The sequence below is a fragment of the Ipomoea triloba genome, chromosome 7, assembly GCF_003576645.1.
Source record: "Ipomoea triloba cultivar NCNSP0323 chromosome 7, ASM357664v1".
NCBI lineage: Eukaryota > Viridiplantae > Streptophyta > Magnoliopsida > Solanales > Convolvulaceae > Ipomoea > Ipomoea triloba.
In genome coordinates this window covers 8,716,652-8,775,531 of record NC_044922.1, presented here as the reverse complement: position 1 = coordinate 8,775,531, position 58,880 = coordinate 8,716,652, and the positions used below count along the sequence as shown (strand labels likewise).

At 35.1% G+C, this 58,880-nt stretch overlaps 2 protein-coding genes across 4 annotated transcripts; one reads left to right on the top strand and one right to left on the bottom strand.

Moving 5' to 3' along the window:
• Positions 1-14,300: 14,300 nt before the first annotated feature.
• On the bottom strand, positions 14,301-19,017 carry LOC116026271 (26S proteasome regulatory subunit 6B homolog). The gene is made up of 6 exons (XM_031267752.1): positions 18,434-19,017; positions 16,012-16,242; positions 15,331-15,489; positions 15,042-15,194; positions 14,796-14,879; positions 14,301-14,671 (listed from the first exon to the last, which is right to left on the bottom strand). The coding sequence occupies exons 1-6, from the start codon at positions 18,923-18,925 to the stop codon at positions 14,537-14,539; spliced, it is 1,254 nt and encodes a 417-aa protein (XP_031123612.1). The 5' UTR covers positions 18,926-19,017; the 3' UTR covers positions 14,301-14,536.
• Positions 19,018-29,546: 10,529 nt separating this feature from the next.
• On the top strand, positions 29,547-38,520 carry LOC116025291 (probable LRR receptor-like serine/threonine-protein kinase At1g06840). Of its 3 annotated transcripts, none has more exons than XM_031266478.1 (21): positions 29,547-29,767; positions 30,343-30,484; positions 30,626-30,776; positions 31,133-31,204; positions 31,320-31,391; positions 31,636-31,779; positions 31,878-31,949; positions 32,096-32,167; positions 32,703-32,774; positions 33,467-33,535; positions 33,767-33,835; positions 33,936-34,007; positions 34,177-34,263; positions 34,494-34,565; positions 34,709-35,217; positions 35,390-35,548; positions 35,852-36,132; positions 36,393-36,444; positions 37,021-37,271; positions 37,611-37,745; positions 37,982-38,520. In XM_031266478.1, the coding sequence occupies exons 2-21, from the start codon at positions 30,388-30,390 to the stop codon at positions 38,330-38,332; spliced, it is 2,859 nt and encodes a 952-aa protein (XP_031122338.1). In that variant the 5' UTR covers positions 29,547-29,767; positions 30,343-30,387; the 3' UTR covers positions 38,333-38,520. The 3 variants fall into 3 exon arrangements, with proteins under 3 accessions (XP_031122338.1, XP_031122337.1, XP_031122339.1); XM_031266477.1 differs by lacking the exon at positions 29,547-29,767 and adding an exon at positions 29,798-29,869; XM_031266479.1 differs by lacking the exon at positions 29,547-29,767 and having other exon boundaries at positions 30,344-30,484; positions 30,616-30,776.
• Positions 38,521-58,880: the final 20,360 nt, after the last annotated feature.

Below are 58,880 nucleotides of genomic sequence, written 5' to 3'. Positions count from 1 at the left end.
CCCCCCCCCCCCCCACCTGCTTAAGGACAACATATGTGTTATAGCCCAATAGGTGATCATAGATTTGTATCCACATATCAATCGAGTTTAGCCCCTCATGCGACGATTGCTCACTTTCCTTGATATGTTTGCACACCAATGTTGAATTCTTAAAAAACCAAGGGTTCTCATCCAACACCCTACGCATATCAGATTCGTGTAAGAAGGAAAGCAAGAATAGATTAGGCTGGATTTCCACAATCTGAACCCCCATCAACGATTTTCATACTGCCGCTATGACGTGCTTCATTACCTCCACCTTGATCGCCTTGTTTGTAAAATATCAAGCTACTAATGACGCAGTCATAGACGACCCTAGGTCCAATTGAATGCTTGTCTCCTCATCATCCAGACGAATGCCTGCATAACCCTCAACAACATCACGAGTGTCCATGGTAACGACCGTGGGTGCACGACCAAAGAGAAGAGCAGCATCGAGCGTACGAACCTGTCGACCACAACTTTACATGCAAAAGACCAAAACCATAGATCCCATGGGGAAAAATAGAGAAACCCTAGATTCCAATGAGAGAAAGAGAGAAACAAAGACCGTAGCGCCCTCTACCGTTAGATGATTGACGACCTCCAGTGTGATACGGATTGCCGCCATGTCTGCTGCGTCCAACAAAGAAAGCCACCGGCGATGCACCAGGAACACCAAGATCTGTCGGCACGTGGTCATCGGAGTGAATAAACTCCTGAGCCTGAAGCATGTCCTCCAACTGCAACAGGGAGACCTCCGTTCCCGTGACTGCAAGGGAGCTCGTCATCGCTCGGAGTTCAAGACGCAACCCCCGGAGAACATACAAGATTTGCTCATCTTTCGATAGGGAACGGCCGGCGAGATAGAGTGCCTCAACCAGCATTTGAGCTTTGTCAAGATATTCGGTCGGCGTCGTGTTACCCTGCCGGAGCGTTTGAAATTGCCCAAGCAAGCTCAGGCAATGGGCTCGCGTTGTAGAGGCCAGCGTCGATGTGATAGAGTCCCAGACCTCCTTGGCGGTGTTCCGGCCAACGGCGAGGTGTATCACTTCGTTAGAAAGCGAAGAAATGAGAAGGGAGAGGATCGATTGATCCTGTTGAACCCACACGGAGTAGGTAGGGTTCGGCGCGGCCAGGGTTGCTGCAGTAGCGGTTGCCGCCGGGGTTGCTACAGTAGCGGTTGCCGCCAACGGAGAAGCGATAATGGTGGATGGAGGACAGGGTGTTCCGCTATCAATGAATCCGAGCAGACCTTGGCCACAGAGAAACGGGATTAACTGGGTTCGCTAAAAGAGATAATTATGGGTGGTGAGTTTAATTGAAACAAAGTGATGGGCAAACGTGAGGGTGGTAGGGGTGATCGGAGAAGGAGTGGCGACAGCTGTGATTGTTTGATCGGAAGGGGAAGCTGTCATCGTAACAATAGTTTAGGAAAAAAATTAAACAAGACCCAATCTTATCGCTATCTGATACCAGATTAGAGATGGAATATCACAAAAACTATTCAGAGACTACAGAGAGAGAGTCCTTTAAGAGTAGTTCACTGGACTCTCCTATTCTAAAGGATACAAGACACAGACTAATTCATAACCACAGAGTACAAACTATATACTAAAGAATAATAATAATAATAATAATAATAATAATAATAACAAACTCAATCAACTATCAACTATCAACTAACAAATAATTGTCAAACATCCTCTTATCATTTGTTTTATCACCCTTAAATATATAAATATGAGGAGGCGATTATGCTATTTAATTTTTATATTCCTATTCTTAAATTTAATACCTATTAAACAACTATTTAACTAGATAACCAAACTTGGAACAAAAATCAAGGAATCAACTATGATCAGATTGAAATTAATAAAATTAGTTGAAGTTAAGCATTATTGGAATTAACTTATTTTATTTTATAACTGACAATAGGGCAGACCGGCGGCAGAGCAGGTATAAAAGAAAAGAAGGGAAGGAGGGGAAAGAGAGAGGCCATGAGCAGAAGAATGATGAATATGATGTAAGAGCATGTCCACAAATGTGGTATATGTATATGTCAAATATGCTTTAGTTGATTCCATCTTCAACTCCCCACGGTATTATGACCTTTTCCATGTGCACCTGTCACCCTGTCAACACTGACCTCCACATTTGTCTAAAGTACTAAACCATCATTAATTTTTAAGAATTTTGTTTTTCATAGTCCTTTATGAATTGTTTAGTAGACATGAATTACATTGTAAGTTGACTAAGTTCACTCTAATTATAATGTTTAGGCGGAGGAGATTGTAATTTTCTCCTTTTATTTACAATATTAAGAAATTTTCTGTTCGTCCGTTAAGAACTATTTTCACCATCTACTATTAAATCTTTCTAAATTCTTAGCTAACTCATATTACTCTAATTCCTAAAGTTTATAGAGTTAATTACTGAAATAGTCCTTTAATTATACTGAAATTACCAATTTGATCATTAATTATATTTTTTGCCTATTAAGTCCTTGAACTTTAAAAATCTTAATCAATTTGGAAATCCGTTTGTTTAGCCGTTAGTCGTCCGCTTACTAGGGTCGAAATTAGTAATTTCACAATAGTAAAGAGACAATTTCGATAATTAACTATTCGGTTTAATAAGAGAGGAAATGGTGCATGTGATGATCAAAATGGTCACTTGATTATAGCAAAATTATCAATTTGGTCCCGAGTAAACGGATGTTTGACGGTAACAAACGGATGACCAAATTGGTTAAGATTTTTAAAGTTCAAGGACTTAATTAGGCAAAAAAAATGGTCAATGACCAAATTGATAATTTCGCTATAGTTAAGGGATCATTTTAGTAATTAATCCAAGTTTATATTTACTCGATGTAGTTATAATTCTATGAAGGAAAAAGATTAAATAGGATCTTAAACTATTATGTCAAAAAGTAGATATTCCTTTGAACTAAAATAATTTTTAGTTAGATCCCTTAACTACTCAATTTTATTCAATTTAGTTGATAACTTATTAAATTGATGCAATTAGGTCAATTGACCAATAACTCAAGATGATAACTAGTAAAATGCTCTAATTTATTTTTTTTAAAGGTAAATTAAAAAACAATTTTTTTTAAAAAAAAAATTACTAATCTCGACTCCTCCGTCAACAGAGAAGCCATGTTCGGCTTCTTCTTTAAAAAACTAATTTATTTGTATTTAAAAATATTTTAGCATGTTTTTTTATTTGTTTCATTTTTATATTAATTTTTAAATAAAATATATATATTTTTACTGGTTACCTAATGGTAACAGATTAATCAACTTAATTACATCAAAATGAAAAATTGAGGTGTGTAATTGATTTTTTTTAATAGTTTAGAGGCTTAATTTCTTTTTGACATATAGTTTGAGAGTTTATTTAACACTTTTTCTTTATATGAATGATGATTATACATTATAAAATTTACTTTGTAATATTTATCTCATAGTCAGATACTGTTGGTTTGGTTATTTTCTCTCTATTTATTATTGATTACATGGATGAAAAATAACATTTTTATTTAGAAAATGCTACATGTACTCATAAACTCTACTCTCAACTTTTATTCCACACACTCATACTTTTAATGTAAACACTTTTGGTAAGAATGTAAGATCCACATGATAAGAATATCTTATCATTAACTTACATGTAAGGGAGTAAAAGTTATGGAGGGGCAAACTAAGTAATTGAGAGTATATATGTAGTAATAATAATTTTTTATTCTATTTACAGTAAGTTTTTATTAAATTGACATTTATCTAGGTGAAGCATAAGTTGGCGTCCTATAACATTGATGAATACTTTGAATTTAATGCGTATTATATGATATACATTTAACTGAACATTAATTATTATCGTTCAATTCAAATAGACATTTAACTTAATTGCAAATTAAACTAAATAATAGGCATTTAAATTATCTTCTTTCAAATAGAATCTGATAATAACTTGCCAAGCACCTTGTGCTCTGATGGCATGTAGTGATTCTCCCATATGGGAGGTTATGAGATCAAACCCCAGTATTGCAATTTAATAGAGTTAGTTGTATTAAAAAAAAAAAAAATATATATGATGATAACTTAGGGTGTGTTTGGAAGCACGGAAAATGATTTCCAGAAATCATTTTCCGGGCTTTGGGTGTTTGGCAAGCATTGGAAAACCCAGTCAACGGAAATCATTTTCTGTTGACTGGGGAAAATAACCCTCATTTGGCGAAAAATGACTTCCGCCCAATTTGGAGGAAGTCATTTTCCGCCCACAACAACACACACACACACACATCACCGTTTCCGGCGGAAACCACATGGTTTCCGCCGGAAACCAAGTGCTTTGGTTTCCGGCGAGAAACCAGAGCACTGTGCTCTGGTTCCCGGCGGAAACCAGAGTGGTTTCCGGCAGAAACAAGATCTGGTTTCCGCCGGAAACGGGGGGGCTGGTGGGGTTTTAATTTTGATTATTATTATAAATTATAAATATTATTATAAATATTTTAATATTTTAAATAAAATAATAAAAATATATAATTATATATTTCTATCCATTTTCCGGAAAATGAACCAAACACACAAATACAGTTTTTCAGAATGTATCTAAACACTGAAAATTAAACCATTTTCCGAAAAATGACTCATTTTCCAGAAAACATTTTCCAGAAGTCATTTTCCTGCTTTCCCCACACACCCTTTGTATAAAATTCATCTAAACTGAGTTAATTCGTAGAGGGGCATAAATGGGTTTGGAAAATAATACAAAATTACAAACACACCCTTCTTTTAAACCAATGTAGACCCACTTCATGAGTGAATGCTGTTGAAATTTATTGCTTACACTCAAAAGAACCGTTGACATATAGTATAGGATTCCTCTTTAGTCCTTTTCTATTGTATATTCTTGTTAATTATTGCTTACCTAATTCATTAACAAATTTCAACTTTGGTTGAACTAATTAACGAGAAAAACACCAATATACTTATAAACTAACATAGTTTGATGGAGATATTGGAACCGGCCCAAGAAGGATCCAAGCCCAATAGAAGAAGTCTGAGGGTTCAAGGTGCAATCATTATTGCATGGACCATGGTCCACACAGCTGTGTGGACCATAAATAAAAAGTACATTTTTAATATACTAAAAGTACATTATTTTTGTACATAAAATATTATTTTAGAGTACATTATTTAAGTACAAAAATAATGTACTTTTAATATAATAAAAATGTACATTATATTCATGGTCCACACAGCTATGTGGACCATGATCCACACAATAATTTTCCTTCAAGGTGAGCAAGGAACCCAGGTGACATTACCTCAGTTGTTATACGGTGGACCATGCATGGTCCACAATGCATTGTGGACTATGGCCACAAAACGACGCTGTTTCAATAAATAGGTGAAACGGCTGCCGACCTGCCGTAAGTCGTAACGGAGCTCAGCAACTGATACTACAGTTCATCTCAAAAGATACTGCCTCACATTTATTTTTATAATATCGAATGAAACTTCAGTTATATCGAAAAGGAACTGCAGTTGTGTTGAAAGGAAATTGCAGTGTATATAAACTGATACTGAATAACAGTTTCACATTTTGGGTGTATATTGTCCAATAAAACTGTAGTTATATCGAAATGATATTATAGTTGTGTTGAAAAGAAATTGTAGTGTATTATAAAAGAAACTATAGTTGTGTTGAAAAGAAACTGAATAGCATGTTCACATATTTGAGTGTATAATAGCGAATGAAACTGCAGTTATATCGAAAAGGAACTACAGTTGTGCTGAAAGGAAACTACAGTGTATATAAACTGATACTGAATAATAGTTTCACATTTTTGGGTGTATATTGTCCAATAAAACTGTAGTTATATCGAAATGATACTGTAGTTGTGTTGAAAGAAAACTGCAGTGTACTATAAAAGAAACTGTAGTTGTGTTGAAAGGAAACTGAATAACATACAGGTTCACATATTTGAGTGTATAATATCGAATGAAACTGCAGTTATATCGAAAAGGAACTGTAGTTGTGTTGAAAGGAAATTGCACTTGCGCGGGACAGAGCCGTTTCAACCGTTTGTTTTCATTAATCAAAACGATGTCGTTTTGATGCATGGATTGTGGACCGCGTAAAATTTGCAGACATTACCTGGGCGTTTGTGTCTTATGTACCATATTTCAATATCGTCCACACCGAAATTCAAACATATGACGATATGACCTCCCATATGAGAGAGCCACTTCGTGGCACTAGACCACAAGTTTATTCACACAAACAATTTGTGGAACATCACCATATAAATAAACTTAAGTTGAGGGAATTTAGGTAGAACCGACATAATAATTTGCAGTTATTTGTTATTAGCTTATTGGAAAAGAAAATCACTGAGTTTTGCAGATTTTTTTTAATTATGATAATTACATTCAATTTTTGTTTCAATATTTTGTAATATTATATTTAATAATTATCCAACTTTAGAAAAATTCTCCGGACTCAATCTAACTAAGTTGGTTATTGATAAATTATACCATAAATTAGTAAGTTCGTTATTGACAAATTATACCATAAATTACTGATACATGTTCATTTTAGACAATACTCTAAATTAGTACACTAAAAATAACATGTATCAATATAATGAACTTACTAAAATTGAATTTGTAGTATAATAAAAATGAATTTATAGTATACTAAAAAAAATGAATTTATATCTCAGTGATTCACCTTACAATGTGGCCCATGCATAGTCCACAATATAACAATTGGTTGGTTATTAGTTTGCAACTATAATTTTTAAACTCAAGTTATAACGAATATTTTTGGAGCTTAATTTAAAATTTTAATTATATAAAACAAGCATTTTGAAAGGTAAAAAATAATTGATATTCATAAAATAATTTGGATATAATTATTTACAATTTTAGATTTTTTTTCTTCCTTTTTTGACCTTTAACTTAATTGATGTAACTTATTTAGTAATTTGCATGTTAATTAATATCAAACTCAATAAGCTCAAAATGGTAACCAAGTGGGTGAAACATGATTTATGTATCAAAAGGTCACGTATTTTATTCTTGTTAACACCTTCTTAGTTGAATCTATCACATAGGTTAATGAAATATAAGTGTATGAAAAGCCAGCCAAAATGAGAGCACTTGTGTGTCCATTAAGGATCCCACACAGTTCAAGCGAACACAACACTATATGGACTATGATCCAATATTGTGTCTTTTTTTTTTTTTTGTTGGGTTACTGTGAATCAATGACGTATCACATTATAGATATGCATATTGTCAAGTGAAATTATACGTAGTACAATTAAAATGATACTTTAGTATTGCTTTAATGAAATTAGTGTGTAGAAAATGAAACTAAAAAGAGAGCTCATGCAATAACATTTATTGTCAAATGAACAAGTGTAATTAAAATGGTACTTCAACGTTAGTATAATGAAACTAGTGTGTGTGAAAATGAAACTAAAAAACGAAACCTATATAATAACATATATTGTCAAATGAACCTGAAGTGTAATTAAAATGATACCTCGGTGTTACTATATATAATGAAACTACTGTGTTTAAAAAATAAAACTAAAAAACAAAACTCATGCAATAACATATATTGTCAAATAAACCAAAATATAATTAAAATGATAATGCAACGTTTACTATAATGAAATTAGCATGTACTGAAAATTAAACTAAAAAATAGAGTCCATACAATAACATATATTATCAAATGAAACTAAAATGTAATTAAAATGATACAATGTCATTTTACTTCATGGTCCACGCGGCTACATGGATCATGGTCCATAGTAAAATTTGCCCGCAAAGTCACCCTTTTCTTTCATAACCTCTGTGCTCCCAAAAGTCCCATCTTATTCTCCTCCATAATACCATAGACAAACATGATTCCTTATTATTCTACATTATTGTTTGACATTCGATAAAGCCAAAGATCAATGCTGTGATTGACCCAATAATTGATGCTCCAAAGGGGAACAGAACTTCAATTAGTCTTATCGTTGTAAGAAGAAAACCACATATTCCAATATTCAATTGACTGAACTATATATATATATATATATATATATAAAATTCAGTTCCCGTGCGGTTGTTCAGTGACTTTAAGTGCATAATTTTCTTCTTAAGGTTCGTAATTTTCTTCTTAAGGTGCGTGATTTTCCTTCTTTGTCTATTTTTTTTCAATTTTATTATATATTTATGTTTTGTATTATTATTATTATTGTTGTTGTTGTTGTTGTAATTGTTATTATAAATTTATGTTTTGTATTATTATTATTGTTGTAATTGTTATTATAAATTTTATTTTATTATTACATAATAATAATAATAATAATATTATTATTATTATTATTATTATTATTATTATTATTATTAATATGAATACCTTTTTGGTCATTTTACATGTTAACTGCTAATCTAAACAGCTAATTTAACCAAACATCTTTTTACAAACCGCTAATACAGTCTGTTGGTCAAACCCGCTAATACAATCCGCTATTTGATAACCGCTAACACAATCCGCTACCGCTAAACGCTAACCGTTGATAACCAAACAAGCCCAAAATCAAATAAAAATAAAATAAAGTTCAAGTAAATGCAATTATAACCTAATGACACAATTTAATTAAACCTAATTATTAAAACACTTGCCTAAAATTGAACATATAAAACTACCAAATAAATGTAATCATATAGTTAAAATAAAATTCCTATTCATATTAATGAAAATGCAACATTAGCATAACATTTATTCAAACCAATATAAACTAGTAACTTATAAATAAATATAATATTTATAATAAAATCAGAACTAAAACTTAATTTATTTATGTAAATCACTTACTAAAATTGCTCTAAAAATGCCTAAAAATTAAGCTTATCAATGCGCCGTCTTAATGCTTAAGGTGAGTACCGCAAAATCGTACGGGAAGATATACCCGCACTTAAACCCTAATTATTAAAACACTTCTCTATATAACTCAGTTCCGGTGCGGTGGAGTGTCTCTCGTGCGATTGTGCAGTGGCTTTAGGTGCGTAATTTCCTTCTTAAGGTGCATGATTTCCCTTCTTAAAGTGCATGATTTGTATGCTTAAGGTGCATGAGTATTGAAACTTAAGGTTTGTGAACCTAAAGCTTATGGTGCATGATTTTTCATCTTAAGGTGCGTTGTTTTTCTTCTTAAGGTGCGTGATATGTATGCTTAAGGTGTGTGAGTTGTTGAAATATAATGTGTGCCATTTTAAAACCTTAGGTGCGTGGCTTGTGTACTTAAGGTGCGCAGTGTTTGTTCTCAACTAAAGGTGCACCATTTAAAAACTTTAGGTGCGTGGTTTGTGTTTTTAGCTTAAGGTGCGTGGTTTGTGTACCTAAGGTGCGTCGTTTTAATGCTTAAGGTGAGTACCGCACAACCGCACCATGCATGAGTATTGAAACTTAAGGTTAGTGAACCTAAAGCTTATGGTGCGTGGTTTTCCAGCTTAAGGTGCGTTGTTTTCCTTCCTATGATGCGTTTATAGGAATAAAACTCAAATTGGCCACTGAACGTAACCTGAAAGTGCAATTAGGCCACTGAACAAAAAAAAAAAGTGCAATTAGGCCACTGAACACTTCAAATGCATGCAATTTCACCTGATAGCAGGTTACCTTCTATTTCATCAGGTTGCCTGCTTACATGGATGGTTAGTTGACATTTTAAAATATTTTTTTAATAATAAACTTTATAATTAAAAATTAAAAATTAATTAAAGTATTAAAAAATAATATTAAACAATTTTTAATATTAAAAAAATTAAAAAGTTAATATTTTTTAATTTTTAATTTTTTTATATTTATTATTAAAAATTTATTTTAAAATGCCACATCATCATCCATGTAAGCAGGCAACCTGATAAAATAGAAGGTAACCTGCTATCAGGTGAAATTGCATTCATTTGAAGTGTTCAGTGGCCTAATTGCCATTTTTTCCGTTCAGTGGCCTAATTGCACTTTCAGGTTACGTTCAGTGGCCAATTTGAACCTTATTCCTTTTTTTTTAGTTCCAAAACACAGCCAATATTCTTTATAAGATTTTCTCTACAAAAGTCATATTTATGTTAATCCAACTTAAGGTGCGCAGATTAGAAGTTTAAAGTGCATCAATTTAGAATTTTTTTAAAGAGCATTGATCACCGCACAAGAAGCTTTAACCGCACCTGAACCGTTCGATATATATATATATAGGGTCATAATCATGTGCGGCCGCACCACTATGTATACAAATATACACCACTCAATGTTAGAAAATGCACCTCACAAATATGCATCATTAGGTACGCATCACAAAAAAAAACACCACACAGTGTTAGCAAATGCACCATTATGGGTAGGGGAGTTATGGTGCATTATTTTGGGTGTGTGGTGCGTTTTTGGTGTTTTTGTGTATTTTAATTGTGGTGCGTTTTCTAACATTAAGTGGTACATTTTCTAACATTGAGTGGTGTGAACCGCACTGACCGCACTGGAAGGCACGACCACATTTGAAGTTTTGAACAGATTTCTATATATATATATATATAGCAAAAACTTTTGTTGGACCGTCTCACAATCCTTGTTCGTGAGACGGTCTGGTCAAAATAAAATGTTATACTTATACTAGCAACTGTAATACTAAATCAAAAATAAAATGTTTATTACTTATATGAAAAAATATAATACTTTTACATCTTGATGTAAAAGTATTACATTTTCTTTTATAAGTAAGAAACACTTGGCAAATTACTTATATGATTCAAATGAGAACATTATCCTCTTAATTCAAATGAGAACATTATCCTCCTATAAAAAGTGAGGAATGATCATCTTCATCAATGATTGAGGGATGTTTAGTAAAAAAAAATGAGATTAATTTTATAAGGCTAAAGTGTCATCTAGCACCATGAACTATATCCCATTATTCATGCCGCACTCTGAATTTTATATATCGAGCCACAAACTAAAAAAAAAAAAAAAAAAATCGTATAGAACTTTTAGCAGGTTTCCCTATCTTCCTGCTGACATGGCGTCTGATGTGGCATTTCTCTTAACCTTATGTTGTCCATGTAAGCGTTTACATATTTAAAATTTTAAAAAAAAAAACAAAATTATTATATTAAAATAACCAGAATTTTCTTCTCTTTATTTTCATAATGTATACTTTTCAATTTTGCAATTCCAATGTTTCAATTTTTTTTTCAGAATTTATATTTTTTGGCTAATTTATTGTTTAGTATTTTTTCAATTTTCCAAATTTATAGAAATGCTAATTTTTTTTTGTACATTTTTTTTAAAAAAAATGTTTTTAATATGTAAATGCTTACATGGACAACATAAGGTTAAAAAATATGTCACATCACTTGGAAACCTGTGCCATATCAGTAGGAAGACCGTGAAACCTGCTAAAAGTTCTAGGTGAATTTTTTATTTTGGCTTGCGGCTTGATATATACAATATGAAAGTTCAGGGTGCGGCATGAATAATTGGATATAGTTCATGGTACTAGATGACACTTAAGTCATTTTATAATTATTACAAACTTTTAAATTTGCAATGTTTATAAAACTAACATCACTTATTTTTCTTTATTTTTCAGTAACATTCAACTATTTATTTTTCAGTAACATTCAACTATTAATTAGAGGAATTAAATTAATCATCACTTTTTACCAAAACCCTCCACCAAATTCACTCGAAATTATTATTCAACGAGAGGGTGAATATATGATAATGTTTAAAATGTTGTGCAAAAGGTTAATGACGAGAGACGATGAGAGAAAGAATCAATGAGTACGCTAATGCTATATGGTGGATATAGGCCGGATAGGAGGGAGAAGGGCCAAGCAGACGTCAACATTAAGCTACTTTTGTGGCCACCACAATCTTCTTCTACACCAATTTCCTTTATCCTTAAGGATTGGACTACTTATCCATTTCACTTTTTGGTTCAACACGTTTGTCTTTTACTCATGTTTCAAAAAGTTACTAAATTTCTAACTCATATACGCATCAATGCCAGAAGCATGAACCTTTTGTGTAAGACAAATTGGAGAAAATTATAATTTCTACTTCAATTATACTTTAAGCTATCATATTTGAACCTGTAGTAGGACATAACCATATTTTTAACATATTTATGTTTAAAGTCCCCTAAAAATTCGAGATCATCAAATTATCATGTAAGACTAATCTCATCTATATATTAAAAAAAAAAAACTTTTAATCTGACATAAAACTGCAAAATTAGTCTCATATTAACTTTAAATACTACAACTTGTAAGTGTGACCATGGAACCGTCTATTAACATTTTTAGTTGCGAAAATTACACTTTTCATTCTTAAATTATAAGACAATTATAAAATTCGTAAGTGCTGATCATGCTCAACTTTCGCCCCTAAGCTATCATTAGCATTGAACTTTTTATTCTTATATTAACTTTTCATGTTCACTTTAAGTCTCTAAGCCATACTTAAATTGCAAATTTCATCACTAATATTTCTACACTTATAATAAGAGCCAATAATGTTAGACCCCTAACTGGAACTAAAAAAATGTTTGTGTAATAGCCTGCTATAACATATTGTACTTTGTGTTCTTCTTATTGTGCCACCTCCAATTAAATTCCTAGTATATCCTAATCATTTATAATTTTACCAAATTCTTTCCGTTAAATATAACGGGAGTTTAACGTTAAATTCTTTAGGCAATTTGTTTCTTTATTGCATTTTTCAAACAAATTGGCAATATTCTATAATACAATTCTGTATAAATTCCTAACTTAAAATTAGAATATTGAAGTCTTGGATTCTATAATATAATTTTGTATAGATTCCTAGCTAAACCGTTATTCTATCCAAAACAACAGTATATAAACACCTCCCCTTCTGGTATTCACCCAAAACTAAACCTAACATATTTTGTAACACACCATCTACTTCACATTCTATAGGTATTATTGTCAAAATATATTATCATGCTAATTCTATTGTTTGTATAATTGTATTTGTACTCATAATTATTACAACTTTTTTTTAATCAATTATGGTATACTCATTAATTTGTATAACTTCAATATCGTTATGTAAATATATCTATTGTATAATTTGCTCATATATACTGGTATCCTTGTATGTAATGTTGTGGTTCTCATTATATTCCTCTATACACATTTTAGTTACTCCTAACTCTCTAATCTATGGTTTTTGAATTTGTGTTGTGGTTCCCATTATATTATTTCATAACATCCTTTATGAACATATTTCCCATGGCACAAGGATATTAGTCATGACAAATGTAGTAAAGTTAATTGATATTAACACACAAACTGTGGGTTGGAGTTGTACAGTTCATGTCATTAAGAAAAACGAACCAAAAAACGCTATTGAAACGCATGAGAAAAAGTATATGCTCATCGTCCTTGAGGATGAAACTGTAAGTAATAGTAAAAAAATTATCCCTTTATTATTATTATTATTATTATTATTATTATTATTATTATTATTATGAAGATGCTCTCATTCATCACCAACATCATTGTAAATGTTATATCTAAATGTAAGGAACTCGAGTTCAACCAATAGTGTTTGATAATGACATTGAAATGTATGATATCATTTTTACAAACCAACAAATGGTACATAATCTCAAACGTCATTATCCGCATTGTCAAACCTGTCCGAACGAACTATAAAGTACTTGATCACAAATACAATTGCACATGAATTTTAAATGGCCGGACCGGTGTCCAAACAAGTGACAATGATAACACACCATTTGCTCTAAGTGGTTTATTTGTTTCTACTTTAGTTGTAATTGAGCTATTTATAATTTCGTTATGTTTTATTAAAATATATAAGCATTGAGACTATTTCTTTGATTTTTATTAATTTAACATTTTTTTCTCTCTCATTATTATATGACTATTTTAACCCATAACACTAATTTAAAAATACGCATTGGGCATTTGTTTAATCGCACGTGTAATAACTAGTTGTTAGTAAAGAACAAAAAGTGCAATGCCAACGATAAGTGACAAAAAGTGAACATAATCAACAATTAAAAAAAAATTCTACAATTATAATATAACTTAAGAACAAAAAATATAATTTTCCCCTCTTAACTTAAACCGATCAATTATGAACAACATAATTTATTTTATTTCCTTATGGTCATTTACCGACTAAAAGGTGAAATTACCCAATACACATCTTCAAATAGTGAGTTTCTCTCGTCCAATTTTTTATTTTTTATTTTTTAGAAAAAGAGTACACAAGGTCCTCAAATCGGCCTTGACGAAGCATAAACTCTAAACCAAATAACAGTGCCAGTTAAAATTTAAAACCATCTGCATATGAACACACTGTAAAAGTTAAGAGGTTGTTATACTACATTGAAAACAAGTACGTTTACGTGACTAACAAGTTAATTTTCTTCATACTTCCCAGCTATTTCTGCATTTTACTTGTAGAACTCAAACTCAGTATCAGGCTTCTTAACATTTGTCCTATACCCCTTCTCGAAGTCCTTGGGGAGAATCACATAACGGTTCTTTCGCACTGCATGCATTCCTGCTTCTTGACAAATCGCAGCAATCTGCCAAACCACCAATGTTGTTTAAAACCAAACCATTAAATTTTCACATTATTTATCCCCGGCATAAAACACAAATAGCAGTTGTGCATGTATCTAAAACTAAATAAATGTATCGTAAACAAACCTCAGCAGCGCTAATCTTATCTGGCCGAGAAACATAGTCCTCCAAGTCTACCTCGTCACCTAAATTCATTTTTGCAGTACACACCTGCCAAATTCAGCCATTATTAGTTGTTTTTAGCTAATTTTAGATCTACAGTTTATATTCTTCTTTCATTCTTTTGGGGGGTGGGAGAGGCGTGGTTGGGGGGTTGGGAGAATACTGCAAAATATGGAAATTATGAAACTATCAACATCTCAGCAAATCAACCTGAAACACAAGCCTCTTTTGACGTCTATCTGGCAATGGAAATTCAATCTTTCGGTCAAGCCTTCCAGGACGCAAAAGAGCAGGGTCCAATGTATCTGCTCGATTAGTTGCCATTATAACTTTCACATTAACTGTCTGGTCAAACCCATCCATCTGCACGAGACACCGTCAAATTTGAAACTCATAAGCAAAGGAAAGCACAGGACAACTACTTAATAGACCTGAAGGTAAAACCTAAATCGCATAAATTTTATTAAGAAATTGCTAGATATGGAGCAAGAAGGATTACCTGATTTAGTAACTCCATTAGAATACGCTGAACTTCTCTATCAGCTCCGGTCTGAGCATCAAACCTAGCAGTGGCAATTGCATCTACCTCATCGATAAAAATGATCGCTGGGGCATTTTCTTTGGCAAGGCGGAAAACATCACGAACCATACGAGGACCCTGCAAAAATTATGACTAGTGAGATAAAAGTACTTTAGCTGCTATATATAAAGATGCCTGTGTGTCAATGCCCTAGGAATTAAACACACACCCAAGTAGAATGACCATTAAGAGTTGGAAATTTATTTGCATCTAGATGAGTAATTCAGCTGATAGGGGAAAAGATGATGATTGCTCAAACCTGAGTCATAACTGATACAATTAAACTAATGATAAATATGGAGTAATAAATAACTGAACCCTCCATCACGACTTCAGACTTCTATGGCACAGGCCAAACAGGGACAAATTAACCAAGAAATGTTTGAATCAACACGGCCTGTGACTGTGGACAATGTATAACATTGAATTGTTCAAGAAGCAAGTAAAAATACATTAAGACTTCATAAAAATATAATTTTGGATGTAATGTAACAGAGAAAGATTTTTTTATAAGTAAAAAGAATTCTCATTTGGAATTAGACAAAATCTAAATATAAACATCAGGGCCAAAATTAGTCTAAAAAATGCACTGAAGCATACCTCACCCAAGTACTTCTGTACAAATTCTGAGCCCACAACCCTTATAAAAGCTGCAGTTGTATGATTAGCAACAGCCTTAGCAAGCATGGTTTTTCCAGTACCTGGTGGACCATAGAGCAAGACACCACGGGGAGGATCTATACCAATTTGCTTGTACAGCTCATGGTGAGTCAAAGGCAACTCCACTGCTTCACGTATTTCCTGCTTCTGAATGTCACATCCTCCAATATCCTGGTAATGTTTTAAGATAAGGGAAAAAAAAAAAAGAATCAAATCAACTGGCAAGATAAGGAGCACAGATATATACATATGATTTATATATGTTACAGTCCATATGTAAAAGCTGTTTGGGTGTTCATACTAATTATACCTATGACAACACTAAATGCAATAATATTAAGCTCCAAAGTCTCACAGTTAAGGCCATAAACGTGGAAGATAATGGCGTTAGAAGTATTCAAGTATTCAACCCCTCCAAAACAAAATGAAAGAAATCGAAACAGTAAGGAATGGTACTATAAGATTATATGAAGTGCTGACAGCATTTGACAGTCCTCATTAACATGAAAGCACGGTACATTACACTTCAACTGTCCTTCCTCCATTATGGTAACTAATTTATTGACTGTTTCACCCACATCGGATTGGAGCTTATTTACTCCAAAATGCATAAGTTGGACAAAAAATTGAAGTGGGATAAAGACTTTTTAAAATCCAAATAAGTGGCAAAAGCCTCTCCTCCAAGAAACTTCATAATTGAGACTTTTTAGAAAAGAGAATTTTTGAATGAGTTTCAGCTGGGCCAAACAAGCACATGTTTGGGCGTTTGGCCAAAGCTTGCTAAGTGGTGGTGTAGATTAGGGGTGTAAACAAATCAAATAATTTTGATTCGATTCGTGATTCGAATATAACTATTCGAATTCGAATATTTCGAATACGAATCCGAATTCGAATACACATTTTGATTCGAATGTTATTCAAATCCAAATACAAATCAGGATAGATTCGATTCGAATAGTATTCGAATATTCGAATATATATATATATATATATATATATATATATATATATAAAGAAACTAAACTAGTAAAGGCATAAACCCTAAGCTAAAATAAAAGTGAGAGCAGCCGCTTTAGTGCTTCACCCTTCCCAGTTCGGCAGCCGCAGTTCCCAACTTCGCCTCTTCCACCAACTGCTTCGCCCTCTTCTTGTCCTCCCCTTTTCACGGCAGACTACCATCGTGGCAAGGAAGCACGGCAACAAGGAGAGCAACTCAGCAATGCAGGGCAGCAACTCCTCACGGCCACTGTCGTTCGGCGAAGGCAACAATCTTCACGGCCGCGGCAATTTTTGTTATATCTTATCTTAATTTATTGAAAAATTTAGAAAAAAAAATTAAGATAGTCATTTCGAATTCGAATATTCGAATCGAATCGAATATATTCGAATAAATTGGTCGAATCGAATACGAATCGAAATTTAGGATTCGAACACTAAACGAATTCGAATTCGAATACTCATCAAAATACTCGAATTTGAATCGAATACTGAAGTATTTGACTCGATTCGATTCGTTTACACCCCTAGTCGATTCGATTCGTTTACACCCCTAGTGTAGATAGGTCTTATTGGATGTGTTGTATTTTGTAATTGTGTAAGTATGTTCTTATTTCCATGAAAATTATTTGACATTTTGATTTTCAATTGTTATTGAGAATTGATGAAGATTTAAAATTAAATATTTAATTTTTTTACTTAAATATTGTGAACTATACTAGTTAGACTATAGGACTATTATTTCAACCAAAAAAAATACTAAATTGCTTAAAGCTTGACCAGGGACGGGATTCCCCGTCCCGGAAATTTACCCAACGGGACGGGGACAGGGAATGATGTCCTATCCGCGGCAGGGATGGGGATTATCCTCCCCGCCCCAGCCCAGATGACATCCACTGCCAAATATCCGAATTTTTTTTTCTTAAATTTTCAATTCTGTCCAATGCTTTAAATTTTTCCAATTAAATCAAAACTGTTTCAAATTAGAATCCCTTTGATCCAATATCTATTCTAGGTCAAAACTTAATTGATTTTTCTTGGCATGGTTGCCATCTAATCACTTCTTTGATAAATTGGGATTTTTAAAAATGAACCCAACAGGGCAAACATGTCAACAAAAATCAATTAATTCTAATTTGAAATGTTTGGGTTTAATTAAAACTAAAGAGACTGGATAAAATTGTAACATTCACAATTAGATATTTGGAGCTATTAGAGCTGAAAAGAAATCTTGAAAGAAGTAAAGTCTCGAAACTTACAAGTCTAAACTCTAAACCATATTCCCTAATCTAATTAAAGAAGTAAGAAGTAATGCAATAATCAGTAGACGAAAACCTAATCGTTCAATTAAACACAACAGACTTACATTGTAGGTAACATCCGGCTTTTCGGATTGACTTAGCAGCGAAATACTAGAGTCCGCCTCGGGAGGCAAAACGTCGACAAGGGCGTTGGAGTGGCGATGAAGCGCGACGGAAGCAGAGGGTTTGAGGAGCTCCCTGTTAATGGTGCTGAGAATCCGAACGTAGTAATTGGAACCAGTGGTGGAGCCGACGATAGAGTTGTTCTGGTCGATCATCTCCATAAACTGCCCAATTACAAGCGGCACCGACTGGATCCGCTTAACCTCCTCCTGCGCTCGGAGGTGCTCCCGCCTCAGGTTCTTCAGTTCATCCTTGACGTATTCCTCTTGTATCTCGATGAATTCCAACTGTCTCTGCAGCGATTTCAGCCGCGCGTAGAGATCGTCCTCGCCGTCGTACGACACGTCCTGAGCGGACGCGTCGGTTCGGGTCGCCGGAATCTCCAAAGAAAGCTTGGGAATAGGGTTAGGATCCAGAACCATAGGCGTCGCCATTGTTGGAGCTCCTTATCGGCTTGGGGCAGAAGAGTCGGGAGCTTGCAAAGAAGACAATGGAGTAGGAAACAAGAAAAGTTATGCCAGAGTCGAGTCGAGTCGAGTCGAGTCATTCGTATTGGATATTTGGGGGTTTTATAATCGACCCAACGACGTCGTTTCTATTTCCCCCGGCAGAATGTGTTAGGCTACGACTTACAGATATTTCGGCCTCTTTTCCATCTCCCTGTAGGCCCAATATTGAGCCCAAATAATTTATTAAAGGCCCATCCTTTTTTTTTGAAAACAAAAAAAAAAACAAAATTTATTAAATTATGTACCTGCATTTAATACTACGTATATTGGTAAACTTTTACGTGGACCATCCACAAAGTAATATGTAGACCATAAAAAAAAAAAAAATTTAATATATCAAAAGTACATTATTTGAGTACTGAAAGTATATTATTTGATAGTATACAAAATAATGTACTTTTAATACTCAAATAATGTATTTTTTATTTGTAGTCCACACAGATGGTCCATAGAATAATGATTGTAACATAATATGAATATCATTTTGAATCAAGTTTCATAATAATTCATGGAATAATTTGCCACAAATTTATATTACGCATAGCATTATAGACCATGGATTGAAACGAGATACAAAATTCATACTCGTAAGATACACAATTTTGTAACACAAAATACAAAACAAAAAAAAAACAAAAACAAAAAAAAAACAAAAAAAACAAATACAAATACAAATACAACACAAGACACATAGCATAGCATTATGAACTCAACTGGATTGAAAAGATGAGGTATATATTCGTAAAGTATAAAAAATCATAACACAAGACACAAAAATCATAGAACAAGACACATACACATGTTATATATTTACTTATTTTTCAAATACTCCATATGATTTATATAGATAATTTGTGTTTATATCATAAAATTTCACAACACAAAGTATAAAAATTTATAACATAAAACACAATTATAACTTGTTTCAGATACATAATTTATACTCATAAATTATAAAATTTCATAACGCAAAACACAAAAAAAAATCATAACACAAAACACAAACACATGAATTAAGATCCATAATGCAATGTAAACCATGTTCTACGTATAAAGATTGATTTGCCACCCACCCCTGAAATGAACATCCTTGCAAGCTGAAGTGGCCCATGAGTGAAAAATGCTTTGTAATGTTTTTTTTTAAATCTTTGGTTGACCTTTGTTGCAAGTTTTCTTTTTTTTTTTTTTTTTTTTTTGNAATTTTTTTTTTTTTTTTTTTTTTTTTTTTGAGAGCTTGTAATGTTTTTTTTTTTAAGTTGTCAATCGGTAGTCTTTTACGGAGTATATATTTTTAATTTTTTTTAATTTTTTTGATTAATTTTATTTATTTTTTATGTAATTGAATTATTTTAAATAAATAATTTTGTAATCTTGTTTAAAAGTTTTATTATTATTTTATTTATAACGTTATTTATTTATTTTTATGTAATTTGTAATATTTTAAAATTTTAATGATTTTAATGCCTTCAAATGTGTACTTTGTTTAATTTTAATGATTTTAATTTCTTCAAATTTGCATTTTGTTTAATGTTAATGATTTTAATTAATTCAAATTTATAAATTTTAATTAAATTTTACAATTCGAATTGTTACGTAACACAATTTCTTCAAATTTGCAATGATTAGTTAGTTTGAACTCCTTTTCTTGCTCATCGCCTTCCGATCAGCATGACTTCATTCCAAATGTCCTTCGTTGTCTTAAGTTTTCTTATCCTCGGGAAGAGAGTTTCATCAACTGTTTTGAACAATATATCCTTAGCTATATTGTCTAAGTCTGTTCTCGTCCTATCTTTGGATGTCCATGCATATCGAGGCTTTGGAATGTACATTGGAGCATCTAGACCATTAGTAGTTGTGGCAGCATTTAATTTCTACTAGTCCCTCATTGATAACCTCCCACATTTTGTCATGTAGGGCATGTAAGTGTGCATGCATTTGCACCTTTCAATCATCAAATTTATTTAGACTGAACATGAGATTTTTGGATATATGATGATCCATTTTATAATAAAAATGTTACGTGCAAGAAAATAATTTTAGCTTTGTAATGAAAAATCAATTCAAGTTTTAAAATATCCTCATAATATGTGTATAGGTTTTGTCATCATCAAAAAGGGAGAAATTCTTAGGAACAAGTGTAATTTAGATTTTGGTGATACCATAAGTTAGGAAATTTTAGTCCCCAATTCATTTTATTTCTGAGACTTAGGAATTCAAATACTCAATTCACTCAATTCAAATAGTTCGAATGGTAACTCAAATAGTTACATTTTGGATAGTCTGAAGAAAGAACTTCAAAGAGTTGAAGACCAAAGGAGTTCGAGAAGAAGAGTCGAAGAGTTCAAGATCGAAAGGTTGCAAATGCCTAATAGTGGAAGGGCCTACCTTTCTAATAGTAGGAAATTGTAAGAAGGAGTTCGAATAGTAAGGACACCTATTCAAAACTGAAAGGTTACAAGTGTTACGGTTCGAAACATTAACTCAAATGGTAAGAGTTAATTGTTAGAAAAGACTACTTGAGACATTCTCTAAGTAAACGATTCCGAACCTTAAACACAAGGGATTTATGAGAAAATGTGACCAAGACAAATAGAGTCCTAGGTACATATCCTTAGAGAGATCTTCCTTAAAAGCCTAGACAATAGGAGTAGGACAAAAAGTAAAGTTCAGCTAAAAATGTGGTCTAACGGCTGAAAAATCTGACATATAAAGTAACCTTTGAAATTGTCCGCTGGTCATTACCCGATTGTTAAAGACATTTGAAATGAGTTTCCCTCCAATGGGTTCATTTCAATACGTCTATAAGTACCTTCATTCAAAACTAAAGAAAGTGTTGGTCATTTAAAAGAAAATTTTCAAGTGTTCATAGCTTACAAGTTTTATTCAAGTGATCAGTGTGAGACAGTTAAAGCGAAAACAAAAAGTCTATAATAGAAGCTTTTGCTTCTCAAAGTGAAGATCAATTTCAAGATCAAGAGCCAAGTCTTCTAGTTGGAGGATCAAAGAATCTTTTCTTTGATATTCATATCTCTACTCAGTAGAAGTAGAAAGAGATAGAGTAAATTAAACTCGTGTGAAGTTAAAAAACCTGAGAAACTCAAGGTCGGCTACCCAGCTTGGTGTTCAAGGCTTGAGTGTTCGTCTTTGTACTAAAGGGATTAGTGCAAACCTCCTTATGAGTTCAAGGAGAAGAGTGGAGTAAGCTGAGTTGGTTGAACCACTAAAAAAACTCTCTCTATCTCTCTATTCTTTTATTTTACTGCATTCATATCCACACTCAAACTTAACATTTCAAAATTAAGAACAAACATTACGTGCAAAATATTAAAAAGGAGTTAAAACTTTATTTCGCTGTGCAAACTCTAAACTCAACGTTTCGATAGTCTGAACAAGTAACCACTCGGTTAACTTGTCCAAATAGTTGAACTTTCGAAAATTATACAAGTCTATTCACCCCCTCCTCTAGATTTGTAACCTCTCACACTAGGACCAACATATAGCATCAAACTCTACTAAAGTTGTTAGACTAGACCCAAATATCATATTCAAACTTTAAAATGTTACTTAGCTAGAGAAGGATTTTTGACTTGGCGTTTGAAAAAACACCAATTTTTAGTAGCACTAATTTTATTTTATTCAACCATTAGTTGGAATAGCTAGCTAGTTAGATAATTAGATTGAATAGGGTTTTAATTAGTTAGTATTCTTGCATCCCAATCCTACACTAGGTGGAGAAAGATCTATTTTTGCCATAAATAATGATCCTTGTACACTACATTTTGGCACCCTAATACCTTAATAATATTTGTATCGTTATCCTTTAAACTTTGATTTGATAATACTTAAGTTTTCTAGATCTCTAAAATTATAATTTCAAATCAAAGTTTGACATCTATTCAGTTCCTTGGATAGTACAATTTGACTTAGCATCTATTCGATCAATTCTTTGGACTAACATCATGATTCATTGTGTTTGGAGTTGTAGTCTACTCAGAACATACCATAAATTAGAAAATAAAGTTCCTTTCTTTCAATAAATTCAAATTCTACTCAAGTTGTTAGGCTATACCTATAGACTCACTATAAACTACTCAAATTACTAGTAGCAATTGAATAATATAAATAGTTTTTTTTGTTTGTTCTGTTTTAAATATCATAAATAATGTTGCATAAGAATGGAAATATTATGTACACATGAAATTGTGAGGGGAACGTCGTTGTTTTCTTTTTATTTTGATAGAGTCATAGAGAGAGCATAGACTTTGTATTTGGACAAGTGGCGAAAAGGTCCAATATGTATAAATGCGAGTTTAGAGGGCAGCTCAGCTCATTCCACCATTAATAGATCTTGTTCATTCTCATCATAATAGCTTTTGCACCTGATTGGATAAGGAAAATGTCTCTTTTGCCTAACGAAATATTTTTTATATAGGACAATGTGACGGGAATTAATTGAAATATCAGATTAAGTCCATATAGACATTGTACCACCAAATACGATTTATTGAGAATTGATTGACAACTAACAATATTGAGAGCTAACAATTAACATGGTTGACGTGGTGATTCAGCACCTCGTCCTTTAAGCATGAAGTTGGTGGTTTAATTCCCAGCCAAATTTAGACATAGATTCCCCATCCGGAAGATTAAATCACAAAACAAATGAGCAAGAGATTACTATATCTTTTTTTTTTAATTCAAGTGCACAATATAAGAATTCCAACTCTATATTAGTTGCAAAAAGTTCTCTAAGCATTGGTTTGAAGTTTGCATACAATCAATTTGATAAGTTAAACATCGCATTCTCGTTCACCAATTTTTATCATTTCTGTAGTGGAATCAATGCATCAAGAACACAATAACGTCAATGAATTGGAGATTTCCCTAAAAGTGAGAGAAAATGTGTATTTATGTTGTTTGGTTGGATGGAAAATGTTTTCCATTGGAATTTGATTTCCCAAAAGAGAATAAAAACAAATTCTTAGCTAGAGATTGGTATTTTGTTTTTCAAATAATTTGGGAAGAAAGTATTAAACAATTGGACTACTTTACTATCATCAAAATTTATTTTTTTTGAAAACATCATCAAAATTTATTAATTACACATGTATATAATTTATTATCATTATTCTTGTTAAGGACATAGTGGTCTTTATATTCATAATTCCGTACCATTTCAAACTCAACCAAACAATGAAATAATTCCAGTAATTTCTTTTCCACGAACCAAACAATGGAATATATTTTCCTGGTAATTTGTTTTCCATGAAATTTGAATTCTATTCCCTTCAAATATTTTTCAGTGAGCCAAATGTACTGTAAGAGATATTTGTGCATTACGCTACTACTATACATTCTTGAATGCTCTCACTTTTAAAAATGAACATATACATTATATTATAACCATCAAAATTGCGATTTATCATTTTTTTTTTGTATCTCTACGTACAAATTCAGAAAAATATATAATAACAAGCTTATGTGGAATATATATATATATGTATCCATATATATATAGAGATTATAATATTAATTGATATCGATACTTTATGCACCGAGTATAATTTAAATAAATTTGGAGGATATTTTATATTTTTATCAAGTATTGTGAAAATCATATCATGTCCCTAGGCCACAATATCTCGTAAAAACTCAAATTCATACCAATTTACTTTTGGACTGTACTAAATGCAAGAGACACGACACGGATTCGAAACCCCCCCACCCCCACCACACACACACACACACACACATATATATATATATATATGTATGTATGTATGTATGTATGTATATATTTATTTATGATCATATGAGAACATTTCCTTAAATGAGAACATGCGAACAAGCATGAGTGTACACAATCTACTTCCAGGTATGTCTGTTTGTATGCAATCATACTTGTTTGCATGTTTTAACATGAGAAAACGTTCTCATTTGAACACAAGTCTATTCCTTCCGCGGACTAAATAATGGAATGGAATCATATTCTATTTCTTGTTAATTTATATTCATTCAAAATTCATTTTGGGAGCCAAACAAGTTGAGCTCGAATGCAATAAAGAGAACTTGATTTGGTCATGTATGAATTGAGCTTTAAATTTCAAATTTCTAGTTGAGTAAGTTTCAAAGTTTTGATATTTGAATAAATTAACTCATTTTCACCTATAATATAATATTTCATACACTTCAATTAAAATATTTCATTAAGTACAGGTCTCGTTTTATCTAATTGTGTAGCAAAATTTATTAATTAATATATACAACTTGATAATATATATATATATATATATATATATATGTATATATATATATGTATGTATGTATATATATATATGTATGTATGTATATATATATATATGTATGTATGTATATATATATATGTATGTATGTATATATATATATATATGTATGTATATATATATATATATATATATGTATGTATGTATGTAAGTAATAAAGGCTTTTATTGGTAAGATATTTATGTCATGAACATGGTGCATGTTAGAATAATATAACAATTTACTCGGCAAACTAATAATTTCAAAGTTGCCAAGGACCTTGTAGTCCAGTGGCATCAAACCCTTCCCTTTATACGGGAGGTGGTGGGTTCGAGCCTCAGTGGGGGCAATATTGACTCATAGAGTCAGTAGTATTCAAAAAAAAATAAAAATTTCAAAGTTGATACATGTTGGATTGACATATTCAAACATCTCGATCAGGACTTGGCTCTTTGGCAGGGACAGGATGCCTAGAAACTTTAGTCGCTAATAATAATAATGCTACTCACGTCTCATAATTTTCCCTTCAATCATCCCTCTTAAAGTGATATTATCTTATTAGACTTTTTAAATATTTGATTAAAAACTAATTAAATTATTTTTTAAACTCGTAGTAGGGTCAACCAATTCATTAACACTCAATGCATGAAAAGCGTTTTAATGTCACATCAAGAGCAGAAAATTTGAATGAAAATTTAAGAAGAAAAAATAACATTATTCTTTAATGTCGTACCACTCTTTTATTGTCTCATCAAATGACATTTTTTTTTTTTTAATTCGAGATTTGTAGTTCCCCTTCGTTATTTAGTGTGCTTTGGTCTTAGCTTATAACTTTGCATGCAGCCAAAGATTTCCATAGATGTAAAACATGTGTCCACACATATGCTTCTGTAACAAGATTTACGTGCAAAGATTTGGCAAAATAATTTGAATTTGGCGGATTCCCATCTTGCGTAATTAGCCACGTACAAATGTGTTTGTAGAGACACAATATTTTGGTATTGATCCCTACAGATGACGTCAATATTGGTTTTAACTTTTAATTTATTTGGACAATCAACGGCTAACCAACACAACCGCTAAAATAACGAATATATAGAAAAAATTATAAAGAAAATATACATATAGGCATAATATAGGTATTGTATTGTTGAATATTGCTTGTGAACAACGAAAAACAACTAGTCATGACAAATATTGCAATAAAAATTACTCTGTATTGTTTTTCAGCTAGCACGGCAACATGTCTACTGTAGTGGTTCTCAACAAATGTTTTCGTAACTACTAGTCGTGAAAAATATTTTGGCTCGTAACCTGGATACATATCTTCTCGATCAAGATATTTATAACAGAGCATATATATTTTTGCTTTACCTCTTTATTAAAATTAAATGGATTAATAATTAAAGTATGCTACTCTTTAACTACTACAAGCGTGATAGGTCAGTTACATTCACACATTATTTTCAAAGTAAACAAGTATAGTAAGAAGTATAATGCATAGTGTTATAAATATATAGTAGTTGGGTCACACTTGTGTGAGACCGTCTCATGGATCCTTATTCGCGAGACGGGTCGGGTCGGGTCAAAGCATCATGCAAATGTCATACTTATATGTGCAAATCTCACACTTATATGCTCAAATATAACACTAATCAAAAATACAATTTGTGTTATTTATAAGAGAAAAAGTAATACATTTTTCATAATAAGTAATGTTGATAAGTACCTCTCACTTATAAGGGCAAATATAATACTTTTGAGGAAAAATGTAATACTTTTAAATCGAAATGTAAAAGTATTGTATTTTCCCTTAAAAGTATTAAATTTACCCTAATAAGTAACAAAAATTTTATTCCTGATTAGTATTACATTTGAGCATATAAGTATGACATTTGTGCATATAAGTGTTACATTTGTATATTGACTCGACCCGACCCGATCCGTCTCATGGTAAGACGGTCTCACACAAGTTTTTGCCATAGTAGTTTACACCCTTGTTGCAAACCTCTTTCTTGACCAAGTTCCTTCATATTCAATTAATAATGATCACTCTAATAAAGACATGCTTGACTATTGCTTTTAAGCCGCGTATAGGGTGACAAGATTGAGCTTTAATTTGCTTTGATGATGTGACATAGCTAGGTGGATGCATTGTGCTCATAGCAACTCTTGTGGTTCTTACTCAAATCAAATTAGATTGAGTGGTAAAGTCTTGATCGTCAATATTTCAAGCCACACTTGTTTAAATAAATTGGTTTAAACTAGCCTTTCTTGATGTAAATTAATTTGAAAAGGAAGTACATGTAAGTCGTCAGCTGAAAATCAAATTTGTAATTTTGTGATTACTAAGTCAATAGTCTAATCAATTTAACTAGATCGGAATTGCCTCTAATCTCCCTTATTGATTTCTTTACTTGGTTGATCCATTTTTCTTTTTCTTTTATTTACATATAACTTTATTACACAAAAAGAATGGAAGTGCAATTAAGTCTATAGAAAACAAAAAGGAGGGGAAAACAAACTCCACCCCTCAATAATACAAAAACATAAATTATTTATAGAAAACTAACGTTTCAATCACATCTTAAATAATGTTAAAAAAAATGACTACAGTATAACCAAATAATGGTGTTATAAAAACCAAATGCGTATAAAATAAGTGGAAAATAATGCCAATTCAAGCAAACATCATCAATACGTAAACCACACAAGCTATCACACATCATGTAAAGACCCAAAAGAATGCAACCTCAAAACAAGCAAATTAAATCTAGCGGGCGTGCATGGCCAAAGACCTTGTGGTCTAGTGGCACCCGGTGTCCCGGAAAATATTCCCACATGAATAATGAGAGTGGGTTCGAACCTTCTTCAGTAGGTTGAGAAAGTAGCTACGAATAATAGTACTCAAAAAAATCTAGCGTAGGAAAATTATACTATGGGTGAGGATACATATTGCAATGTGAATCATTAATAAATATTTATTTTTAATATACTGAATGTTCATTATATTTTTAATATACTAAAAGTTTATTTTTTAGATAATATATCAAAAAATAAACTTTTAATACACTAAAAATGAACATTTAATATACTAAAAATGAACCTGTAATAGACTAAAAATGAATCTTATATAAATGTTTCATCTTACAAGATGAATCATGGTCCATGATATAAGGATTGAAACAAATACAACAAAGGCACGTTGCAAGCCCAAAAGTATCCAATCAACGTCCTTCTTACCAATAGTTATATTATAGACTAATTAAGGTACATGTAGCAACATGTACCTAGACGCTAAATCATTCATATTTTTCTCTTTTTAATTTTTTTTTTTCTTTTGTTGTGTATAAATAAAATTAATGTATAAAAATATATTATAATTGAGATCATTTAAATGACATATATTGTTATATTTTTTAATAAAAATTAAAAATTAAATCTATAGGTACATAAAGTTATTATTTTAATGTCATATTTATGTACATTAAGCTTTGTTTTTATTATTATTAGAAGGAACATTATGAACCTACTACAAAGTGAATGAAAATATATATAATGTATCCACAATTTAGTGTTTATTTACATTATATTAAAATTTAAATTTATAATTATAATAACAAATATTATGAACATAGTACAAGATAACTTTATTAAACATGATCTAATAGTCAACATTTGATATAAAACGACATCACTTTGGAACGGTTCCATGACCATGGTGGATGAATATGCATGGTAACAATAATGGAAAAGATAACAAACATTATAACCGTAGGGATATTATATTCTTGTCCAAAAAATTATATAGTATAACTCTAAAAGCACAATACACAACATAATTAGCACTAAAAACATGGACATAAATGAGAGATATAACTTTGATTAAGATTTATTATGTTTTAGATATATATACCATAATTTTAACGAAACACAAAAATGTGACATGACTAAAAAGTTTTGTTTAAGCAGAAGCAGAAGTGCAAAAGAAGATCCTTGTGCAGTGGCAGAAATTTTCAAGTGTGAATCCGAAGATCCATCCTCTTGGAAGTCTTCTTGAATTGTCCGGCCTACTAAATTCTACGCTGTTATTTTTGATTCACTGCTCATTCAAGTGATTCAACCCAACCCATGATCATCACTTAATTACTTCATCGTATCATTACTATTTACTATACATGCATTTAAGCGCCTCAACTGACAACCACTCCCTCCAGCTCCAGCAACTGAAAAAGTCAACATTTTTTAGCCACAAGAAAGTAGAATTCTTCTACAATTAAGTGTTTTTCAAATATGGGCTGCTTCTTCTCTAATCTATCTCTATCACAATCACAATCATAGTGAATTTGATATCCAGCTACCCAACATAATTAATTTTCTCCTAATAAAAATCCCCTCCAATGGCTATCAGAGAAATTCATGGTTTCTTGCCCTTCTCACCTTCCTCTTTGCTGCCCTTTCTGCCAGCATTGTTCTCCACTCCTTTGTAAGTTGGTGCATGAATTATTATTACTAATTTTTCTTTTTGGGAATTTCCCTTATGCTGTGTCTGGGTGGGATATTTTTGAAGAACAAAAAAGAAAATGAGGTAGAGCTGGTACATGTAATAAGTAGGAGAGATGTAGTAGGCTCATAGTACAATGTCTTAGAAAGATGAGAGATCAATTTTCCCTTGAAATGTTTGATGGGATAGAGGAAAATAGAAGACAAACTACCAATTTCACTCAATTTCTTATTCTGTCTATTTTCACCTCTCTAAGTACACTATTAATTAATAAATGATGATAACCCCATTTTGTAATTTGTTTTAAACCAATAAGTAGATGAGAGGAATTGATCATTCTTGGAGCAAGAATATATTCTTCTTTGTGGAGTATTTTCACCTCTTAACTAGTTAGTTCAGTTTAAAACTTAAATCTTTATATTAGTTTTCTTTAGGTGCTAGATTTGTTGAATAGATTTGCAAATGGCTGGAGTTATGGGTTTTCTGTTTGTTTTCTACTTTTTCTTTATTATATCAGGGGTTAAGTGCTGAAATTTTCATAATTTCATGGTGTCAAGGTTCACCAAGAGTTTGAAGATATTGAAGAGTTGGGTATCTCTGAAATGGCCAGTTTAAGAATCCCATTATCTTTTATTGTGTGCATTTACTGGTCTTTGTTGTTTACTGGGGTAGACAGCCAAGTTACTGATCCTAATGAAGGTAAGTCTAATGGTTTCAAGTCCTCAAGTTTAAAATCTTAAAGTCGTTAGTTAGGATTGAATGATTTATATGTTGTGAGGACACACACAGACGCATATGTATGCACGTATGTGTATGTGTGACTTTTCAAGTTTTATGCAGTGGAAGCGTTGCTTTCCATCAAGAAAAGTTTAGTTGATCCATACGACAACCTCAGAAACTGGAGTAGAGGAGATCCATGCACTTCAAACTGGACCGGGGTGTTATGCTATAATTCAACTAAGAAGGATAATTATCTTCATGTTCAAGAACTGTATGACCTCAATTTTTGCTTCAACATTTTCTATTCCTGTCCATAAACATACATATTGTCGATATACTCCATTTTTCTACCACAGATTTTGTTATGGTTTTATATATTCTGCAATAGTGTTCTCCTTTTCCTGTTCTATGCTTTTTTTTTGTTTTGCTTTAGATGTTATTGATTTTGTTTAACATTTTATAATTGTTTTGAATTAGAGAAGAAAAAAATCTAATAGGAGGACAAAAGACAATATAATTTGTAAACCATTTATTTGATTATAAATCCAACAATGTCTTCTTCTTCTTCTTTTTCCCTTCTAATTTGTGGTGTCAACATTATTAGTTCTTCATTCTGTCATTCTCCAGACAACTACTACAAAGGAACCTGTCTGGAACTTTATCACCTGAGCTTGGGCGCTTATCTTATATGGAGATATTGTAAGTTGAGATAGCTTGTATTTCTTCTATTGGATTTTCACTGAAATTGTTATAGTTTTGCTTTTCCCGTATCCATTGTTTCAAACTGAGATTTTTTTTTTCTCTGTCATGAAAGAGATGTGATGTGGAACCAAATTGGTGGGAGTATACCGAACGAGATAGGGAATATTACGTCACTCAAGTTACTGTGAGTTGAAGCTCTTCATATCCTAATACTTCGTATACTGATATCTCTTAGCTTTCACATAGGTAACTTGCTTTTGTATTCTTAATATTTCCGAATGTTACATCCGTTGTGTACCGACACTGAAATTTTTATAGTTTCCATCCCCAAAGCCTGGATGATGTGTGAGCCTAGTGCACTCGATCTTACCCTTTTGTTTTCCTAAGAATGAACTAAATTCTACTCTTCTCATTTCTTTTTGTTCCAGGCTTCTGAATGGAAATAATCTGACAGGTCCCTTGCCTGAAGAGATCGGCTATCTTCCTAACTTGGACAGGATACAGATTGACCAGAACCACATATCTGGGCCCTTACCTAAAAGCTTTGCAAATTTAAACCGAACAAAACACTTGTAAGGGATTTTCTTGATGTACAGGGCTTAAATGCAGTTTTGGTTGTTACGCACTCCATGTATCAGTTCTCGAACATTGTGATTTTGTTTCTTGACAGCCACATGAATAACAATTCAATAAGTGGACAAATCCCGCCTGAACTTTCTAGACTTCCGATGCTTGTTCACTTGTAAGTTTGTTGTCTGCTTCTTTTTCATTTTTTTGTTCATATATGGTCCTCCATGTTCTCTCTTTATTTTTGAGGACAGAGTTTGCCTTTTTCAGCTGCATTGTCTATATGCTTTTCGTGATATTTTCTAACACTAGCTTTTACAGGTTGCTCGATAATAACAACTTATCAGGATACATTCCACCAGAACTAGCTAAAATTCCAAACTTGCTCATAGTGTAAGTTATTTTTCCTTCCAAAGTACATTAGAGCAAATTGGGTATTACTCCGTATTATAGTTAAAGATCTCGCACATATAGGAAAGGGCAAAAATCAGACCTTGGATCAGGTTTGTTCATAGAGGATTTGTTAATGGTGTTAGAATACATGGAGTGTCTGTGTCTGTGTCCTATTAGAAATAATTCCACAATACTCAGGTCTAACTGGATTACGATTTAGGCCTGATTTAGGGCAAACTACTACATTTGATTTTAGACATCATATACAGTTGAGGCAGTGATTTGATTTATCCATTATCACCAGAAAATTGGACCTAATTCTTTGTTGTCACATTTGGTTAACACATTATAGAAGATATATATGCACGGCAATCTGTCTATCCTTTTGGAATCTATATATTAACATCCCGTTCTATACTCATCTGTATCAAGGAAGTAAGGGTTCTCTTTCACATATTTTGTTATCCATGGAAGCATGTAAATCATTAAATCATATTTCTAAAACTCTCTCTCTCTCTCTCTCTCTGTTCTGCAGCCAACTAGACAATAACCACTTTGAAGGGCAGATACCTGATTCCTTTGGAAAGATACCTCATTTGTTGAAGTTGTAAGTAAACTCATTTTTGCTTATTAGATTTATTATAGGAACTCTAATAATTTGAAATATACAGTGCCTAGAGTGTTTTTTTTTTCTTCTTTCCAACATGATTAGTTATCCCATAGAAGTCTAATTTTCACATTGAAGTGGTCTGATGCAATGTGAACACTATATCATTTTATACAATTTTGTATCAATCTGGTAATATTTCACTATTTAAAATGCTTTGCATGGTAACGCTTGATATCAACAATTGCTAATTTCTGGATTTTTTTCTTTAATGTGTTTGCATTTGCCAACAGGCAGATGGCTGTGAGAATTCTACTAACAAAATAGGAGTGGATGTAAAAACCCCTCTAAGTCTCCACCCCTAGCATAAATTAATAAATTGCATATTAAGTGTCATTTAATTGATTGGATTCAGTTTTTTAGTGTGGTTTACCCATATGCATTATAGCCCAGTTGAGTGATAACATGGTATCAAAGTCTGTTCGGTCCACCTGGTTGTCTACCCGTGGTATTGGTGGTGGTTTAACCTGTATGCACCCATATGCATTATAGCCCAGTTGAGTAACCTTAGCCCAATCTTAGATTATAACACCGTCCTTATATTCAAGCACCCTCTTAGCCTTCCCACCTATGTGGGATGGGGTGTTAAGTATCTATGATCAGAGGGCGGCTCTGTTGTTTTTGTTTCTCAGGAGTCTCAAGAACTGCAGCTTGCGGGGACCAATACCTGATCTGAGCAATATTGAAAACCTCACGTATATGTAAGTTATGTACTCCATAGTTGTATCTGAGCGTGAACTTACGAGATGGTGTGAGTATTTTGGTGTACAGAATTGTCTGTTGTTCACATATTTATGAATTTATCATTTATTATAATGCTGATTTCATTAAAAAAATGCATAATCCTTCTTCTATACCATAACTAGACTAATTACTTTCTAGTGCATTCTTTTACTTTATCTCTGTTTAATTTATGATTTTCACTTTTTTAGAGATCTCAGCTTTAACCAGCTTACAGGGAAGATACCAACAAACAAGCTCTCAAAGAATATCACAACCATGTAAGTACTCGATCTTCCATTGAGTTTTGTGAAGTGAAGCATCTTCTAATTATTGCATCACCTCAAATTATATTGTTCTTGACCCCGCTTAGCTCTGCAGTGATCTATCGCACAACAATCTGAATGGAAGTATTCCGACAAACTTTTCCAGACTTCCTCGTTTGGAACGATTGTAAGCACTAAGCATTTCTCATCTGCCATTTCTGAAGTTTTCTGCTCTGAAAGTAACAGAAATAATATTGATTTTTGAGATGTCTTAGTTGACTTTTAGCCATGCTAATTTAAAGCTATCTACATGATTGTACCGGAATTTCAAATTTATTTTGTCATCCTATTTGCAGGTCACTTGAAAACAACTCTTTGACAGGTTCTGTACCATCCATTATTTGGCAAAACAGGAAACTCAATGGAACCGAGAAACTTATCTTGTAAGACCTGAAACTAAGAAGCTTTCTTTATTAAATTCCCTTGTTTGAACCATGTTTCCAATAATTTTAAAGGTATAACAGCAGCATGGAAATGCTAGGATCTGATTGTTCTCGAGACACAGCAAAAATGACATTATTTTTTATATGCCACCATTCACGTTTGTGGCCTTAAGTTCAATAACTTCATAATTTGAGATCATTTAATTGAAAGAAGTTGTTGGTTACTCCAGGGATTTTCAGAACAATATGCTTTCAAATATATCGGGAAGTCAAATTATCCTCCCAAAGAATGTCACTGTCAGGTTTGTGACTCCACGTATTCTATTCAGCATTTAGGAATTCTAACTGCACTGGAAAACATATTTACAGTAACTAATGCATAGCAACATAACATACTATATATTGTAAATTTTCTCTAATTCATTTATTTTTCAAAATTCTATAGACTCCATGGAAATCCCTTGTGTAGAAATGAAAACTTTATTGATGTCTGTGGCCCCACTGGTGAAGATTCTGATGACAACTTGAACTCGAACTCGAAGAACTCCACTACCTGTTCCCTCCAGACGTGTCCCCCTCCCTATGAATCTGCCCCGGCTGCTAATAATTGCTTCTGCGCTCTACCTCTGCTTGTTGAGTATAGATTAAAGAGCCCTGGATTCCAAGATTTCCGGCCACACCAGATAGAGTTTGAGCAGTACCTGACCTCTGGTCTGGTGCTGAATTTTCCACAGCTAGATATTGATGAATTTACAATTCAACCAGGCCCTCGGGTAAAAATGAGCTTGAAGTTTTTCCCAACCTATAATGGCAGTAGTAGCAGCGATCACGAATTCAATAGGAGTGAACTCTTTCGAATAATGAGCATGTTCACTGGATGGTTGATACCTGATAATGATCTTTTTGGACCTTATGAACTTCTTGGCTTTAACCTACTGGGTAATTATAAAGAATGTAAGGCATCTTACCTTTTAATCTTGCGTGGCTCAAGCCACTATAAATTTATTCATTTTGTGTGTATGTGCACATTTCTTTGAGGCATAGGTGAAAAGAATCCAAGGCCCGTGCTTATTCGGCTGGGTAAGCATTTTCGTACTCTCACCTTTTGGTTTTGGTCCACTCACAGATATGCCTGCCTCTTCGTCCTCTGGTCTAAGCAAGGGAGCACTGGCTGGCATCATAGTAGGAACAATTGCGGGTGTACTTATAATGTCTACATGTGTGTCACTCCTCATCTTGAAATTGCTTGCCCGAAAGTACCATCCAGGTTCAAAAAAGCGTCGAAGTGAGTATATTCTTGTCGATTCTCAAATAGTCTAACTTGATGTGTGTTATAAACCGAACAAGCCGGCTCTGATACCATGTTAGGGCTATAATGCACATTGGCCAAACCACACTAAAAGATTGAATCCAATCAATTAGCTAGTTTAACCCATGGCCTTGTAAACCCATATTTTCTCTCTTATATTTTCAATGTGAGAATGTGCTAATGCTGGCTATGCAATTCTTGGTCGTCATGTATCTCATTTTAAAACCTTGGTAGTATATTATATCGTTTGGAACTTGAGTCATTTATGACTATTTGCAGCTTCAATCTCTGTCAAAATTGATGGTGTAAGAGACTTCACTTTTGAAGAAATGGCACTAGCAACACAAAACTTTGACAACTCTAGCCTTGTTGGACGTGGAGGTTATGGGAAAGTTTACAAAGGTATTTTAGCCGATGGAACAGTTGTAGCCATCAAGCGTGCTCAAGAGGGATCCTTGCAGGGTGAAAAGGAGTTTCTTACGGAAATTGAACTATTATCTAGGTTACATCACAGAAACCTGGTGTCTTTAATTGGATACTGTGGTGAAGAAGGTGATCAGGTAGCTACTCTTCATACCTTTAAAATTGGAGACTGTTAAGTTAATCTTTTCTTCATAATTTCATCGCATCCGAACAAATTATTATAATAAGCATACTAACAAATAGCTCGATCGGTTCTGAATCACAGTATAATATGATTGAAAGATTGAAAATCTCATAGTTCAGATTCTACGACACATGAAATAAAAGAGCATACTTCATATAGTGCTTTCGCTGTGTGGCATATCATCACCGGGCCTCTTTTGTCCTTTACATGCAGATGCTCGTTTATGAATTCATGTCTAATGGTACTTTGAGAGATCACCTATCTGGTATGTTATCTCTTCCTTTTGTCCATTGCCTAAAAAGTACAAACATATTTAATTTTTACAGCTTGCGTTTTATGAGGATAGAGATGCATAATACAAGAGACTGAACTATAATTCTCTCCTAACCTCAATATACAACTAAACACCTTAATCCTATACTGGTTAGAGTTTCCTGTATAGATTTTAATTTTCAATTCAATTATCTTTAGTGCTTAATTTTTCCATAAGTTTCAGCCTACCTCTTCCTCTCCTATCTTCTATTGCTACTATCTCCCACCCTTGAGAAATAGAATAGATCTATGTTAGTCTGGAGGTGGATGATTTTGAGTTCAGCATGTAAACACTAGAGGAAATCAAGTTATTTTGAGTGATGAGGGAAACCCGCAACCACTACTCGAGAGTGTGCATTAGGTAAACCTTGTCTTGTGACCCTACCGGCAAAGGACCACGAGGAGACAAACCAGCCTAGGTTTTCCATAGCTGACCGGCTCAAACCAAGAAAGTCAATAGGCCCCAGGAAATCAAGTTCTTTTTATCTTGGATCATTAATGGGCTACTTTTTATTCTGTGGTGTAATAGGTAAATCTAAAGAACCTCTCGACTTTGCTATGCGGTTGAGAATTGCACTTGGTTCTGCAAAGGGAATTCTATATTTGCATACCGAAGCTGATCCCCCTATATTCCATAGAGACATCAAGGCAAGCAACATACTATTAGATACAAAACTTACTGCTAAAGTTGCTGATTTTGGGCTTTCAAGGCTTGCTCCTGTTCCTGATCTTGAAGGGGTTTTACCTGCTCATGTATCGACTGTTGTTAAGGGTACTCCGGTATGATCACTTTCTTTAATCAACCCTTGTGTTATTCAATCTATGCACTTTGTTTTCCAAAATCTCTAAGTTTTTTTTTCTTGTCATTAACAATGGGATAAGCATTTGGTTTATGAAATGTATGGTTGTGTACTAAAAGAGAGATCAATTCATAAAATTGGAATTCATTTGGCATGAGAGGAATGAACAAACTTGATTAAATCTTTGTTGGGCGTGTTATAGTAGATCAATTCATAAAATTGGAATTCATTTGGCATGAGAGGAATGAACAAACTTGATTAAATCTTTGTTGGGCGTGTTATAGTGTTATTAAACTGCATTCACTCTCTTTGCATGCAGGGATACCTTGACCCTGAGTATTTCTTAACACACAAACTCACCGATAAAAGTGATGTTTACAGCCTTGGTGTCGTATTTCTTGAGATTTTGACTGGAAAGCACCCCATTTCACATGGCAAAAACATTGTTAGGGAGGTAGGTTTTAACCACTTGGTTTTACAATTTCACATTATGAACACTAAAAGGGGGCAAAAGCTCCACCTTCTAGCTAGAAAGAGTTGCATGCAATCATGCATGCTTACTTTACCCCAAGAATCGATCAGACGGATCAGTCTACATCTTTAGCTAAGACAGGACGCACCCTCCGATCCAATTTATCACTAATGCATGATCAACTTGTCTTGTTGGACTTACCACTTCTCATGCATCAGGTCAATAATGCATATCGTGATGGCGGGATATTGTCTGTCATTGACGAACAAATGGGATCTTATCCAGTTGAATGCGTGGAGAAATTTGCTACTCTTGCTCTCAAATGTTGTCAAGACGAGACAGATGCCCGGCCTTCAATGATAGAAGTGGTTCGGGAACTTGAAGAGATATGGTATATGATGCCAAACTCCGACAACAAAATTACAGACTCCAAATTGAGCATGATTGATCCTCACAAGACAGACACTTCTTCTTCATCGTTGCCTATGAAACATCCATACGCTTCAACTGACATCTCTGGCAGTGACCTTATCAGTGGTGGAATACTTCCTAACATCGCTCCTAGGTAGATCATACTTCACAACTTTCCCATTATAAATAAATATAAGAAAATGTTAAGATCTTATACAACCAGACATGTTTAAATTCATGCATTTGGTATGTCTGGCTCTGTAAATAGCAAAGACATTTTCATAAACAAATTCAGTGTGTTTACGCTATCCCTATATTTTGAAAGAATATTGTTTAATATAACCTATGGCTCTATTGGCTCACAAATCAAATAGATAATCTCAAAGGGAATGTATTATGCATATAGTTCGAGCTTTGAGGTTAGAATTCAGAATAGTATTACTGAAGCTCACACATAAACCCGTGCATACCAAGTTACAACCACAATCTCACCATGCATACCAACCATGATCAAATGAGAACAAAACCATCCGATAAAAAATGAAAATTGATCTCAACCATCCAAAAAAGTTTATCAATGAGGAAACACACACACACACACACAAAGTCAATTTTATAATTATTAAAAAAAATTAAGAACAAAGTTTTATTATATAATTATTGCAAACTTGAAAGTTAAGGAATGGTAAAATCCTAACATTTGATTCTTCAAAATAGGGGGTGCAAATACATCCATACTTTTTCAAAATGGAGGGTGTGAATGCATCCATACTTTTTACAAGGGAGGTGTTCTTACTTAAACCCTCCTAAGGCATACAAACATGTATACAAACACATAAGGCATATATCGTTGACCTGCAATGTTTCTAAGGTGGACCAACTGGTTAAGATCTCTTTTGATCAAAGTTGTTTTCTTTCAGAAACTGGCATTAAGAACTGAATTTATGTTCAGTATACATACATGAAATGCGCGTCTCCTCACATACTTATCTTTAAATGAACCTGGATATCTCTTATGACCTTTCTGATAATCAATTTTGTCAAAAACTGACCAGTTCTAGGAAAGGGTTCTGAAACTTGAATGCATAGTAACTTATTTTTTTTTCCAACCACAATAAACCATACATTGTAGGACTAATTATCAACTAGTCTCCCACATCAAATCAAATTCACAAAGATTTATAAATGCCCATACAGCCAAACACATTGGAAATTAACAAAAGCTAATAACAGAGCAATAGAATGATAGATATCAAAAGTTGAAAAGTATGGCAGTCTATGACCAAATGCAGTTGTGGTGAACACCAAAGCAGAGCTTATTTCATGTAAGAGTTTGCAGGGAAATTGCACATAATTCAGTATCTGTGTTCTAGTTTCTCCCTTTCCTGGTATTGCTGCACATACCTGCATACATAGTATAAATGAGGGAAAGGAATCAAAGATTATAGCCAATTATAGCCTACTGCATTAAAAATAAAACAAAGACAGAGACAGACTCCACCATTGACAAGGTAGGGGAGAGGAGTAACCCATCCTTTCTTTTAAAAGTGCAACAAGGAGAGGATGGCAAATAACATTTTAAGGGTGTGGGGTTGGTTCAGGTTATGAGAGTACCAGACACATAATCAGTGGAGAAACACACCCTAATTAGTGGAGACGGAATGGAATTACTAATAGATTAATCTGAATCAAAAGGCAAGGTAATTAGTGGAGACTCAATGAATTACTAATAGGCAAACTTGAACCAAACACACCCTAATTAATGGAGATGCAACAAAGAAATGATAGGTTAACCTGAATCAAGCACACCCTAATTGATAGAGAAGCAATGAATTACTAATAGGTTATTCGCGCAAGGCACTGAAGTACTGAACAAAACTTACATGAAGTCACAATAGACTTGAAAAGAAATTGATTAACTAATTAAAGAATAAGCACACTAATCCAATTCAAAACCATCCATATCTTGAATAAGAAAGAATAATTAAGTGACAAGGCCAAAGAACAAATGGTGTGTACATTTGACGACCTAGCCTACACCAACCTCTCTGTTAAACACATTGCATTGGAGTTAAATATATAAAAAGTCGTACCAATCACCCACCAAAGCTCTTCATTTCACAACAAGAGCTAACCCTAACTTATCCAATCAACAAATAATTGACTTAATCAATCAGCCTATATTTGACATATGCAAGGATCCTTGTATCTACAATCACTGATCAAGCAACGCTTTATATCTAGAAGTTCACAACTGGCACTAAATATGCACGAATCTACCCATATCTAACAGAGTAACAGGCAAAGAGAAAAGTATCCGAACTTTGTTCACGCAATGTAATAAATCAAAAATTTACAGGAGAATAGAGTAGTATTAGGATAACGTACGTGTAGGTTCCGATGAGTGGAGCGAGAAGGAGGGTGGTGCTGATCCAGTTTTCGGAGACCTTGTGGTGGATCTTACCGGGAAGGTCCTTCCAAAGGCCAGTCATCACCTTCTGCTGGAACGGCGATAGCGCGAACACCACTGCCTTCAACCTCACCGGCTGCTTCCCCATTGTCTGAGAATCGTCTTCTTCTCTCGGCTGATGAACGGTCTTCTAGGGCTTTCCGATCGTTTCGTTGAGAAGAAAACTGCAAAAGGTCAAGGCAACTGTTATGCTCTGATGTGTGGGCCGGATAATTCAAATGGGCTTCTAAACAGGTCAAGCTTCTCCAATATTATTTTTTTGGAAGGAAAGGGCTCAACCCCAAACAGAAAGACGATTTATATCGGCAAATTATACCGTGCACGGGCAAATTATTGTGTGCACCATGGTCCACACAGCTGTGTGGATCATAATAAAATGTACATTTTTAATGTACTAAATGTACATTATTTTTATACTAAAAATAATGTACATTCAGTACACAAATAATGTACATCCCTTGAATATAATGTACATTATTTTTATACTGAATGTACATTATTTTTATATTGAATGTGCATTATTTGATAGTATGGTCCACACAATAATGATTGTCGTGCACCACGGTGCACATTGCAATGTGCACCACGTACGTAAACGACGTCGTTTTGAGCATTGTAAATTAACCGTCCATTTTTTTGGAAATCACGTTTCCTGTTTTGGCCAATCTCTGTATTTATGTTAATATTCTGTGTATTCCAGGCAATCATTTTGTGTATTCTAGGCAATCGTTATGTGTATTCTAGGCAACCGTTCTGTGTATTCATGTTAGTAACACATGTTGTGATGTGTTTGTGCATTCGAATGTTTAGGAGGATGAGTTCTGTGTATTTCGTGTCAATATTCTGTGTATTCATGTTATTAACATATGTTGTGATGTGTTTGTGCATTCGAATGTTAGGATGATGAGTTCTGTGTATTTTGTGTCAATATTCTGTGTATTCTGGACAAACATTCTGTGTATTCTAGGCAAACGTTCTGTGTATTCTAGATAATGATTATGTGTATTATAGATAATGAATTCACTTGAATCATTCGCGTCTGCATCCACTAACATCTGTGTATTTTGTGTCAATATTCTGTGTATTCTGGGCAAACATTCTGTGTATTATAGGCAAACATTCTGTGTATTCTAGATAATGATTATGTGTATTATAGATAATGAATTCCCTGGAGTCATTCGCGTCCGCGCTCACTAACATCGAAACGACGTCGTTTACATACGTGGTGCACATTACTATGTGCACCGTGATGCAGGGTATAACGATTGATTTATATCGTGGACCAGGGTGGCAGGGTACACAATGCATTGTGCACCCCGTACCAAAATGTTAGGATGATGAGATTATATGTATTTTGTGTCAATATTTTGTGGATTCTATTTTGTGTCAATATTCTGTGTATTCTAGGCAACCGTTCTGTGTATTCCATGCAACCTTTCTGTGTATTCATGTTAGTAACACAAGTTGTGATGTGTTTGTGCATTCGACTGTTAGGAGGATGAGTTCTGTGTATTTTTAGTCAATATTCGGTGTATTCTAGGCATCCGTTTTGTGTATTCATGTTAGTAACACATGTTGTGATGTGTTTGTGCATTTGAATGCTAGGAGGATGAGTTATGTGTATTTTGTGTTAATATTCTGTGTATTCTAGCCAACCGTTCTGTGTATTCTGGGCAACCGTTCTGTGTATTCATGTTAGTAACATTCGAATATTAGGAAGATGAGTTCTGTGTATTTTGTGTCAATATTCTGTGTATTCTAGGCAAACGTTATGTGTATTCTAGGCAATCGTTCTATGTATTCATGTTAGTAACACTGGTTCTGATGTGTTTGTGCATTCGAATGTTAGGATACACAAAATATAAGCCCAAGTATTATCTGTTATGTTCCATGTTTTTAAAATTTCACAATGTTGTTTAAATATTCACCTTTTGTCGTGTGTGTTTTTGTGATCTGATGAACTTGTGTGTGTTTTTTGTTCTTGCTTCTTCGTCACTGTTTTTGTTGTTGTTCAAATTATAATTATATTTTAATTAAAAAAACTATAGAGTCCGTAACAATACGACTCGTTTTCGGACCAAGGTCCACGGTATAACGATCCAAACAGAAATGCCAAAACAAAAGGCTAACTTTTCCATGTGTAAGGAACCCTAGGGATCGTTATAACATGGACCCTCCACAATGCATTATGGACCCTGGTCCGAAACGATGCCGGATCTCATTACAGTTTAGTTTTTTTTTTAACTAAAATATAACTGTAATTTGAACAACAACAAAAACAGTGACGAAGAAGCAAGAACAAAAAAACACACAAGTTCATTAGATCACAAAAACACACACGACAAAAGGTGAATATTTAAACAACATTGCGAAATTTGAAAAACATGGAACATAAGGGATAATATTTGGGCTTATATTCTGTGTATCCTAACATTCGAATGCACAAACACATCACAGCCTGTGTTACTAACATGAATACACAGAACGGTTGCCTAGAATACACAGAATATTGACACAAAATACACAGAACTCATTCTCCTAACATTCGAATGTTACTAACATAAATACACAGAACGGTTGCCTAGAATACACAGAATATGACACAAAATACACAGAACTCATTCTCCTAACATTCGAATGCACAAACACATCACAACCTGTGTTACTAACATGAATACACAAAACGGTTACATAGAATACACAGAATATTGACACAAAATACACAGAACTCATCCTCCTAACATTCGAATGTTACTAACATGAATACACAGAACGGTTGCCTAGAATACACAGAATATTGACACAAAATACACAGAACTCATCATCCTAACATTTGAATGCACAAACACATCACAACCTATGTTACTAGCATGAATACACAGAACGGTTACCTAGAATACACTGAATGTCTTCATAGAATACACCGAATATTGACACAAAATACACAGAACTCATCCTCCTAAACATTCGAATGCACAAACACATCACAACATGTGTTACTAACATGAATACACAGAACAGATGCCTAGAATACACAGAACTCATCCTCCTAAACATTCGAATGCACAAACACATCACAACATGTGTTACTAACATGAATACACAGAACAGTTGCTTAGAATACACAGAACGATTGCCTAGAATACACAGAACTCATCCTCCTAACATTTTGGAACGGGGTGCACAATGCATTGTGCACCCTGATCCACGATATAATTTGCCGAACCCTAGCTTGATCTCGTTGAAGCCACTCAGCAAGCTCTCTCGATGACAGGATGGAAACAACATCAAATCCCACTCATTGCCACAGTTTGTGGCCAGCCAATCAGCAAGAAAATTTTGTTCGCCAAGAACGTGTCAGCATTTCGCTAACCAGTTCTTATCTAATGTGCGTTTGCATTCCGTGATCAGATTTAACAAGGGACCACCACCTTCTGTTGTTGGTCCCAAGGGGATGGGGTACAAGTCTAGAGGGGGGGGGGGGGAATAGACTTGTATAAGATTTTGCAAATCTTTTCGACCTCTCGTGTGTATTGAACTCAGGATGTTTAGGTTCGATACCTCACGAGGTGAAGACAAAGTTTTATGCGCAGCGGAAAAGTTATCCCCTTTTAGTTAGCACGAGTTTGAGTTAGTTCGAGAGGTGTGTTTATATGTAGTGCAATCGAGAGGTTAGCGAGAGATAAAAACAGAAAGTAAATGCGAGAGAGATTTTTAAGTGGTTCGGCCAACCCGCCTACGTCCACTCGTCTTCCAGAAACTCCCTGGAAGGATTGCACTAAAAACTTCCCTTTTTAGTACAATATCGAGCGCTTGAGCTTTGATCACGAAGCCCGCCTCAAGCCTCAGGTTTTTCGCCCCGCTTCTTGTTACTCCACCTATCGAGCGCTTGAGCTTTGATCACCAAGCCCGCCTCAAGCCTCAGGATCTTCACAAGACAGCTCCCAGGTTACTCCGCCTCTCCTCAGGTTTTTCTCCCCGCTTCCAGTTACTCCACCTCTCGAGCACTTGAGCTTTGATCACCAAGCCCGCCTCAAGCCTCAGGATCTTCACTAGACAGCTGCCAGGTTACTCCGCCTCTTCTTGCTTAATCCAAAGCAAGGACCTTTGGTTGTCACAGTTGAGTGTAACAAACTCCAATCTGACCAAAAGCTATCATTGAATTAACGTCGATGTAGGGCAGCTTCGGTCACCTTCTAGATGTATAGCAGTTTAAGCTTTGTAACTCTCTCAAACACTAAGATGTGTTTTTCTCGCTGTTTTGAATATCAGGATGATATTCCAAATTTAGCACTTGCACTTGAACGTTTGAATCAGACACCTCTTTCGAATTTTCAGTTCAGTTCCGTAACTCTTCTCTAGCTTTGTGTCTTCACGTCCTCTTTATATGAGAGTTGAGGAATAATTCCGTTGGAGGGAAAATTATTCCGTTTGAAATTTGTCTCCCATGATGTGTATGGGACTTGCATCTTTTCAGCATTCTTCATGGAGTGGTGGTCTTGTAACTTGAACCTTTTGTTTGATAGTGGATATTCCATAATCCACTTTCTTGAGTCCATGCTCCACTTGCTACTTTTGGTAAAAGTTACTCTTTTTAAATTCCCATTGATCCTCGTTTTAGGGAATAAGACCGACTTTGGATTGGTGCACCTTCTATCCGTTTGTTGTGGAATTCTGATGTGGCATCCACTTCTGGCACCTCCTTAATATTTTATCTCCATGATATTCTTCTTCTCCAAACTTCATCCATGCTTCCTGACCGTCATTCAGCTTATTGGAGAAGTGTCAGTTTATCGAGACCAAAGATGATGTCTCGATCCCATGTATCGAGAGATCTATCTCTCGAACTCAGCTTATGTTCGAACTGGATCGTTGCATCGAGAGGTCCTATCTCTCGAACTCTGCTTCGAACTGGATTGTTGTATCGAGAGGTCCTACCTCTCGAACTCTGCTTATGTCTCGAACTGGATTGTTGTATCGAGAGGTCCTACCTCTCGAACTCTGCTTATGTCTCGAGACTTAGTTGATGTCTCGCAGACCCTTATTCCTCCAGTGTTGCTCCGTGCCTTCTTCTGATCTATCTATGAGATTACACCACGAGACTTCTAAGATGTTCAAACAAGTTTACTTTAAGCTTAAATATTTTCCGAGTTGAGCTCAAGTTACCCGGTTGTATTTTCGCTCTTAGTTTACTTGTCGAACTTACATTGATTCCTATCTTTCGAGACTTAGGGGATTCTAAGATACATTTTGGTATCATCAAAACCTAATACATTATGTTCCTAACATCTGTAAGGAATTTAGGATCATTAATCGATCAAACCACATTTGTTGATTATCACCTTATCATAGTCATTACGCTAAGCCACCTTGAGACCGAGGAGAATGACCCAAGCTTCAACAATGTCAAACTTCTCCAATATTGATTTACTTTTATTAAGACTAAAAAATGATACACATTTTTATTTATTATTTATTATGTAATGAGTAATGTTATCCAGTCCTTCAAAATTTCCCCCTCTAATTAAGCCACGACATGGGGGAAAATATTAAGAAAAAATTTTAGAGAGGAAATTATCATTTTCCTTCTATATTATTATTCTTTTAAATCTTGTGAGAATAAAAAATTTTGAGATAAAAACTTTTAGGCCCTCATTTACTTCATTTCTCTAATTCTACATTTTCTATATTATATTTTTCCAATCTTCTATATTCATTTTTGAAACTTAATCTTAGAGAAATATAAACATAAATTTGAACGAGAGAATTGGGGACAATGACCAGAGAAAAAGTTGATGCAATTTCTAGTGAGAAAGCTAAGGATGAGGCCAGTAAAAAGTCAAGGGCAGAGAAAGCCAGAGACAACAGCTAGAGAGAGCTAGGGATGATAGTGAGAGAAAAAGTCGAGGACAAAGGTTGGTGAGAAAGCAAAGGGCGGTGACCAAAGAGAAAGTCAAGGATAACAAACACTGAGAAAGTTAAAGATGATAAATTCAGGAGGAGGACTATATGTCGGAGATGGAGGAGCAGGAAGAGTAGGAGCGTAACCGGGAGCGTAGGGGTCATCGCCTAATAGGAACTGTTCATAATCATCGAACTCCATTACTGGGAACATAAACTCGGATGAGCTCCCAGAGCTCATCGGGCTACATGAGCCCACGCTAGACAACATCTGTTAAATAAAGACACATTGAAGTGTAGTTAGCACGACGGCTAAGTAAGAAAATCCATGGTCACCCAAAATTCAACAAAGGTTTTCAAAACAAGTATGTAAGAGTTTTGTAACTTTACCCACTGGTTGAGATTTCACCTGTAAATAAGTTAACAACGAAGACTTGCACAAAAAGATTAGTGAACCAATATCAACCTTTCATTTTGGATACAATCATCTCTTCTTAGTGTCGATACAGAATAACTCTTTCTTACTTTTAAATCTTCCTTAGTTTCATATTAGCAAGCGTGAGGCCTTTGGAGTATTCTCTTAACTCCCTCTTTGACCACTTGGATCATCGAACTCGGGTTTAGTGGTCGTCCCCCGGTCTAACACTGATCCCTTGGACGTAAGGTTCGTTAAAATGATTCCTAGCTGGCCTAGCCAGGTCCGTTAAAACGACACCTACCTGGACTTTTGGAGTAACTATACCTTAAGTGTGCACACCCCAATAGGAATACCTCATCCTATGAGTTATACAGTACTCGGCGAATAGACTTCGCCCCTTTTAGTATGAACTGATCATACGATGTAAACAACCACTGGGAAATGGCATTTAAGCCCGCTTCATCCCGTAGGCTAATCAAGGTCCTCCTCAACTTACTTAGAAACTAAGGTTTTGGAAAACATTTTCCTTTCTTTAGTTTTTCTTTCTTAAATCATTCATTTTGGGCATATTTCACATTTTGAGTCCAATACTTGAAATTGGCTACCTCGTTAGCCCAAGATGGTGATTTTGTTTAAAATGGATTTTTCAGAATACTTTCAGTGCCCGCAGGCTTTCCAAATACCATTTTCTCATCTTTCAAGTAAGGTACCCACTTACTAATAGTGACATTTTCCTCAAACAAAAATAAGGTTTTTGACAACCTATTTACCAAAATAGCATACGTCCTTCGATGTAAGTTTCATAAACATTTTTATTTGCCCATAGGCTTTTCAAGCATAGTTCCCAAAATCATTTGCACATCTCACCACTTCGTCATATACAATACTAGTAACACAAAACACACTTTGTGCACATGTACATATCATCTATACATATTACTCATAGGTAGCAAGTATATACAACATAACCTCTTCCTTATACATACTTACACACATAGGTATATTCATATGCATATTCATCCTTTATGGTACTTATACATATATATATATCTCACGTGTATGTGTATATATATACAAAGATTTTCTTTTTATTTTGCTTACAATATTTTACACACATATGTGAATTACTTGAACCGAGAATATATATATACATCTATAACATATACTACCCACCTAGTTATATACTTATATTTTCTACTGACACTTACATATACCCATATATTTTAACACAAGCTCATAAATTCCTATTTCAACTATCAATCATCAAATCTTAAGTGACAAAACCAACTTAAGGGATTTCTTACCTCTTGGGTGAAGCACTTTTGCAATAATAGCTTAGAACCTTTCCTCAATTCTTTCACCAAAAATTCCTAAGCAAAACATACCACCATAACAATAACTTTTAAGAGATTTTAACCTATAGTTAGGTTCTAGGGAAGAAAACAAAGCTTTTAACCGAACAAAAATAGAAATTTACCGAATATTTGTGGTCTTGATGAAGGATTCTAGCTATGGAGGTTGCTAGTCTTGAAGATGAAGTTGAAGAATTTCTCCCTCTTTTCCTCTCTCTATTTTTCGGCCAAATGGGCAAAATGAAGAAGCTTGGAGATCAAGTCTCTATTTATAGCAACTCTAAATTAATTTAATACTAGCATGTGGTGTAGGGAGTTGCCAAGTGTCAAATTCCTATGGTAACTCAAGGAAAATATCTTTGGCTAGACTGTTAAGGGTTAAAACAGATATAGTTACGGTAGGAAATAATTTAGGTAGGGGTAAATTCGAAACCAAAATTATCCCGAACTCAATTCTAACCTTAAATTCTAAAATCGGGCAATGTTCGGTACATCGCGAAATACAGCGATGCTACGGTCGAAATAAATTTTTACTGTTACGGGCTAATTTAATTAAATAGGAAATTCAAGGTTAATGGTATGGTGCCTAAAACCCACTTCCTAGGACAATCGGGACAGAACACATATTCCTAAAAATTTTATGGTTCGTGACCGGTACGTATGATCGCAGCTTATTAACGACTATTCTAGCTAGTAAATATTATTTTAAAATATCTATAAATCATAACTCGTGCATGCCAATGCCTTAGAATAAAATAATTTTTTTTCCCGAACTCTAGACTTACTGGAATGGGTGAAGGGTTACATAACCTCCCTATACATTCCATGTTCCTGCTCAGTATTCAGGTTAAGATTAGGTGTCCGGGTCCGAGCTAAATCAAATAGTCAACTTTCCATCATCTTTATAAGGAGCTCAACCCTTTTAGTAAGGGGGGAGTCCATTTTCTCTCCCCTCTTCTATTCTCTCTCTAAACACTTAAAAAGAGAGACTTCCCAAAGCCAATTTCTCTCCATCTTCTCTCTACTATTTAACATACAGTACACTTTCATATACAAGGGGATAGAGTTTATACAGGCAAGGAAAATTAATCGCATCAAATGGCGTCGTTCGTGGGGGCCCGTATAAAAGCCCGTGTTCCTACAACAAACACCGCCGAACCTGAGCATTTTTTCTCAATTGTCGGAATCCTTTTTCGATTGTCCTCCGCCTAAGTACCAGTTCTATGGTTTCTGGACAAGTGTGCCGACGATAAACTCAAAGACTCATGTTAGGAATAAAATTGTAATAGTTTTGATGAGCCAATTTGTAATTTTAGAAATCCCCTATTTTATTTTTAGAGTGTAGAGATTAGACTCGGAAGACAAGTCATGACATTAGATTGGTTCGAATTATTGTTTTATAGAGTTCATTTTGTCATGAGTCTTGTAAGTCATTTGCTTCCATTATACACATGAGTGTATGTGATCTAATGGACAAGACTGAGTTTATCATTATGAGGAGGCACAAGTTCGAATCCTATGAAGAACTTTTTAGACCAAGGAATGGAGCTAATCGTGGCACGATCCAACAAGTCAAATTTTTAGGTCAATGGAGTAACCTATGGAGGAAGTCAAGCTCTATAGAGCTAGTCGAAGTCAAAAGCGAAAGGAAGATCAAGATCCACTATCTACCATACGCTACACAATGCAAACCACTATCTACCATACGCTACACAATGCAAAGAAGGTTCAAATATATTAATTTGATGAATATAATTGAATGAGTTGAAATGGAGCAATGGTTAAAGATTTAAGCACACTACCTATTGGTCCAGCGTTTGAATCCTACTTGGGAGCAAGTCACACGGCCAAAGCTTTTGGAGCAAGCTATGGAGCAAGTCAAGATCAAAATGGAGCAACTTTGGGTAAAGACTATGCGTGTGACTTCTAGACGCATGAAGACCACTATGGAGCAACTTATGGTGCAACTTACACTTAGCCATTTCTGCATGCATATTTATTTACAAGGTCCAGTACGTGATGCCATGAACCAGAAGAAATCTGAAGGTGGTGAGATTATTGTTCATACTCAAGCAAGAGCCACCCGAAAAATATTTTGAAAGATCAAGAATGCAACAAAGTCAAAAATATCAAGCTCGCCAGGCTGTCAAGACAACAAGAAGTCAAAAATTGGAGGCTACATCTTTCAAAGATCAATCAAGCCGAATTAGAAGACTTTGGTGAACAATTTACAGAGGTAATTTTTCAAAATTACCAGAGGAATTAAATGTGCAGATCAAAATGGAGATCTTATCAGATCAAATTGGCAAGTATCAAATCAACGGTATGGTCATTAAATGAGGAGGTATGGCTATCAGATAAGATTGGTATGACCAATCAGATCAAGAGAACGTTCAAAATTTGAATGTTCATAACGGGCAAATAATTCTTTTAATTATAAAAAGCCCAAGAATACTTGAAGACAAGGGGAACTCAGTGAACTAACATACGAGGCACTAACGGTGATAATAGGCATTACAGCACTACGAACCAAAACGTGAAAAACTACAAGTGGTGCTATTGAGTTGTGAATGTGATAAAAATACAAAGTGCTGAGATATTGAGCTATACACGAGAGGAATTTGTTAGGAACATCATGTAATAGGTTTTGATGATACCAACTGTTAAGTAAGAATCCCCAAGTCTCGATACATAGGCAAAACAATGTAAGTTCGATAAGTAAACTAAGAGCGAAANCTTTATAAGGAGCTCAACCCTTTTAGTAAGGGGGGAGTCCATTTTCTCTCCCCTCTTCTATTCTCTCTCTAAACACTTAAAAAGAGAGACTTCCCAAAGCCAATTTCTCTCCATCTTCTCTCTACTATTTAACATACAGTACACTTTCATATACAAGGGGATAGAGTTTATACAGGCAAGGAAAATTAATCGCATCAAATGGCGTCGTTCGTGGGGGCCCGTATAAAAGCCCGTGTTCCTACAACAAACACCGCCGAACCTGAGCATTTTTTCTCAATTGTCGGAATCCTTTTTCGATTGTCCTCCGCCTAAGTACCAGTTCTATGGTTTCTGGACAAGTGTGCCGACGATAAACTCAAAGACTCATGTTAGGAATAAAATTGTAATAGTTTTGATGAGCCAATTTGTAATTTTAGAAATCCCCTATTTTATTTTTAGAGTGTAGAGATTAGACTCGGAAGACAAGTCATGACATTAGATTGGTTCGAATTATTGTTTTATAGAGTTCATTTTGTCATGAGTCTTGTAAGTCATTTGCTTCCATTATACACATGAGTGTATGTGATCTAATGGACAAGACTGAGTTTATCATTATGAGGAGGCACAAGTTCGAATCCTATGAAGAACTTTTTAGACCAAGGAATGGAGCTAATCGTGGCACGATCCAACAAGTCAAATTTTTAGGTCAATGGAGTAACCTATGGAGGAAGTCAAGCTCTATAGAGCTAGTCGAAGTCAAAAGCGAAAGGAAGATCAAGATCCACTATCTACCATACGCTACACAATGCAAACCACTATCTACCATACGCTACACAATGCAAAGAAGGTTCAAATATATTAATTTGATGAATATAATTGAATGAGTTGAAATGGAGCAATGGTTAAAGATTTAAGCACACTACCTATTGGTCCAGCGTTTGAATCCTACTTGGGAGCAAGTCACACGGCCAAAGCTTTTGGAGCAAGCTATGGAGCAAGTCAAGATCAAAATGGAGCAACTTTGGGTAAAGACTATGCGTGTGACTTCTAGACGCATGAAGACCACTATGGAGCAACTTATGGTGCAACTTACACTTAGCCATTTCTGCATGCATATTTATTTACAAGGTCCAGTACGTGATGCCATGAACCAGAAGAAATCTGAAGGTGGTGAGATTATTGTTCATACTCAAGCAAGAGCCACCCGAAAAATATTTTGAAAGATCAAGAATGCAACAAAGTCAAAAATATCAAGCTCGCCAGGCTGTCAAGACAACAAGAAGTCAAAAATTGGAGGCTACATCTTTCAAAGATCAATCAAGCCGAATTAGAAGACTTTGGTGAACAATTTACAGAGGTAATTTTTCAAAATTACCAGAGGAATTAAATGTGCAGATCAAAATGGAGATCTTATCAGATCAAATTGGCAAGTATCAAATCAACGGTATGGTCATTAAATGAGGAGGTATGGCTATCAGATAAGATTGGTATGACCAATCAGATCAAGAGAACGTTCAAAATTTGAATGTTCATAACGGGCAAATAATTCTTTTAATTATAAAAAGCCCAAGAATACTTGAAGACAAGGGGAACTCAGTGAACTAACATACGAGGCACTAACGGTGATAATAGGCATTACAGCACTACGAACCAAAACGTGAAAAACTACAAGTGGTGCTATTGAGTTGTGAATGTGATAAAAATACAAAGTGCTGAGATATTGAGCTATACACGAGAGGAATTTGTTAGGAACATCATGTAATAGGTTTTGATGATACCAACTGTTAAGTAAGAATCCCCAAGTCTCGATACATAGGCAAAACGCTGTAAGTTCGACAAGTAAACCAAGAGCGAAAATACAACCGGGTAACTTTGAGCTCAACTCGGAAAATATTTAAGCTTGAGGGAAATTTGTTTGAACATCTTAGAAGTCTCGTGTGTTGTAATCATATAGACAGATCAGAAGAAAGCATGGGACAACACTGGAGGAATAAGGGTCTGCGAGACATCAACTAAGTCTCGAGACATAAGCAGAGTTCGAGAGGTAGGACCTCTCGATACAGTTATCCAGTTCGAGACATAAACAGAGTTCGAGAGATAGACCTCTCGATATTTGAGTTCGAGACATTAAGCAATCAAGATATCAACCTTGGTCTCGATACACTAACAATTCTCCAACAAAGCTGAATGACGGTCATACTTAAAGTTTGGAGAAGAAGAATATCATGGAGATGGAATAATGAAGAGGTGCCGAACGTGAAGATTTCAAAATGGGCGGAAATGGATGACACGTCAGATTTCCACCACAAACGGTCAAAAGGTGCACCAATGCTGAAGTGGTCTGATTCCCTACAAACAAGGAACAATGGGAATATAAAAAGAGTAACTTTTACCAAAAGACGAAAGTGGAGCATGGACTCAAGAAAGTGAACTATGGAATATTCACTACAAGACAAAGAGGTTCAAGTTACAAGATCACCACTCCATGAAATATGCTGAAAATATGCAAGACCCATGATCAGCATGGGAGACAAATTTCAAACGGAATAATTTTCCCTCCAACGGAACTATTCTTCTACTCTCATATATAAGGACGTAAAGACACAGAAGGAAAAAAAAAAGGGGAAAAGAGAGAAAAAGGAGTTAAAAAGAAAAGAGGTTCGAAATTCTTAAGAAGTGTCTGTCTAAAACGTTCAAGTGCAAGTGCTTAACTTGGAATATCATCCTGATATTCAAAACAGCGAGAAAACACATCTTAGTGTTTCAAGAGAGTTACAAAGCTTAAACTGTTATACATCCAGAAGGTGACCGAAGCTGCTCTACATCGAAGTTGATTCAACGATAGCTTGTGGTCAGATTGGAGTCTGTTACATTCAACTGTGACAACCAAAAACACCTTGCTTTGGATTAAGCAAGAGAGGTGGAGTAACCTGGCAGCTGTCCGAGTGAAAGAAACCTGAGGCTTGACGCGGGCTTGGTGATCAAAGGTCAAGTGCTCGAGAGGTGGAGTAACTGGAAGCGGGGCGAAAAACCTGAGGCTTGAGGCGGGCTTCGTGATCAAAGCTCAAGCGCTCGATATTGTACTAAAAAGGGAAGTTTTTAGTGCAATCCTTCCAGGGAGTTTCTGGAAGAAGAGTGGACGTAGGCGGGTTGGCCGAACCACTTAAAAATCTCTCTTGCATTTACTTTCTGTTTTTATCTCTCGCTAACTTCTCGATTGCACTGCATATAAACACACCTCTCGAACTAACCCAAACTCGTGCTAACAAAAAGGGGATAACATTTCCGCTGCGCATAAAACTTTGTCTTCACCTCGTGAGGTATCGAACCTAAACATCCTAAGTTCAATACACACGAGAGGTCGAAAAGATTTGCAAAATCTTATACAAGTCTATTCCCCCCCCCCTCTAGACTTGTACCCCATCCCCTTGGGACCAACAATTGGTATCAGAGCAAGTTCTCTGATCGATATAAACCTTTGTTTATATTGCCTAGAGATCCTTCTTTGAAAAATCTTCTTAAATATTTTCAAAGCACGAGATAATTTTTCAATATGGACAGCATGTTGTCGAGACATCTTCTCTTTGATCTTAGCAGGTTTGACGACTGGAAAACACGCATGCTTGCGTACTTATCAGCCCTCCATGATGAGATGGCCGAGGTTATAACTTCTGGACCAGTCAAGATCCTAATGGTTAATACTGCTGCAGTTCAAACCCAAGAAACACCAAAGTACATCCCAAAACCTAGGGAAGAATGGACCAGTGATGATAGGAAGAGAAACAACCTGGACAATATTGCCAAGGATATTCTCTTCAGAGCTATAGACGAAACCATCTTCCCAAAAGTGAGGAAGTGCAAAACGGCAAAAGAGGTATGGGATACTTTGATGTTAATTGGTGAAGGTGACGAACAGGAAAAGGAAAACAAGCTCACCGTGGCCATGAAGAAGTTCGAAGACTTCAAGATGAAGCCAGGAGAGAGCATCGACAGCATGGAGTCTCGGTTCATGAAGCTCACAACCGAGATCAGTGACCTTGAAAAGGAGATCCCACAAAAGGAGCTGAACCTGAAGGTCTTACGTGGCCTCACTAAGGAGTGGGAAGTAAAGGTGATCACGATGAGAGATCACCGAGATCTGAAGGAAACCACAACAGACAAACTCTTCCGGGATCTCAAAGCCTTCGAGTTCGAGATGTTCCCAAGAGATGAGGACATTGTGGATCGACGAAACGTAGCACTTGTTGCTGAGCAACCATCCACATCTTCAAGGTCAGACTCTAATCCTATGAATGTTATGTCTGACGAACAGTTTGCTCTCTTTGTGAGAAAGTTCAGGAAATACATGAAGATGAACCAGGAGAGCAACAAAAGTTCACCTTCCTCCTCAAGAAGGAAAAATGAGAGATATCCATCCAGAAGGACGGAGGAGGAAAATCAGGGTCTATGCTACAACTGTAGAAGACCGGGACATTTCAAGGCCGAATGCCCTTACCCACTAGTAAGCAAGCATCAGGGCCAAGAAGGCAAGGATTCCAAGAGAATAGAGGAATCCAGGGAGAAGCCAACACAAGGTGGCTTCAAAGGATCATCAAAGACGTATCAGCGCAGGAAGGCGCTTGTTGCTGAAGAATTCGAGAGGACAATCGAGGAGTCCGAGACGTCGAGCTCCAGCGAAAGCAGCAGCAGCTCAGAGGATGAGAGGGGGCTCATCTGCTTATACACCGAGGAAGAGGAGAATCAATGCCTAATGGCCATTGACAACGAGGTAACCTCTACTCCTACATCTCGCTGCTCTACTTCTACCTCTCGTTGTTCTTCATTTAAAAGCGATGAGGACCCCTTCGAGATGTTGGAATCGCTCAGAAGGAACCTTAACATCGCCAATAGCACTCATGCTAGAGTGATGGATGAAAACAGCAAGCTAACTGCTGAAAGGGATATGCTTAAGAACGTCTCGAAAGAGAATTTGGAGCTGACTCTCAAAGTAAGTGAGTTAGAGGCCAAAGTAATCCTACTATCTGAAGAGTGCAAAGCTCGAGAGACGAGAGAGCTTAATCTTCGAAAGGTCATAGCATCATACACTAATTCCTCCAAAGCTATGGAGAAAATGGTGGTTGATCACAGACCTACAAGTGATAGAACCGGTCTAGGGTTCCATCAAGACCATCTCTCGAGAGATAAACAGACCAATGGTTTGGGAACTTCAAGAAATGGAGGATCTCAACCCAAACCAAATAAAGGTCATAAAGGACCAACAGAAAAGACCAGAGTAGCTATTCATAAACCGTCCCTATACACCAGCAATGGAAAGTATAGGAAAGCTACGAAGAATGGCCGGGTAAACAATATCGAGAGATCACCTTGCTATCTCTCGCAAGGCCATTCCAAGTACAAAAAGAGCTACACTCCATATAATGCACCTCAAGGCAAATATGGAAGGTCTGAGATCCACATAGTTAGGAACTCACGGATGGAGAAAGGAAGACTCTATCCATCTAGTGAGAATTGGTCATCAAATCACAAGTTCTGGAAGAAACCTCACTTTCAGCAATTTCACATGACCAAACAGCGTATGAAAGGCATGGTGCATAAGCCGGTCGAAAAGTCTCTACCTAAGTTGATTTATGCACCAAAGAGGCCTAAAACCTTTGCTAGCATTCCTTATAATTATCAAACGTACAATGGCTACATTGCGCCTAGGCCTGGAATAATGGGCACAAGGTATAAATGGATGCCTAAACTCACTAACCCACCAGGACCCAAAGTTTGGGTACCTAAACTTGCTTGATTTCCTTGCAGGACACCAGGGACGTGTGGTTCATTGACAGTGGATGTTCGAGACATATGACTGGAAATCTAACACTGCTTGAGAACATCCAACCTATCGAAGGTCCCTTGGTGACATTTGGCGACAACGAGAAGAAGGGGCGCACAAGAGCTGTTGGTGAAATCCAAAAGAATGAGCTGGTTATTAAAGGAGTGTCCTACGTTGAGGGGCTCAAGTTCAATCTCCTTAGTACAAGCCAGTTCTGTGACAAGGGCCACAAAGTTGTCTTCACCAAAAGCAAATGTCAGATTATGAACGAGGAATCTCTCGAAGTCGTCTTGGAAGCAGCAAGGAAAGGAAACATGTACATAGTGGATTGGAGGTCTGCAAAACCATCCCTATGTATGCTAGCAAGGAGCAAGGAAGATTTATGCTGGGATTGGCATAGTAAGCTTAGTCATCTGAACTTCAAGACTATCAACAAGCTTACTAAGAGGAACTTAGTGGAAGGACTGCCCAAAGTGACGTTTCGAAAGGATAAAATCTGTGAGGCATGTCAACGTTGCAAACAGATCAAATCCTCTTTCAAGAGCAAAGCCGATACATCATCCACTAGACCATTAAGTCTTCTTCACATGGACTTATTTGGCCCAGTGGATCCACCCAGCATAAAGGGAAAGAAGTACACTCTTGTGGTAGTGGATGACTACACAAGATTCACTTGGACCGTGTTCTTAACCAAGAAAAGCGAGACAAAAATTGCCCTACCAAATCTCTTGAAACAAGTTCAAGTTGAAAAGGAAGTCTCGATACTAAAGATCCGGTCAGATCAAGGTGGAGAGTTCGTTAATCAAGTAATCGAGAGCTACTGCAACGAGAACGGAATTCATCATCAACTATCAGCTGCTCGAACACCTCAACAAAACGGGGTTGCTGAAAGAAGGAACAGAACTCTCAAAGAAGCCGCAAGGACCATGCTCTCGCAAGCCAACATATCACAAGGATTTTGGGCAGAAGTAATCAACACAGCGTGCTACACCCAAAATCGGTCCTTGATAGTAAAAGGAGTTGGAAAGACTCCATATGAGTTGTGGAATGGAAGAAAACCGAATGTAAGCCACTTCCACTCATTCGGGTGCAAATGCTATATTCACAACAATGGGAAGACTCAACGAAGAACTTTTGAAGAAAAGGCAGATGATGGAGTATTTCTGGGATACTCATCGACAAGCAAGGCACTCAGAGTCTTCAACAAGCGGAGCTTGGTGGTTGAAGAGTCCATACATGTTACCTTTGATGAAAGGGCATCAACAGATCAACCATCAAAGACAACGGAAGCTGCTGAGGAAGATCAGCCAGAGTCTATCGAGAGATCAAACTTACCTCTCGAAGACAAGCAGTCGATAATTCGAGACGTAGCGGAACTCCAGTCAGAATCAGATGATGAAGAGTCTATCAAGAAGAAAGCGCCTGACTCAGTTGATCAAAACCAGATCATAGATGTTCAACCCATATCTCAACCTTCAATGGAAGTATCAACTGAGGAGCCGCAACCCGACCTAAGATGGCTGAGAAGTCACCCTGCTGATCAAGTGATCGGAGATGTACGTGACAGAGTTCGAACCAGATCAGCTTACAGAGAAAGCATGTCTGCTTGTTTTCTATCTCAAATAGAGCCTAAGGTGATCGATGAGGCTCTAAGCGACGCAGATTGGGTGCAAGCAATGCAAGAGGAACTTCATCAGTTCGAGAGGAACGACGTTTGGGAACTAGTTCCGAGACCTCATCATCAGAATGTCATTGGTACAAAGTGGGTTTTCAGAAACAAGATGAATGAGGATGGAGTTATTGTTAGGAACAAGGCCAGACTTGTTGCCAAAGGCTACTGTCAGGAGGAAGGAATAGATTTTATGAAACCTTCGCTCCAGTGGCACGTCTCGAAGCCATACGCAATCTTTCTCGCATATGCCGCCTTCAAAGACTTTAAGGTATATCAAATGGATGTCAAGAGCGCTTTTCTGAACGGACTTCTCGAAGAAGAGGTGTACGTTGAACAACCTCCGGGTTTCTTGAAGGACGT

Excerpts from the sequence above, each read along its gene's own strand:
- LOC116026271 (XM_031267752.1), bottom strand. The coding sequence starts at position 18,925 with ATGGCGACGCCTATGGTTCTGGATCCTAACCCTATTCCCAAGCTTTCT. Across the intron at positions 14,880-15,041 it reads AAAAGAGGCTTGTGTTTCAG|GTGTGTACTGCAAAAATGAA; the intron begins GTTGATTTGCTG and ends TGAATTTGGCAG. Across the intron at positions 14,672-14,795 it reads ATAAGATTAGCGCTGCTGAG|ATTGCTGCGATTTGTCAAGA; the intron begins GTTTGTTTACGA and ends GTGGTTTGGCAG.
- LOC116025291 (XM_031266477.1), top strand. The coding sequence starts at position 29,822 with ATGCTGTGTCTGGGTGGGATATTTTTGAAGAACAAAAAAGAAAATGAG. Across the intron at positions 31,780-31,877 it reads TTAAACCGAACAAAACACTT|CCACATGAATAACAATTCAA; the intron begins GTAAGGGATTTT and ends GTTTCTTGACAG. Across the intron at positions 32,775-33,466 it reads ATACCTCATTTGTTGAAGTT|GAGTCTCAAGAACTGCAGCT; the intron begins GTAAGTAAACTC and ends TTTGTTTCTCAG.